The 72,089-nt window shown below is 34.6% G+C and overlaps 1 long non-coding RNA gene across 1 annotated transcript; it reads right to left on the reverse strand.

The window, feature by feature from the left end:
- Positions 1-30,302: 30,302 nt before the first annotated feature.
- On the reverse strand, positions 30,303-31,459 carry LOC131859792 (uncharacterized). The gene is made up of 3 exons (XR_009359364.1): positions 31,366-31,459; positions 30,779-30,807; positions 30,303-30,354 (listed from the first exon to the last, which is right to left on the reverse strand). It is a non-coding gene; the product is annotated as an uncharacterized LOC131859792 (long non-coding RNA).
- Positions 31,460-72,089: the final 40,630 nt, after the last annotated feature.

Genomic DNA, 72,089 nt, shown 5'->3' on the forward strand with positions numbered 1-72,089 from the left:
ATTGGACCAGTAAGACATGAGTGGTAAGCTACTTTAGAGTGTTTGGTAGCAAATGTTATATCAAGAGGAGTAAACATTAGAACAAGTTTCATGCTAAATGTGATGAGGGAATATTCCTAGGGTATTTCACAAAGAGCAAAGCTCTCAAATGTTTCAACAATAGGACTCAAAGAATTGTTGAAAGCATCAATGTTAGAGTTGATGAAATCTCTGAGAAACCTAAGGAAACCGGCAGTGAGCAAGTAGGAGATGAACCAATAGTAACCTTCTGGGAACCGGTTACAAAATAGCCTAGCACTAGTAATAGTGCTCCTACACTAGTAGACGCTGATGCTGATGAAGATGAGGATGAAGAAGAAAAGCAAGAGGAAACAACTAAGATCATTCCTAGGTATGTAAAGCTGAATCATGATCCAAAGTAGTTCATACGAGACAAGGATGCAGAAATTCTTACAAGAAGAAAGGTTAGAGAAAACTCTTGCATGATCTCTGAATTTGAGCCTAAAACATTCAAAGATGCACATAAAGATGAAGACTGGATCAAGGCAATGGAAGAGGAACTTGACTAGATAGAAAAGAATGGTACATGGTCTTTGGTACCCAGACCTGAGCATAAAAATGTCATAGGCACCAAATGGGTTCTAAAAAATAAGCTGAATGAAGATGGCACATTGGTAAGAAACAAAGCCAGACTAGTGTGCAAAGGATATGCTCAAGAAGAAGGAGAAGACTATGGAGAAACCTTTGCTCCAGTAGCCAGATTGGAAGGAGTTCGTATGCTTCTTGCATATGCAGCCTTTAAGGGATTCAAAGTATATCAAATGGATGTAAAATCTGCATTCCTGAATGGAATACTAGAAGAGGAGGTGTATATGGAGCAACCAGATGCGTTTTCCCTATCAGAAGATAGTGACATGGTGTGTAGGCTACACAAAGCCTTGTATGGACTAAAGTAGACACCTAGAGCATGGTATGAATGCTTGCACTCCCATCTTGTGAAGATTGGATTTGAGAGAACAAATGAAGATAGCAATATCTATCTAAAGTCAGAAGAAGATCAGATTCTAATCTGTGAGGTATTTGTTGATGACAATTTTTGGAGGAGATGACAAGATGAGTCATGAATTTGCATATGAGATGAAAAAGGAGTTTGAGATGTCACTTATAGGGGAGATTAAGTTCTTCATTGGACTACAGATTCAACAAATGAATGATGGAATCTTTATCACTCAGTCCAAGTATGTCAAAGAGGTGTTGAACACTTTTGGCATGGAAGATAGCAAACCGGTTGGTACATCGATGGTGACCGGTTGTAAATTATCAAAAGAGGATGACTCAGGGTTGGTAAATGAGAAGGAATACCGATCAATGATTGGTAAACTACACAATGTAGTACATAGCAGACTGGACATTGCACATGCAGCGGACATTACTGCACGGTTCCAGAAAAGCCCAAGAGAATCCCACTTGGTAGTAGTCAAGCGGATTCTGAGATATCTGAAGGGAACTTTTGACTACGGATTATGGTATCCATACAGTAATGATTTTAACCTGAAAGTATTTATAGATGCTGACTAGGCTGGTAATGTGGATGAATGGAAGATAACAACCGATGGTGCATTCTTTCTTGGTGGTAGACTAGTCTCATGGATGAGTAAGAAGAAGAGTTGTATCTCTCAGTCTACAACAGAAGTAGAATATGTTGCAATATTTATGAACTGCACCCAAAAAATTTGGATGAAGCATGTATTAAATGGCTTCAAAGTTCACGTATCTGAACTGGTAAGTATATTTTGTGACAACACAAGTGTGATTAACATCTCCAAGAATCCGGTTTTACATGATAGAACCAAGCACTTCAAGCTCAAGTATCATTTCTTGAGGGAGAAGGTTCAGAACAAAGAATTTGTACTGGAACATGTTTCCAGTAAGGAGTAGTTAGCTGACATATTCACCAAGCCTCTACAGAAGGCTACCTTTACCTATTTGAGAGGTGAATTAGGGGTGATACCCCTTCAAGAGGTGAACTAAAGGTGTGTGCTCCACATCAATCAGGACTTACATTGATATCTTTTTTCAGGATTGATGTGTTGAAGGATGCTACTCCTTAGGGGGAGCAGCATAGTGGAACATAGATGTGCATGCCTCCACTTTGGCATTGTTGTCAAAGGGGGAGAAGATGTGAAGCAGAGAAGATATTTGCAGTATTGGGGAGAAGATGTGAAGTAGAAGCAACAAGATATCTTTGTATATTGCCATCAATGCCAAAGGGGGAGATTGTTGGCATATGTGCAGAGCATGATGATATGATGATATTGTATGTTGTCATTGATGTCAATATGCTGAAGTATGAACTGGTATGGTGTAGTAAGCCCGGTATGGTGTAGTAAGCAAACTGGCAAGAGAACCGATATGATGATGTAAACTGGTATTTGTGAAAAAGTGAAGTGGTATGTTGGAAGGCGAACCGGTATGTTCGAATAAGAACCAGTAAATGGACGTTTTGTATTGGGGTTTCATTTGGCATGACTACCGGTTGGTAGTCTCAGCTTTAGGGTTTCCAGTTGATGCATTCCAAGCTTGTGCGATTCAACCGATGACATCTTGTGATGAGTTAGCATTGTATGAAGACTAGATAAGTGTTTCCACATCAGCCTTGCGCATGTGAAGGATTTCCTTGAGGATCTTGCATGGAGAGTGATCCTATCTACCTCAGGAATGTGTGAAGTCTCTCTAAATGGTGGGGAGCACATGATGAGCTATCTACTTCCTGAAGTGACAAAGAATGAACATTGGAGAATATCTTGAGATCTATTCAAGACTGTTGTATTTGATGCAGTATGGCTAATGGTCAAGATTGAACCGACTGGATTGTAAAACCTAAATGTTTAAGGTTTATGCTACCGACCTATATGTTTCCTATAAGGTCGATGATGTTATTCATTTTGAAGTTGTTGGAAAATGTTATGTTTGTATCCCAGTGAGCGATACTTGATTCTTGCCAGACTGGAGAAGTGTGTATACCTGCAGAGTGTGATTTTAGAAGAAAAGTAGCTTAAGTGGATCTTCCTTGGCATTGAGTGCTATTATCAGATCAGTGTATTACCTGTTGACTTCTAACCATTTCAATAGTTGGAAAATCCCTTAACCAGGTAGGTGTAACACGATTTTGTGTAAATCCTTTAACAGGGTGACTCAATTCAATGAGTTCTTCAAATCCTCTTGCGAGGTAACCTTTAATAGGGTTCTAACCTTTAACCAGGTATTTAGCCATCCCTTAATTAGGTGATCCCTAGCAGGATCGGTTCCTAGCAGAACCTATTGTGAAAGTCTCTAACCGGACTAGGCTCCTAATAGAGCAGACTTCAAAAGAGTTCAAGAACATCTTGTGGATATTCATCCCCACCATGGTTTTTCCTAGTTGGGTTTCCACATGAAAAATTAGTGTGTCATGTGTGATGCCTTTCATGTGATGGTTTAGTGCTTTATGTCAAACTGGTAAAATATGTTGAACTAGCAGTCGTTATATTTTGATGATAGATTACCTGTTTATGCATAAGGGTGAAGTGGAAATGAGGTATTAGATTGTATGGAAAGCAAAGGGTTACCAGTTTAAAGTCTTTGACATTCTTGTGGTGTTTTACTAGTTGTAATCTGGTTTAAACTGGTGTTATCACTTGCCAGTCAAAGTGCACTTTTTGCAGTCAAACCAGTTCAGGAAAAGTGTTTTTGACTGTACTGATTCAGCCCCCTATCTTAGTACCGGTTTGGTACTAACTGTTCATCATTTATTCATCAATAGTTACAAGACATGAAGAGCACATAAGGGATCCACTCTGTGGGTTTAGCATGTATATTAGGTAAATCATATGTATCAAATACATGATTTTTATGAATTTACCTCATCCTCATAGGTATTATAAATTCTAGCATTGCGAAAGATGAACACATAATATGAACAACAAAAGTCTTTTTGGGTCAACATGAAAGAGAAAAAATGTATCTCAATTATTTGTATCATCCCCAAGTAGACAACACAAAAACACATTTATGAAATAACATGAACACAACATATAGAATAAGTGAGATATAAATAGAGGAATGTTGCGATAGGGTTAGTAATTTTTTTTCCTTATGCCAAAGGAGTAATCAAGGGCCACTTTAAGATATCTTAACAAACACAAAGACACACCAAGAACTACATTACAAGGATTCACATTAAATGCAAGCAAACACATAAAAGGAGGAATCTACTACACGAATGAGGCAGTCTAGTAAATCATTTATCTCCCAATCTTGATGAACATCATTTAGAGATGGTGGAAAAAATATAAAAAGAGACATGACTAGTACCACACTCTAATAATGAATCACTGTGTGTGTCACTGAGAGATAGATCTAAATCTTTTGAAAATATTGAAGATAGATCATCATTAGCAATAAAAACATCCTCAAATATATCATTAGAATCATTATCTAAATTGATCACAATAGGAGGTTTGAAGTGAGGAGAAGAAAAAGAACTATTTTTCATCAAAAAATTAAAATTTTGGTGAGGTTGGTTAAGGTATGGCTATTCAAATCAAATCAACATTTGACTGCTTAGGAGAATAATCACTTTTAGAAGCAAGCTCATGAGCCTTGGCATGATGTCTTCGTAGGAATTCTCCCATGCTATGATTTTGTTTGTTACAACTCAAAGCTTGTGTAGAAGAAGGTTGGGGATCACTCACCATTGATTCCTTTTCTTCATTCTCTCTAGGAATGGAAGGAGGAACAAAGGGAACCATCCTAGGTTGAGAGATAGAAGATGTTGAGAATTTTTTTCTTTGACCTCTATAGGATTTTGGATTGTGGAATAGTAGCATATATATGAGGAATGGTAGGAGTAGGAAGGAATCTCGATCTAGAATGTGTCTAGATCATGGTGAGCTACTTCCATATCCATATATGAAAAAAGATCTTTAGGGAGAGAAATCAGTATGAAAATTGAAGGATTACCTAAGAAAGAAATCCTATTGGCTTTATATTTCTCATAGGAAAGGAATAAGATATCTTGATGAGGATTGAGAGGTTGAGGTTTTTAAGGCCAAAAGAAGTCAAGGGTAAATTTCCATTATTAGTTAAGGGTTGGAAAAGACAATAATGAATCATTGTAACTTGCCCATTAGTAGTAATGAATGGTAGAAGTGACTAACTTCATGGATGTGAACCAAGGATGACCCAAATTCATACAAAATTGGTCTGAGGTGGGATAATGGAAAAGGTAACATCTAAGCACTTAGTAGCAACTTCTACGGGAATAATGATGTAGCCTATGGTGGTACAAGTGAAATCATCATGCACCTTGATCAAGACATCAAATTTATTAAATTTGTCTTGATGAAATTGTTGTGTAGAGATGTTCTTATGTAATAACATTCATCATACATACTGGATCAATAAGCTCTCCTCTACAAATTTTCTTTGATTTTCACAGTAATGTATAATGGACCATCAGGTGCTTTTATGATATCACTTGTAGTAAAGGTGATGTTGGGTTCATGCCTATTCTTAGGTTTCTCTTGGTCAATCAAGCTCACAACATTTTTGGCTTCATTAGATATATGATCAATGGCTATAAAGACTCTATCTTTATTCTCAACAACATTGGTAGAATGTGAAGGCAAAGGATTGGTAAATATTCACAAATTTTTATTAGGAGGTACTATGGATTTATTCCCTTTATCATTCACACCATCCACCAATATAGAATTAAAATCAATTAGGTCTTGAATTTCATGCTTCAAATGCATACATTTTTGTGTCATGCCTAAGTTGAAAATGGCATTGGCAAAATACTTTTGAGTCAAATAAAGGTGGAAATGGATTGGAAGTGTCTATAGGACAAGAGGAAGATTTAGTAATTTATTGTTAATAAATTGAAGCATGATGTTATACAAGGACTTTGAAAGGGGAGTGAACTTGCGATTCTTGAATTTAGAAGAAGAGTGAGATACAACAGGGGTTGTTATGGCTACAACTTGGGTATCAATATAGTTATAATTAATGTTGCTATTGATCTTAATGAATTTTTTGTTTTGTTTTCTAAATTTTTGAATTTTTTTATGAGCATCTTCATTCTTATTAACTAGAGTCAAAGATGAAGAGGCTTCATATTGACTAACTTTAAGTTTATAATTATGAAGTGTTGTGTGCAATTGTGTAAAAGATGTGAATTCACATAAAAAGCTTATCTCTATATTTTTTTTAAATTATTAATTAAAATCTTTTGAATATTGGCCTTAGGAACATGATAAACAATTTGTACATACAAATATTTATATCTACCAATGAAATCAATCACTTTTTTCTTAACACCTTGTTTGCAATGCAATAAATTAGTCAAAGTAACATGTGGCTCAATATTATTTTGAATTTTTTTAATTAATGCATCTACCAATTGCTAAAATTAACAATTGAATAACTAGGAAAAGAGAAAAACCATTCCAAAGCTTTATCTTTGAAAGATGAAGGGGAGAGTTTTACAAGAAATTTTTGGTCATAGAAGAAGTCAATACATAAAGTGGATAATTTTTTCACATCAATGTGGGGGTCATCATGTCCATGATATTTATCCAAATGAGTAATATTCAATGTGTTGTGAAACTTGAGTATGAAGGATGTCAATGGAAAGTGGACTACATTCTGAATATGCAGGGATATTAGATTTGGATTGGGTTATGTTGGCCAATTGTTATTGTAAAGATGAAATTTTTTGCAACAAGTGGTTTATGGTGGCTTCAATGGATGAATTAGATTGGTAAAAAGTGAATTTGGAAGGAGGATTGTAAGGTGTAGTATGATAAGTAGGTGGATCATTGTGGTAGGTGGGTGGAGGAGACAGTTGAGAAACAAAGGGTAGATTTGTTAAAGATGGAACATAAGCATATTAATTGATAGGATTCTCCCCATTAATAACATGGATAGCATTACCATTTTATTCAATGGTAGCCATAATGGAAGATGTTTATCAAGGGAAATTGGCTATAGATGTATGAATAGGCATATATATCTTAACAAAGGTTGGAGGAGTGGAATGTCCAAGCACATTTGCAAAAGTAGATAGCTTCATAATGTTGCCATCCACTGTGTGAGCTATACCACATATAAAATCCACACCATGTCCATCATTTTGAATCAACCTCATTATAACTTCAATCAATGGGATTGAATTTCCAACCAAGTTCTCTATACTCAAAAATTGTTGAAGATCTTCCAAATGCTTGTCAGTCTTCCCTAGTTATTCATTAGATAATTTTCTTGAAGAGTCATTTTTATCATAAGAAGCATGATGGGAATAAATATCAACAATGTCAAGCAAGGTAAGTGCTAGATTAAGAGAAGATAATTCACCCAAGGTCCTAGGTGGGAAAAATTCAACAAACTTAGGTTCAACACCTTTGGTGTGTAAACCATGAGAAGAGATGAGACTATAAAATCATACACAAGCACAATATTCAACAACACATGATTGCTCCCATGAAAAAAAGAAGTAAAGCTAGAGGCCAAGGAAAATGGATTGGTTTGTGCTCTCAATGTCTTTTAGATAATTGTGAATTATAATGCAAGAAATTAACAAATGGGATGCAATTATAGAAATGAAACAAGTGCTTATACAAATCAATACATCAATTATATGATCAATTAATTACCCATTTAGGGAATATGATATAAATAATGATGATGAAAGAACATAAAAGATGAATTAATGTCTCTAAATGTGAAAATTGCATGCAAATAAACTCAGATTTGAACATCCAAATTAGAAATTAAAGAAACAATGTTAGGTTCACCAAAGTGGATAGGGAAAATAAGTGTTCACTAGTCTAAACATGAAAACTAGAAATAATTCCCAATCCCATCAATTTCATTGAAGAACAACCAGTTAGGTGCAACTCATTGTCACTTGTCAAATTTGAACTAAACTACAACTGACGAATTGCTGAATTTTACATTCCAAATTCGACATTCATTAGTAGGATAGACATGAATTTGATGATACATACAAAAAGAAGGATTTTAATTATTTTGTTTGTGATTATTCTTTGATTTTTCCAAGGGAGAGTAATCAAGTTTTCTTTAAGAAGATCAAATAAAATTGTAGCGTCATAAAATTGAGACCCCTACAATTTTAGACTGAATTTGAGTCTTTGCATTAGCAGACGAATCCCTAGGCCTGATCGGAGACCCAAAACATACTCAAGACATTAATAAGTTGCATTTTTCATCATTCGACACTGTCTTCTTGTTGTTTCCTATCCTAAGTTAGGGCATAACAGGGGTGTAGTGCCCCTGTCCTCTTAGGACAAGGGTGTGGCGTCCTTATCCTAGCCCTATTTTGGGCCCCCTTTGGTCCCCCCTTGCATAGGGCTTATCAATTTATGAGTGCGAAAAGGTTTTCCTATGTCTACCTAAGATGGGAAATTACCTAAAAGCCCCTAACTGGTAATTATATAAGTAACACTTCACCTCCTATTTTCATAAGATGAAAATAAGCAGAAATAAGTGAAAATAAGCGAAATCAAGTGCAAGTGAAGGCTAGGTGTTGCATTCAAGACAAGGATTAAACAATTGAAGAGTAGATTTCTATCAACATTCAAGACATCCTATTTCACATACCCATTCAATCAAATTCATCTACAATGGTATCAACATTTCAATTACATCCCCTTCTTGAGGTGGATTTTACTTCAGACATTTCCTTTCATTTACTTGTAGCATTTTACAACCACTTGGTTAATTCCAAAATGAGGTTTGAACTGAAGGCAAACCCCCAATCCCAACAACATTTCCCTCTCTTTTCTATATGTAGGTTGTAGGTGCATGACTGTAATTGCAGGTTTAGGTTTCATTTTTAGGGATGGAAAAACCCGTTTCGGCACGCGAATTTTTCAGAGGACCGTGCATAACTTACGCATGGTCCCTGCAATGTTTTCTCAGATTTGCAGGGAAGCTTCGTCTCAACATTTTATTGCTAATTCTAGGTGCATAGCTTCATCCTGCATCTCTATCTCAAGTTATAATCTTTTCTTTGTCATTTTTGCACTTAGTCTCAATTTGCTTAATTCAACTAGTCTACTACAAAAGAAGGTTAATTTACTTTCCTAATACTTTCCAAATTTACTGCAATTCACTTAGTATTCAATCTCTTACCGTTGGGGATTGGATCTAGTGAATTCAACCCCTCTTTTGAATGTAATGTGTGAAAAATTGAAGGGAATCCTTTGTGAAACTTTCATTCCTCTTTTGAGGGGAGTAAAGCTTTCCACTTAAACTCCCCTCATCATTTTTCACCATATTACATTTTGGTGAACCCGACGTTTTACCCGATTTACATTGAAAATTATTATATACTTTTCATTTACAAATTTAATTTTCTTGCAATTTACACAAACTTAGTGGTTAATTCATTCAAAATCCTAGTTGCTAAAATTGAAATTGAACTTGTATTTTGCAAAAAAATGCTATCTATTGTCTTAGATATGAAAATTACACTGCTTGTCAAATTCAATTCTTTCATTGTCTTGTTCAATTTGCAAATCAAATTTACAAAATTAAGTGGTTAATTGTCAAAACCCTAATTTTCAAACATCAACTTGAACTTGTGCAAAAAATTGGATTTACATTTAATTTTCAGATTTGTGACTGTTTTCAGACTTGTCTTCTTGCCTAAAATTCAAATTTTCAATTTTCCTCCTTTCCCCAAAATTCAAAATTTAAAAATTTAGTGGTTAGGTCCTAAAACCTTAATTTTAAAATTTAATTGGATTTTGTACAAATTTCAATCAATTTAAACCAATTTCAGTTTTCTAAATATTATTTAAGCTCACCCTATCCATTAGGTTTGACCTTTTTTAAAATTACAATTCAATTTCTTATGTTTTTAAAAACCCTAGTAGGGTCCTATTTCGACATTCAAACCTTAATTTCACCTATCTAAAGATCGTAAAATCAATCAATTTTTTGGGGTTAGCTCTCAAATCATCGTAGCTTTCATCCCTGAAAATTTCTGAAAAATCTAGGAGGATCGTGCATAACTTACGCATGGTCCTTGGCTTTATTCCCAAAATTTCGACAGACTGTTATGACTGTATTTAATTGCTTAAATCCTAAAAATTGGCTGATTTTGTTGAATTTTGATCCCTCTAAAATAAAAAACACTTCCCAATTTCAACATTGCAACTTTCAAGGAAACATTTAAAATTAAGTGGTTAATTATAATCTTCCCTAATTTTAAGATCTTAATTGTGTCAATTTTAAATTTGAAATTAAGTGGTATCCCATTGGCCCTAGTTTTAAATTTCAATCTCCTTTTATTAATTATAAATATTTCTTGGAGATTGTGTCATTTCTTCTTTCCACAAAGTTCAAATTGTATAATCAACATTTTCTTGAATTTTGCATTATTCAATTTTCCAAACTTTTTTCCCAAAATTCAAATTTCAAATTTTTTCCCTCTAGTGCATGAGTTTTACAACTATTAGTCCTACCTATACTATCCCTGTTAGACGAAGCATTAGAATTAAGTTTACCCAAGGTTTAATTCTCGAAGAGATGGAGCCTAATTTGAGTGACTTCTACAATGAAGCTATTGCTAAATCTTCCCATCCTAATAACATCTCTACCTAACCAATTGATGATTCCCATGAAGAAGAAGAAGCTTTAACTAGAGTTTCTATAGATCAACTTTCAAAATTGGACAATCAATTTGATAATTTTCAACAATGGATGTCCCAAGAATATCCTAATAGTGAATCTCTTCCATTAATTGAAGGTCTAAAATGCATGATTCAAAGTGATAAGAATGAAATTGATATATTGTGTGGTATTGCTCACATTGTTGATTCTAATATTATGCCTATGAAGAGTTGTGCTGAGAACTTAGGTTATTCACAACCTCCTACACAAATCAATCATTCTATTCCTTTGACCACTTCTATGGCTAGTATTCCTACTTTCACTTCAAACATCATGGCTACTGCAACTCAAAATGTCATACCTACAACCATTAGTCATGGGGGAAATCCCTCTTCTTCATTCAATCCTCCATCTTTATCCATGCCTTCAATGAGTATTTCTATTGTCTCTCAACCAATCAATGTGACACAAGGGGGTAATTCATTCAACATTTTACTCCTCCTTTTAGTGTCCCATTCCCTACTCAATCATCACCTATGCCTAATTACCACAGTGTCCCACCACCTTAATCTCAATCAATTCCTTCTTTCAATAACATCACACCACCTTCTCAATCAACTATGTCTAACATAAATTCTTCAACCGAAGCAACCATTAATAACCTTGCTCAAAACGTGTCTTCATTTCAACAACAAATTGCTTCAATGAGTCAATCCAAGTTTAGTGTACCCACATTTGATGTTGCGAGCCCACTTTCTATTGATATTGTTAGAGTTGTCCCTCCTAAACATGTTGATGTCCCTCAATTGGAACTCTATAATGGAAAAGGTGATCCTTTAACACATGTCAAAACATTCCAAACTTTGTGCACTAACTTTTCTCATGATCAAAGATTGCTTGCCAAATTGTTTACTAGAACATTAAGAGATAAGGCTTTACAATGGTATTGTTATTTTCCTTCTTATTCTATTACTTATTTTGAACAATTAGCAAATGCTTTTATTCAAAATTTTCAAAACAACATAGGTCCTAAAATCACTTTGACTAATTTAATGCATTGTAAACAAGGTGTTAAAGAAAAAGTGACTGATTTCAATGGTAGATACAAGAATTTGTGTTCTCAAATCTCTTTTCTAGTGCCTGATAATGATATTCAAAGAATTTTCATTTCTAATTTGCAAAAAGACATTAGGGAAAATCTTCTCTTTTCTGAGTTTACTTCCTTTCCACAGTTGTGTGCAACACTTCACAATTATCAACTGACTATGAGTCAAATGGAGCAATCTACTCCTATGGCTCCAAGTGATAAGGGCACAAATTACCAACAACCATTTGCAAAGTTAAAGCCAACCAAAGACTTCATCAAATTCAATAACACCATCAACAACAATAGTGTGAATGCTACAATAGGTATGCCTCCTATTTCTAAATTTTTCAAAAGAGAGAAAGAATTTACTCCTTTGAATGAATCTTTGTATAGTGTCATGTCTTAGTTGTTACAAAGAAATGTTATCAAACTTGCTCCAATAAATCCAGTTGATCCTTCTAAAGCAACTTCACCTAACTTTGATAATAATTCTTTTTATCAATTTCATTGTCAACCTGGTCATGATACTGAAAAATGCTTTGCATTAAAATGTAATATTCAAAACTTGATTGATAATAATACTATATTTGTTGCAGGTGTGAATGATAAGGGAAACAAATTAGTAGCTCCTCTCAATCAAAACCTTAAGATTTTCACTGATCCTTTATCCTCTCATACCTCTAACATGATTGAGACTGAACACACTTCTTTCTCTCCCACTGATTTCACTTTTACAGCTTAAAATATGGTTAATTTGGTAGAGAAACAAGAAACACCTAAGGATCCATGTATCACATTTGATCCTAGTGAGAACTTTAGGGAAAATGATGGCCCTTTATACATAGTTAAGAAGATCCAAGGCAAACCTTGTTGTGGTGTGCTTATTGATCCCTCTTGCAAGGTTAATGTCATCACTGAAGAATATCTTTATACTTTACATTTTCATCAACCAATCTATGATGATACTAATGTGGTCGCTAAGTTATTTGATGGATTTTCTTGTCCTGCTATTGGTTCTATCGCACTTCCTATTGAGGTTCATACTAAATCTATAGATGTCAACTTTGTTATCATTCCTTCATCTGAAAAATTCCGTGTGAAGTTAGGCTACCCTTGGCTATCTTCCATGAAGGCTATTGCTTCTCCAATCCATAAGTGTTTGAAATTTCCTCACAATGGAGAAATCATAACTGTTAACCATAGCTTATTTTGACCAACCGAAAGAAGCCCAGGTGTTCCTATTGATTACTTTTGGCCTCAACAATTTTAATCTCTTCCACCAAGAAGTGATGCTCTCTTTCAATCTTATCAAAAATGGAAGAAAGATATGATTTTATCCTTAAGCCAACCTAGGAGTCCAAAACTTCATATTCCCATCATTATTGAAGATGAAGTTCTTCCCCTAATGGATAGAACTAATATTCCTCCTATGAATGAGACTATGCCTTCTCCTAAGAAGAACAATAATATTCCTCCTAATGTTAGACCTATACCTCCTCCTCATGATGGACCTGGTCTCCTTCCTAAACCAAATATTCCTCCTTTATATGGTGCAGTTCCACCTCCTTCCTCTTATAGAGAGAAGAGACCTGCCTCTCCTCTTGTCCAACATAAAAAGACCTCAACTTAAACATTCAACTGCCAAAGATGAGAACATTCCTCCTTCAACAAATATACCTCAATCTTCTCAGCCTTCCGCTAAGACTAGACAAAATCATTGTGCGAGAGAACACCGATGAAAACGTTGTGCTAGAGCTCGTGAAGTTGTTTCTCAAACTATTAAATCCCCCAAAATACCAATAGTTGACATGATTCTATTTTCTCCTAAGAAAGATGTTGAACCTAAATCTCCAAATCATTAGGTGCAAAAAACATGTGATGATTTTACTTCTATTCATGTTAGAGCTCCTCTTTTTATAAATCTTGATGAAGAAATGGGTGAAAATGTTATTAATGATGGCAATACAACTGCTAATGCTTCTGATAGTGAATATGAATATGTTGATGTTGACAATCATTTATCTATAGAGTTTTCAAAAGCCTTAATCCTAGCTCCTAGAAATGAATGAAGTGACTTAGCACATGAGCATAGTCCTTATTTGGATCTTATGATAGCTCCATCTATTGTGCCTGATGTCGCTCCTTTGGCATGTTTCCCGCCTTCCCGAAATAATGATCAACAAGATTAGGAGGTGGATGTCATGCTAGAATAGCTGCATTAGTACCATAGATCCTCTACATCTCTCCTTTCTTTCTCTTTTATGACCATTATTCTATGTGTATCCCTATTCTTCCATTTGTTGTCCCTAGTGATGTCTACTTGAGGACGATGCAAAAAATTGAGATATCTTTTGGTCTCTTTCGTGTTGACTCAAAAGATACATGTGTTCCCTTTCTTCCAAGGTGGTTTCCTATCTTTGGGGAATGAGGACTATTCAATGCATATATATACATGATATACATGAGTTATCATACAACATACTGACCTCGAGGAAAGAGAATCCACCTCATGCTTTGTGTTCATTATCCTTGGGTTTATTCCTCGATTGGGGGCTAAATCCTTGTGATAACATGCTCCCTCTCTTTCTCTCTCTTAGGTGTATCCTACCTTAAACAAATCACTCCCGATAAGGCATGTGCGATCGCTTTAATGTGGGGGCATACACTCTACTCATATTTTCTTAAAGTTACTTAGTGAACTTAGGCTTTACTTTGTAATTTTTTGTATCCTTTATTTCCATGACTCATAGTGAGGAGAACTTTACTACTTGCAGTCATGGTTCTCCCTCCTGATCTTCCCTTTTACTTTGTCAATCAAAGTCGTAAAATCCTTAGTCCAGTGGGGGCTTGGTGTATCTTGCCTCCTTGACATGGTGGAAGTCTTTCAATCTTGTCTCCTTGTACTTAACCGGTAGTATTGGTGTATGCTTATACTCCCGCTAAAGTGGGGGCTAAATGTAGCATCATAAAATTATGACCCTTGCAATTTTCGACCGCATTTGGGTCTTTGCATTAGTAGACAAATCCCTAGGCCTGATTGGAGACCTAAATCATGCTCAAGACATCAATAACTTGCATTTTTCATCATTCTACACTGCTTTCTTATTTTTTCCTATCCTAAGTTAGGGCAGGACAGGGGCGTGTGGCGCCCCTGTCCCCCTAGGATAGGGGTATGGTGCCCCTGTCCTATCAGGACATGAGCATGGTTCCATTGTCCTAGCCCTATTTTGGGCCCCCTTTGGTCCCCCCTTGCATAGGTCTTACTAATTTGTGAGTGGGAAAAGGTTTTCCTATGTCGGCCTAAGACAGGAAATTACCTAAACACCCCTAATTGACAGGTATATAAGGAGCACTTCCCCTCCTATTTGCATAAGGCAAAAATAAGTGAAAATAAGCAAAAATAAGAGAAATAAAGTGCAAGCAAAGGCTAGGTGTTGCATTCAAGACAAGGATTCAACCATTGAAGAGGAGATTTCTATGAATATTATAGACATCCTATTTTACATACCCATTCAAGCAAATTCATCTACAAAGGTATCAAAATTTCAATTACATCCCCTTCTTGAGGTGGATTTTACTTCAAACATTTCCTTTCATTTACTTGCAGCATTTTACAATCACTTGGTTAATTCCAAAATGGGTTTTGATTTGAAGGAAAACCCACAATCCCAACAAGATTTCCCTTTCTTTTCTATGTGTAGGTTGCAAGTGCACAACTATAATTGCAGGTTTAAGTTTCATTTTCAGGGATGGAAAAACCCTTTTTGGGACATGGATTTTTCGGAGGACTGTGCATAACTTACGCACGGTCCCTACAAATTTTGCTCAGATTTGTAGGGAAGCTTCATCTAGGTATTCTACTGCTAATTCCAGGTGCACAACTTCATCCCGCATCTCTATCTCAAGCTATAATATTTTCTTTGCCATTTCTGCACTTAGGCTCAATTTACTTAATTCAACTAGTCTACTACAAAAGAGGGTTAATTTACTTTCCTAATACTTTCCAAATTTATTGCAATTCACTTAGTATTCAATCTCTTACCATTGGGGATTGGATCTAGTGAATTCAACGCCTCTTTTGAATGTAATGTGTGAAAAATTGAAGGGAATCCTTTGTGAAACTTTCATTCCTCTTTTGAGGGGAGTAAATCTTTCCACTTGATCTCCCCTCATCATTTTTCACCATATTACAAAAATATTCTCTTGTTTAGATAAAAGTGATGAGAAGAATACATAGATGGATTAAACAAGGGGGCATGAGATGTTGACAAAGAAGGAGGTTGGAAATCTAAACCTTCATTAGAAAAGTGTGATGTATATTTATCACAAGTCTCAATACTTTGTTACGCACATCATAAACCATGTCTATTGTATACATGTTCAGAAAGTATATTGAAACCAATTTTATAATGTTAGGAGATGGGTTTAAGTTTAAAGAGCCTGAATCATCATCAAGACATGTGTCAGAAGAAGAGGTTGGAATGGATATAGAAGAAGCTTGAATAAATGAAACACAAGGCTCCTTAAAGGCTTCAATTTTAAATTCATGGACTTTATAATCTCCACAAAAGGAGGGTGTAAATTCTAAAGGATCCCAATTTTTCTCTAATAAATCATCATCGATAGGAGCCTATGTTGTAGAAGGAACCATAGTATTAAAGGAATGTATACATCCTATTTTTTCAACTTTATTATTCAAGTTTTTTTTGGTTTCTAGTGTGTATATATTATTATTGTTAATGACATTGAGTGAGTGATGAAGAGTAGAAGGGACTTCTTGTATAGAATGGAGCCACAATCTACTTAGAAGAAGATTTTATGTAAGGGTATCAAGCATGAGATGGATAGGAATGGGTAGGATCACATCACCCACCTGAATAGGCAATGCAATTGTACCTAATGACTATATACTAATATTATTAAAGCCACAAATACAAAGTGAATTTGCTTGAATGCAGTTTTTGGAAATATGTATTGTCATTAATGTCAACCTGATGTTTGACAATGCATGTTTCTCTTGATTGATGTGGTCATTGATGATATGATGATTGGTGTGGCAGTGCTTGAGGAAGTGTTTGTTGGCAGTAGTGGTGTGAATCACATGTGTGAATGTATGTATGGTTGAGTTACTTATTGAAGATGTAATGATGAGATTACATTGGCTACTATTTAGGTTGATGGATATTGGTTGCAGATGGTCTGTAGATATCCACCTCTTGGTGTATAATGTCTACATCGCGTTGGTTGTATTGATACTGTTCACAATGCTAATGACAGCGATAATATGTTAATGTTTATATAGGTTGATATATTAAGATGAGGATTAGGTGCATGACAATATAATGAATATGGTGTACAAAATGAGAAGGTGATGTTTCCAAGATAGTTTGGTCCTTGGAAGCCTAATGAAGAAAGTTGTTATAAGAAGTATGCATTGATGTGTGACCAAAAGAGTTCTTTGTATTCATTAATTTTTGTAGATATGGTATTGTATATGGATATGATGTTTATTCTATGTGGAAATTACACTTCTAATGTTGCAAGTCCCTAGTGTTGCAACTAGTCTGGTTAGTAATTGTTGTTGGTTGACAATTTGGTTCTCTGTTGAAGTGGTCTAAGAAACACTCCACATTTCTTTCGAATGATGTTTCTAGTTCTATTCCTTCAACAAGTATAAATTTTTTTTGTTGTGTCTCATTTCAATTGTTAAATGGTGTTATGGTTTGTAGGTAATGATATTATGTTTTGTGTTTGGTTGGCTCTTTGAAATGAAGCATTTAGTATTAGTTATGTTGTGCTAGTGTGATCTTGATATGAAGAAGTGAATGAAGGATTTGAGAATGTTGTTGGATGTTCATGGAACATCCTATTGAATTTTTGTATTACTAGAAGGTCTATTTAATGATGCATGGTGATTGGAATCTATGTTTCAAGGTAACTAAGTTGGTTTGACTAACTAGTATTTTCCTTGGTGTGTCATAAATATTTGGATGTCCCTACATTTTTAGAAGCTTGCGTTGCATTGGTTTTGGGTCCTACCTTGGCGTGTAGGAATCCACATTGCATTTCCTCATCTGGAAGATATGTTTTGGGCCAATTTATAGCGCGTTGTTTGGTGTATCTACATGTTACCTTGTTGTCAACCTTTAGAGGATGATTGATAGCATGTGAATTATTCTTACCTACTTGGAAAGAAGTGTTAATATGTTTTAGGTTCTCTTAATGTCCTTGATTAGACCTCTTTTCACCAAAATTATATTTTGTGACCAATTTGATAGGTCCTATGCTTATCCTTTGGTCTGGCTGACCTAATTTATGTCTGCAATGAAGAAGGTATATATAGAATATCAAATTAATGTTGAAGGTATGAGCATGTGTGGAAAAAAATGTTGCACCTACATCATTACATCATTTGTTGAGGGTCAGTGCAAGAAGATGAGTCCACTTTTTGGCCAAAAAGTGGAAGTGTTTTCCCTGATTTTCAGATTTTGTCTCATTTGAGCTTAAATTTTGAAACACTTAGAGATTGAATCTTGGAAAAAGTCAGGAATATAAAAGATATCCCTCTGAGTGTACTTTCCAAATATATAATTTATTTTAATACCCACATAATAAAAAATAACTTTTTAAATGGAGTTCTGAAAACTATGTTTTAAAAATGCCTGTTTCAGGACCATACCAAGCATGTGTACGACCCACACTTTTTGACAAAATTAAAATTATTTTCTCAAACCATTTTGGGAAATGGTTTGTAACACACTGAAGATTGATGAGCATATTTTTCTGTATTTTTTTTTCTAATATTTTTTTTTTAATTAATTTTTTAATGGCTGTAAATATCGTTTTAAAAATTTGACGTGTACGACCCACATAATTTGATGTAAACTAAACATTTTTTGATTTTTTTTTTTTTCAAATACAAAAGAATTTTGTGTAGATTGATGACATATAATTTTTTTTCCAAAATTCTTTAAAATAAAAAAGTTATTAAATTAACAAAATTAGTTAATATTTCAAATTTATGGACCCAATTTAGTATAAATTAAATGAAAAATAGTTAAAATAATCAATTTTTAAATAAATTTACATATTTAGAATCTAGACAGTATAATCTGAAATGGGTTTTAATTTCGTATAAAAATTCTCTGATTAGAGGCGCGTAAACTATTTCTAAAGTTCATATTTGTGCTTTCATTCATGGAGATTTGAATTTGCAAGTCCATGTCTCAGGTGTGGCCATCCCAGGCTTATCCCAGGCCTAATCCCGAGCCAATTAGCGGGTTGTGGAATCAACTTCCACAAAACGGGCCCCCATTTTCAAACAAGGGTGGCTTGTCGAAAAAAAGAGAAAAATACCATTTAGAAACGGGGGCCCGCTTTTAAACAAAACGGGGGCCCGTTTCTAAAAACGGGCCCCCGTTTCTAAAAAACGGGCCCCCGTTTTGTTTAAAAGAGGGCCCCCGTTCCCATTTTTTTTTCTTTGGACCCCCGTTACCTTTCGGCTCGGGAGCCCGAAGCACAAACGGGCCCCCGTTTTTTGAAAACGGGCCCGCGTTTATGAGAGCGCATTTTCCAATGCGTGGACTTCCGTGAATTTGTGACTCATTACCTTGCACTTGCCCTTGAAGATAGATGTGACAAAGTTAGTGTGTGGTGACTACCAGGAGTTGGTTGCTTGAGATAAAGATTCCAGGATAACTTCCTATTTGGATATTGTTGGAGGTAGTATTATTGAAGGCCTAATTGTTCTTGATTCATATTTTTGTTGTACCTTACTCTGGAGAAGTGTTTATCAAATGAAAAGCTTCGTGTCGTGCCATAAGGTTGTGCAATCTAGCCTGCAAGTCCTTTAGGGAGTAGTGTGCTTCCTTGGCAATGACCCTAAAACTATATTGTAATAATTTCATATATTGTGAGTTCACTCTCACCATGGGTTTCCCCTATTTAAATTTTTCATGTAAATATTGTCTTCTCATGTGCGTGTTGCTTCATTGTTATATATTTCATTACTGATGATAAGAATAAGGCTAAAGAGTTAATGGAATAAGTAATAAAGTTTAATTATTAAGTTTGAATTGATTCAAACTCCCCCCTCTTAGTCCTATGGTGTGTTAAACATGAGTGGGGTATCCACTTTGATCTAAAGTAATAAGTAAATGCAACAAACATTAAGACCTAAGATATTATCAACTAAGGTACATCTTATTGGATTATCATTGATGACCTTAATACTCATGAGGGGATCATATTGATTTTAAAGTTCCAAATGGGGTAACTCATGTTGTTTATGTTAGCAACAACCAAGAAGGAAAACTGAGAGGGGGGATGAATCAATTTTCACTGGATTAAAATAATTTAAGCACAATCCCAGATCTTAACAACAACAAAAAAAAAAGAAAAAAGATAAGAACAATGAAACCACAACACATAACACCAAGATTTTGACATGGAAAAACTGGTTAAGGGAAAAACCACGGTGGGAACCTACCCACAATAAGATGATACTTTGTAGTAGTATGCGAAAATTATACAATGGGGAATGAACATGCATTCAAGCACACTGCCTAGAGCTCATTGATCAAAATGAGATGACCCAGAAGGTTCCAACCCTCAAGGAAGGGTCACTACCTTACAATAAGATTCAAACTACAATCTAGATTATATGAACTGCAAATATAGCATCTTCTCATCCCTGATGATAGTTCTGGTTAAGCACATTCATCTATCCTGCAACAATCTCTGCTCAATACACCACGTAAAAATATAAATTTGCTTATGCATCTCATACATCACTCTCTGATAATGTAGACATAACATTGATACCCAAATTACATGACCATACCACCTATTTATACAATTCATGAACCTTGACTACAAGGTCGGTGGTGCAGAGGCACCTAAAGTACAAGAGATAAATGAGTTTAAGAGTCCTTATATCATGTATTAAAATATATTTGATTCATTTGTGATGTATTTGAGTCTAAATGTAAGGCTATGTGAAGCCATTTATATGACATTGTTAATATTGTTATGTTAAGGTCCTAGTTTGATCAAGAAGACAAAAATATGAAAGAATGTCTAATAAAGGCTAAAAATCATGTAAAAGGTCTTAAATAGGTTATTTGGACATGTCTAGGGTGATTTTACAAAGTGTGGAGTCAATTTTATTAAGTGTCATAAAAGTTGTCAAAATGCATAAAAATTGTAAAGCATGAAACAATGCAAAAAGGCATTAAAAGTTGTCAAAAGGAAGATGAAAGGTCATAAGGGTGGTTAAGTGGCTTCTAAATACCTAAATATGTATAAATATGATGTATTGGTCGAACCAAATCATATGGGAGAGAATAGAGAAAGAGGAGAACATTTTGGAGCAATTGAGTGAATTTGAATCTCTTATTTTGATTGGTTTTTTTTTTGTTAAGTTGTTGTTTCCAGGCCTTGTACGGCCATGTACGGCCTGGAAACCCTGTAATATAGTAATGGTTAGATATTATATTGAATCCTCTTTCCTATACTTTTGGTTTGATCAATTTTTATTAACTATGGAGGAAGTTATGAGATTTTTCGTGAAAGTTAGTATTTGGAGATTCAGGATTTCTGAGAACAGTCATAGTGAAATGCGTGGTAAGAACGCATATGGAAGATTCAAGAACTCTAATTATATTCATTGGAAATATATTTGAGTAATATTTCATTTCCTTTTGGTTTGGTTCAATTTCATGATGATTTGTGGAATCTATGACATTTTTAATGAAGACTGGTTTTAAACCCTCTTCAATGGAGTTGCAGGAAAAGAGTTGTGATGGTATAATTATTTATGATTGGTAAAAATAAATAGTTTACATATTAAAAAACTATATTCATATATTCTTCAGATGGAATTGGTTTGGTATCATTTGAAATTGTTTTGAGAAAGACGTATGATGCCCTAGGCAGGGGTTGGAGTTTTAAATCTGGATTATGACAGAGACATGGATCAGAATTTATAGTCTGAAAAATAATTGTTTGGGGAATCAAATGAGATTATCAGACCTTAAGATTTTATAAGATGATAGATAATGTAGTTATCTACAAACGTTGTATTTTCCAGAAATTTTGGTTTGGAGTTTTGGTTGGTCAAATAATTCAATCTTTAAAGATTGTCTTGAAGATAGCAATGTTGTGGTTTTCTTTATAAGTTGCCTTTGTTCAAAGATATTATTGAATGAATGTTGAAAGGATCATAAAGGATCCTATTGATCATTTGGTTTGTAAGATGCTCTGCATCAAATTGGTATCAGAGCTTGAAGATCTTGAGTGTGTGGGTAGAGCGCCGAGGGAGGCAATCCACACCAGGACCTTGGAGATTTGGTATTTGTTTTGTTGATGAGTTTTGGTTGCAGGTGCTCATCCATCTTGCTGCATATGAAGGTTGGGTTGTGTAAAGGGCCAAGAGAAGGTCCAGGGCCAAGGAGTGGTCCAGTTGATTGCCAAGAGACTAGGGAGAGAGGCATAGAGAAGGACTCCTAGGTGAGGCATTTGGGAGAGTTGTTTGTGGTGAGTTTGAAGCGGCAATTGAAAAGGTGGATCTTTGACTGATAAGGCACCATGGAGTTGCAGCCATTAATACTCCACTGATAGGAGTATTTGAGAAGATAATTTTGAGGACAGTCCTATGTCCTAAAGGGAGAAGATGATGGTGATAAAGGCATGAAGAGGAAAAGGCAAATGAAGGTAAAGATGAAGATTTTTGTCACAATTTTTTTTGCAGGTTATGGCACACCTTTCCAAGAGACTTGGAAAATTTTCAAGGTTGGCAGTATGGTGCAGAGGCACCTAAAGTACAAGAGATAAATGAGTTTAAGAGTCCTTATATCATGTATTAAAATATATTTGATTCATTTGTGATGTATTTGAGTCTAAATGTAAGGCTATGTGAAGCCATTTATATGACATTGTTAATATTGTTATGTTAAGGTCCTAGTTTGATCAAGAAGACAAAAATATGAAAGAATGTCTAATAAAGGCTAAAAATCATGTAAAAGGTCTTAAATAGGTTATTTGGACATGTCTAGGGTGATTTTACAAAGTGTGGAGTCAATTTTATTAAGTGTCATAAAAGTTGTCAAAATGCATAAAAATTGTAAAGCATGAAACAATGCAAAAAGGCATTAAAAGTTGTCAAAAGGAAGATGAAAGGTCATAAGGGTGGTTAAGTGGCTTCTAAATACCTAAATATGTATAAATATGATTTATTGGTCGAACCAAATCATATGGGAGAGAATAGAGAAAGAGGAGAACATTTTGGAGCAATTGAGTGAATTTGAATCTCTTATTTTGATTGGTTTTTTTTTGTTAAGTTGTTGTTTCCAGGCCTTGTACGGCCATGTACGGCCTGGAAACCCTGTAATATAGTAATGGTTAGATATTATATTGAATCCTCTTTCCTATACTTTTGGTTTGATCAATTTTTATTAACTATGGAGGAAGTTATGAGATTTTTCGTGAAAGTTAGTATTTGGAGATTCAGGATTTCTGAGAACAGTCATAGTGAAATGCGTGGTAAGAACGCATATGGAAGATTCAAGAACTCTAATTATATTCATTGGAAATATATTTGAGTAATATTTCATTTCCTTTTGGTTTGGTTCAATTTCATGATGATTTGTGGAATCTATGACATTTTTAATGAAGACTGGTTTTAAACCCTCTTCAATGGAGTTGCAGGAAAAGAGTTGTGATGGTATAATTATTTATGATTGGTAAAAATAAATAGTTTACATATTAAAAAACTATATTCATATATTCTTCAGATGGAATTGGTTTGGTATCATTTGAAATTGTTTTGAGAAAGACGTATGATGCCCTAGGCAGGGGTTGGAGTTTTAAATCTGGATTATGACAGAGACATGGATCAGAATTTATAGTCTGAAAAATAATTGTTTGGGGAATCAAATGAGATTATCAGACCTTAAGATTTTATAAGATGATAGATAATGTAGTTATCTACAAACGTTGTATTTTCCAGAAATTTTGGTTTGGAGTTTTGGTTGGTCAAATAATTCAATCTTTAAAGATTGTCTTGAAGATAGCAATGTTGTGGTTTTCTTTATAAGTTGCCTTTGTTCAAAGATATTATTGAATGAATGTTGAAAGGATCATAAAGGATCCTATTGATCATTTGGTTTGTAAGATGCTCTGCATCAGTCGGCCAAACCCTCAACTCTCAATTATAAAATTACATCAAAAAATACATATATTAACCACAAGACCAATACAATGATATACATAACATAAAATGGACCTAAATCAAATCTCCAAACTCGTATCACCTCCAAAAATATTGCCAAGACCAACCGCAACACGTTACAACACCAATAATACCTCATAACATGAAGAATATCATTGGATTAGAAAAATCATCAAGAACATCCACAAGAATCAATGTGGACCACCAAGACAAATAGGAATTGATAAGGATACACCAACAAGAATGTTAGAGCCATCCGCAATAGCTGCAGTGACACCACTTATTCAAATCTTCATCGATCAACATGCCAACTCATAGGAACACTTAACGACAACAATTCAGACTAGAAAGATAGCTTGCGGAGCACCAAATCATGAACCATCTAAACTGAAGATATACATGATCATCCAAAGCATTCTACCAAAATTGCAACCAAAAATATAATCATATCGGAGCTCACCGGAGCAAATACCAAACTCTACCAACCACTGAACAAAAAGACTGGACTACAAACTGGATCAAATAATGTGATCAAGTGAACTTTCAAATCACTGAAATTGATAAGGAATAAAGTATTCCAACATTTTAAATAGATAAACCATCCATATGAAATCAATGCAATCACTGGAACACCAAACAACTCATCTGCAACACCGGAGTATGTTGACATCAATGACAACAACATATCCTAGTAGCAACAATATCCAACAGTTTAAACATGATATATATCTTTATTTCATGGATAAAATCAAGAAAGGTTGATACATTTGGTCTAGCAGAAGGTGAGAAAACTACCTACCCTTTGCAAGGCTTCTTGGAGAATCCCATGGTATGTAGGTGAAGTTTGAATCAAATCCCAAAGGGAGATTTTAGTTGAAGTAGCATGAATTTGCTTAACTATAAGATCATACTCCTTACCAACATATTGTGAAAGATGAGGGGGAGAAAGAAGAAAAGGTTGAGAAGTAGGAAGAGCATTGGAATATTTCTTGTTGTTACATGTGTTATATGTGTGGGCTACTACATGATAATCAAGTTGTTGTGACATTATATCTCTTTGAGTGAGTTATTTTACATAGTTCAAGATGTAGTTGGGAGGTACATATTTATATTCTTAGCACTTTTAACAACAATCATTGGTTTGTTTTGAAGTTGAGGAGCATCTTGACGAAATGAACAATAATTTTAGGCTTCACATAACAAGAAATATGAATAGAATTGGCTTGGATTCAATTGGTCTTTTTATTCACTAAAGTTTCAACTTTACTGGAGAGATAATTAGAAACATTGCTAGTGATATCCTCCTTGTACCAAATTATCCTTACGAATAGGATCTATTTTGGGAGAGGAACAAACATGATTCATCAATACTTCATCTCTAGAAGGGAGGTCATTAAAATGGATGGTAGGTAAGGTGTCATGAAGGGAAGTATAAATGGTATTATCCTTTTTCGTTGCAATATCTTCATGGAGGAGGTACATTTTAGGAGAAGAATCAACATCATTTCTCAAAGGTTTATCCCTAAGAGTGATATTTTTGAAACAAGTGTTAATAATCTCTTCTTTCACCAAAATTTCCTCATGGGTGGGACCAATTGTGGGAGAGTGACAATCATGATCTATTAATACTTCTATAGCATAGCTATGGATAAAAGGAAGAGCTAAGTTATCATCATATGTATGCATAAAATGGAATGACATGAATGTCTTGGATAAAACTCAAAATTGAACTAGAAAAAAAAGATAACAACTCCATTAATCAAATGCACTACAATTAAACATGATATCCAATAACCAATGCCACATTAATAAAAAATGATGTCACCAAAAGCAATTTTCAACCGATGTATGTAGTGAATTTAAGAAATGAATGCTTCTAAATTAAAAAAATTCATGCAAAAATAAATTTGAAACTAAAAATCAAAAGTTGCAAATGTAACAATAGTTAGGTTTGTTGGAAACCAAAAACACTAAGAGGGGTTGGTGAATCAGTGTTCTACTGGAATGGAGAATTTTAACCTTATTAATGCAACAACTCATCAACCGATAAACATAAAAGAATATAACAATAAGCAATAATGTAATCACAAAGATGATCACCATAAAACCATAGATTTATATGTGGAGCCTCAAAGAGGAAAAACCATGGTGGGATTAGAGACCCACAATATCGATCCACTGATCAGATGAATAAATATTACAATAAGGGGCCTGCACATGCAGAAAGGCCAACTGCCTAGAGAACACTTCTCATCACAAAAGGAGTCTCACTGAGTACATAAAACATCAGACAACAATCCTAAATGAAGATTGAACTGCAAGGATGTCCCATGCCTAAGTACAATTTCGGTTGAGCTCAATACCAAAGGCCTAAAACCTCTTCCACAATCCTAGCTTGATCACCTATGATTGACTAAATCCTCTACCTGAATGATTATTACATTATTCGCTCCTCTAGACATCATACCATATTCCTTACATGATCTACAATGAGATCTTACATCATATATATACAAACCCTTGACCAAAAATAATAAGGTTGGCCACCTAAAAGATAATACAATAAATTCATAACAAACTTGTAATCAAATGATCACCCAAGTCATCTTAGGCCAAAAACAATATAAACCAATCCTTAAATCCCGTCGGTAACGCATCAGGAACATCCTCTAGCATGTTACATAAACTAGTCCATAACCTAGATAATACTGGGATCCAATTTAGGTCCACACACACTAAAGAAATGATCCCAATCAACCAAGTCTTGAAAATGATAACCATCACCATCCCGAATCTCTACTAGAAGCCACACCAACACCACTTATGCATATCATCAAATATCTTCAACAAATCTATGTCGGTGAAACCCTCGCCGAAACAACAAACCAAACTTGCCAGCATATAGGATAGCATATGTTCACTAGATCAAAAGCAACTGACTGAATATCAATTTGAGTAGCATGAATAAGCCAATTCAATAACCCAAATATACCAAAGCATACCTGATCATCATGATCTAATCCAACCAGAAACCAAACATTTTATCGGGACCAACCAAATACTGGTAACCAGCCAAAGCAACTAGTGTAGCTAGTGTTGTCATCAATGAAAAAAATCAATACAACACATAATAAATTCCTCCAAATTGCAACAATCTCCCCCTTTAGCATTGATGGCAACACTAGATGTGAAAAACATCCAAGTGCCAAGAAATGCCAAACAAGTCTCCCCCAATGGAAGACAACCAACAATCTCCCACAACATGATATGACAATAAGATTCAGAAATATCTCTATACCAAATAACCATCCATAGATCTGAACCAAACTCCCCTAATGGGATACAACCAATCTAAAATTATGTTCCTCCAATAATCTCCCCCTTAGGCTGATATCTTTGTTTAAGCTTTGTATTACACATAAGTATCTCTCCCCTTAATGTATATAACTCCTTATGTTTTTCACATGAATATCTCTCCCCCTTTGACATCAATACCATAAATCTAACATAGGTATCAAAGAAAAATCATAGAACATTGAATAACAAAACTAACTACTCCCCCAAAGTAGCAGCATCCCCACATCAATCTAGAGTAAATAATAGTTCTGATAATGCATACTGGACAAATGCCAAACTGCATCACCAGGTCTCTACTGGAGGGGCAGAAAACCTCAACCTGCCTCACAAATGCTCAAATGATTCCTCAAACCAATCTGACTTTATTTGTTTCCACCAATTCCTTCAGAAAATTATACTTGATAAAAATATTGGATGACAATAGCAACAAAGTTATTATAGTGAATAACTACTGATATATCACAATCTAGCCTTATATCCTTCATCATATGCATCAACCATAGAACTTGTGTACAACTAGTAGTAACAACAACATACTCAACTTCAACAGTAGATAGGGAAGTACATGACTATTTTTGCTGATCCATAAACAAGTTTCTTTCCAAGAACTAGTACATTTGGGGCTCAATCCCGATGGTCGTTAGTCATAATTTTGACTATTTTTCATCAGAATGCCAACAAATGCAGTCGTTGAAAACTTGTAGTTGAAGATTCTGATCTCGCCAACGTTGGAATTCCGATGGAACTCAGGACTCTTCCGACGACAGCCATGACTGCTCATCCAACGAGAGAATGTTGTCGAGCATACATCATCCTCGTCGGATGTTTCCTGGGTGGATGTCAGAATTTCAACACCCGTCCAACGAGAGAATTCTGTCAGACATACAACATCCTTGTTGGATGTTTCATTGACTAGCGACAAAATTCTGACGACACCCAGGATCTTCCGACGGTCGCCATGACTGCTCATCTGGTGAGAGAATGTCATCGGGCATACAACATCCTCATTAGATGTTTCCTGGGTGGACGTCGAAATTCAAATGCAATGTCCATATTAAGTCTTCCCAAAGTTTCTTCAGTATTGGTAATGGCTAATACATATTAAAAACCAACATTTCAAATACTTTCTTTTTCAAACTATCAAGTCCTACAACTTTGATCAAATTTCTTGACATCCTCGTATATTTGCAGTAAAAAAAAATTGTTTCTCACCAATGCAATTGCCTTGTCTACTCCAAAGTGCCTTGCTAAACTTCCATTCTTTTCCTTAATTAGACTTTATCTCATTGAACTTCTTGGTATGCACATTTGACTTAAGCATCTCATTTTGAATCAAGTAATCTAACTACTTACTTCTATCAATGCTTATCGATTCCTTACATGCCTTTCGTGCCTCTACAAAATTAGGATCGGCTTCATACAAATATTACTATTACCTTGAAGTCCACCCATCAGACCTAGTGACAACATCCCTCCCTGTGGGTTTAAAGTAGTCAAAAGCCAAATTGAAGCCACAAGCTACCACCAAATCTAACAGGAAGAATACTTATATAACAAGCAACATGGTTTCAATAGAGCATATAGAACATAACCATCAGTGATAATTCATTTGTTAAGCTACTTAAGAAAGGTAGAAAATATGGCTAAGCATCGCTGGCCCAAAATGGTTGTGGAGGAGGAATTAAACTGTAGGAAGAAGACTTGGAAGAAGTAAAACAACAAATGGATGGACAAATGCAACATTAATTTGCAAGAACATCCTAATACTAATGAGGAGATAAAAAAGTTGGTGTTAGAAAAATTTAGTGATGTCATGCAGACAAAGTAGATTGGACAAAAAGGTACATTATGTCAAGAATTCAACCCTAGGTGGAAGCATAAGGAAAAAGCCTATTTGATGACTGCAACTAAAGAAAAGGTTAAAATTTTAATCATGTAGTTGAGTATCATTTCTCATCATCTTAGATGTGAAATAGGTAGATGGACAGTCGCCATGGAAGATTGGTAAAAAGAACTTGCACCTTTTGTAAGAAAGTGTTGGTTGAAATCAAATGGCACTTCATCATTGAGTGTGCTTCTTAAGAGGATATTCTTATTTGGTTCAAAAACAATTTGAAGGTGGATAGTTTGAACTAGCTATTTGATAGGACAAGAATTCACAAAACAATGTGTTTCTTGATCAAAATTCATAATGAAAAAGATGACATCCAAAAAGAATTTAAAAAATGTATTAATTTTGTGTCTCTTGCTCCCTTAAATCTCTGGTAGACATCATTAAAAATATTTCATTCATTCGTGCTTACCCCACATGGACTTAAAAGCCTCCCAAACAATTAAATTAAAATTGGGAATAAACATGAAAATAAAATAATTATTATGTTTCATTAAAAAAAGACCAAATATAAAATCAAGTTCAAGAATTACTCTTTATCAACAATGTGAATAGCAGCTACCAAATCAACCTGCAGATAAATGAAAACCATATTAGGGCTGCTAGAAAATTTTAATTATAAAAATTTCAAATATATAAAAATCATAAAGAAATTATATTTTCACTATGAGCTGAAAAGATTAATTATATTTTCAAATATGAAAATCAAACTAATTTTCTTTTAAATGCAAGAATGATAATTTTTTAACCTGGAATCCGGGCTGAAGAATCGACCACAGTAATTTCTTGCGATAACTAACAATCGCAGTCTGCAAATCCTCTCCACCAATTTCATTTTTACGGAGCTTGGTAAAACCTGCCAAAGAATTAAATTCTAGAATTTTTTCGATGTAAATATCTTTCCCATTTTTATCTTCAATCGATTCAAACCAATTCGAAAATGCTCTTACCACAAGCAATTTGATCAACTAGAAGAGCAATAATGTAAAGAAAGGAGAAACTAGAAGAACCTAAATTTTCAACTCACAAAGGAAACAAGCTTACCTTGATTAGACCAATCTTTTTGTCTAGTTCATACTTCACTTTACTTCCCTTACTAATTTCCACAACCTAGAGTATCAAAGAAAACATTTTAGTCTCCTAAATATCAAAGAACAAAAAATATTTAGCCAATGACCAAACATCAACCTTTGAATATCAATATCAATATCATTTTCTTAATGAATATTTGCAATGAAAGTATGGTGCTAAAGTTCAATTGTTTAATTCAATCCTAAGAATCATTTCATAGGTCAAGAAGTATGCAAATAAATGTGGCTACCGCTAGGATCAAGTAAAAACTTAAAAATTGAATGATGGGAGGGTTCTCTAGCCAAAAACATCATGCTTGTGGAGCATATTTTCAAGTAGATTTATTTAGATGATCATTTATTTAAGAATAAAATCTGCCAAAGAATTTTAACAGGAGCAAGGAATACAACCCCAAAGAGTAAAGAAAGAAAGAATGAAGTTACACAATGCAATATGTACTTACACAATTAAAAACTGCAGGAGCTCCAGGTCCTGCATCTAGATGTTCAACATAAAGGGGTTAAAATGATGTATCCAAATATAAAAACAAAGCAAAATTGTGAATTACCAATAATTCCTATCTTACAGGTACATAAGAAAGAACATTAAAATGCACTTCCTTCTTGGTCTAAAAAGAATACGTAAGATACCACAAGACAAAGACCACCCATATTTTATTTAAACGAAACAATTATTGGAAATCAGGGAATAATAGAAGGGAGCTAGACTCTAGGAATCCCATATAGATTTGTAATAAAAGTTATTTATTGGCAACCAAAGTGTTTACCATTAGAAGATAATGGTACACATATGGTGTAAATACTCCCAACCTTCAACTTATTTATACATATGAATTATAGCAAGCAAATGTTGAGTTATCATTAGCATACACAACTGTGACACTGTCTACACCATCCAACATCACCCTATAATTCAATGATACTAAAATAAGACTGTATATGCAAACACCTTAATGTGCAAATATCTTAGTTAGAGTATTAATTAGATGTTTGTATAAACATAAATGAGAAAAAAGAAGATGGACCTTACCAATCTCAAGATCATGACAAGGATGTGCAGCAACAGACCTTCGAGACATGGATGAAAGAATTCTTTCATTCAAAGGTGGATGAGGAGGGTGTGACTCCTTAGTTTCGTTTCTTGCAACATTGGTACTCGGGGTAGTCATGGTTGAATCATGTGACATGAGCTTCTTTGTTTCACCTATTTTGGCTTTGAAGAAAGAGGCTTAAGCAGATTCCCTGTTCAACCAGTGGAAAGGGAAACAAGTAAACCCAAACCTTTGATTACACTTTTGATTAATAACAATCAAACAATGATTAGCTTAAATTTAAATAGATTCTGCATGGAATAATAATATTTCATATATGTCATTACCTATTGATTGATACAAGAAGAATATTCTAAGTATTTACTTTCAATAAATAGTGAGTAATAAGGAAAATGATGTAACTAATTGAGCTGAAAATTTGTAACTGCCAAGCAAGAGGGAAAACGAGCAGGTCCAGGTCATAATTATGCACAAAACAATTAAACTTTCATGATACAATTAAATATATGGCACATGTCATTACCTATTGAGATGCAAAATTGTTCATACACGAAACAAGTTCTAAATATATATTTTAAGTTTAAACAAACAGGGCAAAAAATAAGTAAAAAGAAATAAACTGTAACTAATTTAGCTGAAAATGAATATATTTCATAATTGACAAGCAACAAAAGAAACAAGCACGTCCAGGTCATAATTACATGCAGAACAATTAAAGTTTCATTTCATATTTCTGACTACCAATGCCAAGAAGATCGATGATTATACATTATAATGACTTTACTATTTGGAAAACTCTTCAATATAAATATAATATATGATCCTCTTTCAACAAGATTTGATTTTACAAAATGATTTGTTGAATAATAAAGAAGCTACATGTATATGATCTGGATGGTAAAAGTGCAACAAGAGAGATAACGGATCTAGATTGAAGGATTGGTTAGAGGATAAGAACAAAACCACTATCAAACAACAATAAAGACAGAGCAACACTATGCATGCACCATGAAAAGAGCATCTTGAAGTATGATTTTGGACCTCAAGAAAACCTATTGAAAATCACACACAGAGAAATGGAAAGGTTGCATTCATAAGAACCCAAGGAATAGTAAGGAACAACCTTGCATCTTTTGAGAATTCTATTACAGTGAGTTGATAGACTTAAGTACAACACCTTCAACAAACATCTTCAAGGTTTCAGTTTCAGGGAACAAACACAACCTAGAATCAGTCACAAAATATTGTACAAGCTATCAAACAAGAAAAAAGAATAGTCTCTTCCGAAGACAAAACACTAAAAATGAAAGACTATGTCAGAATAGTAACAATAGTATTACCAAAAGAGATCAATTGCTACAACCTCATAATCCATATCGCAAAGACAATCATTGTATAATCAGAATTCTCAGAGAAACAAATGAACATGGGGGTTGTTAATAGGGTAGTTTAATGATAGGAAGTGCAAGGTGGGCAAAAGACACCATAAATCTAGAAAATATAGTCATTTGAAATCTCTGGAAAAGTGCAATGAAAGATTTAAAAAAAAGCAGTGAGCTGGAAATAAGGTTGCATCAGGACAAAACAAATGATATTTATGCCTAATGAAGATAGATCATTTATATTCATACACATTGACCAAGGAGTAGTTGCAGGCTTTCCTTGGAATATTATAGTAATCATAGTAGAATGATAGCAATAGTTCAAGATTTGTCCAAAATCTTCTTAGGACAAAGGCCATGACAATGATTAACAAGAGAAGAAAAATAAATAGAGAAAGCTTTAAAGATGAGGAAGAACAATGAGAAAATAATTCATAGTATGATGAAGGATAAGCAAAATGACCTGTAGTAGCCAATATTCCCACCCAAAGCAAGTCTAAAATAGAGTAATAGTGGGATCCAAGAGTTTTGATCAGCCAATAGCCTAGTTGAAGGTATACTAGAAAGTTCAGTGATCAATCAAAATATCATGCAAATACTTTAATGCTCAGTTGCATCATCATGAATCAATTCAAAGGAATAAGAGGGGCTTGAAATTTATTTATGTTGTAGTCATATCACTGTCATGAGCCATCAAAGATTATTCTTAGAATCTTTAATGATATCTTAATATGAGTTGAAAGTGCCAAATAGGTAAACAAGTTTTGTTTACTTAAAATGAGTTCCAACCACTTTTACTTCTTGAAGTTCATATGAACAATTAGACTCTATCATGCAACCATTAAAGGGGTTTAATTCATCACTTGATTTAATAATGTAAATATCACTTCAAGGCCTAACAAAGTGGAGGGATTTTGAAGTAGTTCTAGCAGTCTTAGTGTAGTTATGAACCCTTCAAGAGTTAGTTATGACTTGAGATAACTATCTGAGAAATTCCATTAAATAGATAAGGTTCATATACTATATGAGACTCTTCAAGCCAAACTTAGAGAAACACAAGTACCATGAAAGACAATGCTTCTTCAAGACAACCAATAAGGAAGGTTACCATTAAATATTATGGCAAAAAAAATCAAAGAATGACATTGAAAATGATAGTGAGATGCTAAAATGCAATAAAAAATACAGACAAGGAGTATTTAGAACATACAAAAGGCACTATGAGTTTACTAGAAGGATAAACCATGTCAGTGAGGATCTTATCTAGATAGACGGTCCCAAAAATCTTAAGAGTTTGCAAATACAAGGATAGAGTTTGAAGGAGGTTAGGAGACTGCTAGACTAAAATATGAAAAGAAAACATGAATGAGCTTATACTGGTCATGATCAACAACACAATGAGTAGATCAAGAGGAGTCATGATGAGCAAATGTTGTGTTGAAGAAGGTGGATAATCCTATACATTGTTAAGACATCCATTGAGAAGAAACAAGTTGTTTTGGTTGCTGTCATGAAGGCAAAACATAGGTATGAAAACAAAGGAGTTCACTATCAAATGATAGGTAAATAGGGTTTTGACACTAAGATCAAAGACCATTACATAAAAATACAAATGCATTCAATCATTCATAGCAAAAGTAAATAGTGCAACACCATAGATATTTGAGATCAATGACAAAGTTCTAGTAATACCAAGCATGGGTGGCAGAGGTTGTGAACAACAAAGTATAGGTCTAAAAGGAAGGCATATATTCCTAACAATAAAAGGGAAAAATGGAAGTGTTAAAACTTGAGAATATAGTTGATACAGTGTTTTGATAGTAAAATAATGCAACATACATAGTCCATATGACATACACAGTCATAACAAAAGTTTGGGAAAGATGGAGCAATGACAACATCAGAATCTAAGATCAAGGACAATCACCAATCAAAATTGCCAACAAAAGAGTAGTTATAGCACAAAGTTACTCTAAATACCATATGAATCCATGATAGCAGTAAATTAAAGATGACCTCTCAGTCACCCAAGCACAAGGCATATACTCTACAATATTTCATTAAAATCAATCCTATTTGATAGCCCTTGTAATAATGATAGTCTTTGAAAAATGTCAATGCTTAGGGATGGAGAAAGATACATGAATGATAAAATAGTAAAGGATTTTTAACCACTTTAGTATAGAGAAAATATATGGATGAAGGTTATCATGAATGATAAATAAGGTCGACAAGTCATCCATGCAAAGTGTATTGATAGGATGCAATACAATCCTTGAGAACCCCATTTGTAATAAGGTTTGAGATAGGGTTATGAATCCATATGTCAAAATGACATCCAAAATGCAATGATATATGAGAAACAATCTCATATAGGTTGCTAAACAATCATAGAAAAATACTTTATGGTAGTGTTAAATATGGTAGGCCACATTATAAAGATGAAATACCAACCATGAGTCTCAATGACAATGTTTACTTATTTTTTGTGGGAAACATAAAGGCTAGTAGGTGAAAGAAGCAAAAAGATACAGTCTTCATGAGAGTTGAAAAAGTCAAATGACCATGAGCAGTAATGCAAAAGATTCTCAAACCTACAAAAAATAAAAAGCCTATAGTAATCATGATAGGGGCCATGCTTTAATTAAAATGTTTGTTCCAAGACACTTCCTCGAGACAATATAAGGTAGTGGAGAAAGCATTTTAGAACAAAAGATTGCAGTCGTCAATGGTATAAAAATAGTCCAATGAAAAAATGTTAGCCATAGAGGGTAATTATAACATTAAGACAACCCAAATTAGGAATGATTCTCAGGAAAAGCAAGAGCCCTAGTAACATTTATGATGTTGACAAGGACAATACAAAGATGTAGATCCAATCAATTATCGTATGAAATGGAGATGCAAGTTAAACCTAATCTCAGTTAGCAACCAATCCATGGAATGAATCAAGTCAAGGGACATGATGGAGAGTTTCATTAAAAATAAAAGAAAGTAGCCTTCATGAAAGAACACTTCAGTTTTAATGAATGTGAAGTTTCAAAAGAAGACAATATACAGTGGATAGAGTATGTTGAAAAGACATTATCTCATAACAAGCTAGATAATGGATAAAGAGTCATCAACAAGTTTGTAGTCCTAGAATTAGATCAAAGATGATACAATATAGAAATTTAAAGCTCAAAAGGGAAAAAGGGAAAAGGGCTTACAAAAATCTCCATAGTCTTGTGAAGGCACATGGGCACTAAAGAATAGCTCAAGAAAAGTTATTTTGACTGTTAGAAGAAATACAAAGTCATAAGTCTACAACAAAAGATAGGGTATACCATAAATGGCTATCTTGTGACTGTTACAAAGTAAAATTTGGATGAAATCAAAGAGACATTTACAAATACAACCTACCCTTTATAATACCTAATTGAAAAAATGGATGCAATGCAAGTCCTTCTATCAATAATTTCTGGCAGATAGTAAAAAACTAGAACAATAAATTCTATATAAAAGTGGTTAGACTTAAAATGATAAGGAAAATTAAAAAATGCTAAAGAAAATGTCAACTAATAAAAAAAATTACAAGGATGAGGCATATTCACAACTTTTGCGGCCGTTCCATGGATATTAGCACTAGAAGCAACTCATAGTGTTAGTATACATACAAGACAATATTCACACCTCCATGTTCCTCCACTTAGAAAACCATATTCTCTGGGTTGTGTTGCCCCATATCATGTTCCCTGGGGTGCTCGACCTATATAAAAATGATTAACATAAATAAACCATGATCATGATCTCATCATCAAGTGATTTCTTATGTATATAAATTGTTAAAATGATATAATGAACAACAAAGTATAGGTCTAAAAGGAAGGCATATATAGTCCTAACAATAAAAGGGAAAAATTGAAGTGTGAAAACTTGAGAATATAGTTGATACAATGTTTTGATAGTCAAATAATGCAACATACATAGTCCATGTTCCTTTACTATAGCTTTCTGTTGTTTTCCATGATAGTAGTCATGCAATATTAATATGTATCTTATGTGATTCCTAAGTGACTGCAACCTTACTGTATTTGCACCTTTGACTCTTTTCATTTTCCATCTTGTGATTGATATGACATTTTGAATGTCCAAAGACCTCTCTAACATTTGAAGATAAACACAATAACAATTACTAATGAGTAGTGACATGATTGTGCTCACTAGTTTGTTGTCTTCTTGGGTTAAGTATACATTGTAATAGCATCTATGACCTACAAATAGTTGTATTAAATCCCATAGCTATTAAAGTGATCCTCACACTTGTAATTTTGATCTTGATATGTTGTTTCGATCTTTTACTATGGAAATGACCTTTGCACTTTTGATCTTTAAGAATTTTCTCACCTTTGTTATCTCGGCTTCGTAGTATTAAGAGACATTGGAAGAGTTTGTTATGGTTAGTTTGGGTAGCAACTTGCTCATTTTCTTCTCAAGAAAAAAATTGAGCCAAACAATTGTTTTGGAGATTTAAAGTGGCCATGCAAATTCCTATGTTGTCCTAATGATATCAAATTCTAATGCAATGAATGCATGGGATAGATATCAATTGGATGTTATATTTAGTGAATTAAAATTTATTTTTTTGTACAACACCCTAGCTTGCAAAATGAACATTTTACATTTAATTCAATAAGGAACAAGTAGTTAGAATAGTGATGTAGAAAAAAGCCTTCCTAGTGCCCTAGTATTGTGGGTGTAATTATGCACATCATTCAAACTACCCTTATATTAATGGCTATAAAGAAAGCATACAGTTACTGTGCATGATGATTTACAAGAGCTTATCAGTGGCTGGAATTTTAAGAGGATTGGTGGCATAGATCTCTTCTACTGGTGCATTGTATGTACAATACCTATACTAGTTCCTACCCTCGATTGGTAATCATAAGGTCAATTTTTTGTGTGTAGGGATGCATTAAGTTTTAGTCTGCAAATTATCCTTCTGTGTTATCAATCTTTTCATAATCAAAGTAATGAAAACAAGTAGAAATTAGGTAATGGAGGAAAAATACTAATGAATTAGAGGGTGAATCTCTCACACAAAATTTTCACATCCACAAACATTTAACGAGAAATATTTTTCAAAAGGTTTTAGTTCCAATCATTCATACTTTAGTTACTAATTTAATATTTGCAAACTACGAAAAACGTATCTTGAAGGGGCAATAAAATCAATTCACATGCAATTTCCTTTTATAATATAATTTATTCTAAACAAAGGAATTGCATGGATGAATATAAATAAGACAATTTTATTACCTTAGAAAGATTTTCTTTAAGGCAAATGACATTAGATTTTATTTGTGCGAAGGAAAAATGAAGTTCTAAAAAAGTTTTAGAATAACCAAGAAGTAGATCAAATCTATGGTGATTGTGTATATCTTTTCTCTATTTGTTGTTTCTCTACTCTTTTGTGATACTTTGACTTCTACCAATTACTATGCAAATTGCAACAAAAATATGGACAGGCCCATGAATTGTTTCTCCACAATCTATGCAAGAAATGGTTCCATTAAAATGGCTGTAGAAACTTTGAAACAAATGTCCTCTGACACATAATAGTTGATTCAAGTCCTATAGCACACATAAGTGGTAGAATGTCAAATAACTCTGCACCCTCAAAATAATGTCAAATAACTCTGCACCCTCTAATATCTAAAGGAGCTTAAATGTTTTTTTAATATATACATTCCTATTCATGGTGAATTGTGCCTCCAATTGTGCTTGCATCATGGTATGTTCTTCTGCATTTTTCCTTCATTACATACAACGTACTCCTTGAAATGAATTTTTTTATCAAATGCTTTAACATTATTGAGGTGTTTGAGAAATTGAGTGGATTTTGGATTTTTAGAGGCTATATAGTCTCTAAGTTTAAAGAAAACAAGAAGCCTATATAGTAAAAGGGCAAAAAATAAACAATAAAATAGTTTGCTACATTTTGGTGTTGTAGGAGTCAATGGATGTATGGCATATACATGTCCCCTTTAATTTGTGCTCAAAGGTCTTGCCTTAGAAATTTTAGGTTTTAGATTCTATCCTTGTGTAAACTATATGTTTTTGGTCAACTATGTTGTACAACCACTTGGACAATGTATGGTGGGATGGAAATTCTTAGATCTAACTATTTGATGCCCTTTTTGCTTGTTGATATGAATTTTACCATCACAAAAAATAGTTAGCAATCACAACCTTGAAGGGATATAACAAGATATTCAAGAATGACCATTGATGAAAGAGGATAGTCATCATTTGTGTTTTCAAGATAATAATAGTTTTCTCTCAAGCAAGGATAATCATTGTATGAGAACATGGTGAACAAATATTGAATACACGTGCAAAAATGACAGTTAGAGTAGAGAGTAAGAACTTAAGAAATCCAGAATGATGTTCAATCATGAAGGACAAGAGGGTATTGAGAGAGATCACACATACTGATATCTTACCAATATCTATAAGAATAAGAGTTACAAAGAATAGAGAGTTAGAGGCAATACAAAATGAAAAAAAGATAAGAAGCTAGATAGTTGACATACATGACAAACATTGTGATCATGTAATCAACAAAGTTCAGTTTGATAAACCTATGATCTTGAGAGATGACATGATGTTCATAGAAGATCAACAACAACTATTATATAATCATAGGAGAAGCCATGGACACTCAAATACGAGACATTCAACATTGGTGCAAGGTTCACAATGACAGTATTTTTCAAAGGGATGATAATAGAAGATAATCAAAGATGACATATTTAAAGCCATTCACCTTTCATTCAATGAGAAGACTATAGTGATAAAAGGTCATTGTACAAGAAAGAAGACAATTTATAGTGAATAATAGTTGGAAATAAATAGATAAGACCTTACTATCATAAAGGTCAAAGAAGCTTTATCATCATTAGTGAAAGAAATAGTATGAGTTGATAATCACTATGATAGAGAGAAAGTTTCACATGATCATGTTGAATGCAATAAATAACAAAAATAAAGAGCAAAACACCAAACTCAGTCATTTGAGAGTAGTGGACAACAACCTTGAAATGTTTTGACAAGAGAACACACATAAAACAAATGGGAGATTATTAATGTGATAATTTCAAGACCCGATTGTTATTAAAAACACAAAAATTTCAGCTTGTGACTATGACCAAAATCTATGACAAAGTGAATTGCAACTAACATTGAATTAGATTTTAGGGTTTTCAAGCAATAAATTACATAGTTTTGCAATATTTTTGCAAGTTCCAACATTGTCTTCAGTTGGGGATGAATGGCTATTGGACATTGTAATAATCCAAAGACAATCTCTGGGATGTGGACCAAAATTATGAAAAACAACTAAGACACATTGACACAAATAAAAACAAAATTGGAAAACGTAATCTACTATGCATGGAATCAATATTCTTTAACAAAAGAAGTACATTCCCTTGATTGAAAAAACAACCTTACCTGAGGAGCACGTGGTTAAGGAGAGATTGCTCCGGGGGGGGAGGGAGGCAAGATCAACTTCAAATTTGGCAGATGATGCTCCCGACTTGTGCTTGGTTTCTTTTAAAATGAACCCACGTTATGTCTTTTTTTTCTTAATAATAATGCCCGAGTTCGTCAGACAAGAAAATCATGGGCAACACAAACTCGGCTCGGGATATCTAGAAAGTTGTTTTGGCAATGTGAATGACCTTCCCCAACAACTTTCTCATCGGTGTAACTCCCTCTGATACATCAAGTTTGCATTGGTGTATGTCTTATCGATAGCCTCATCGGCTATCGACAAGACCAAATGTTCCCTTTGCCGCTAGTGTAAGTCATTCCGATGGATTTCATCAGCACATGCTACCCCGATCACAGGTTTCTATGCATACAAATAGCTTCAAAAGGTTCTAACGAAGGTTTTCGATGGACCAAGAATATTGTCATCAAATTTGATTTTTTTTACAAAAATGCTCAAGTTCATCGGAATTTTGATGAATTTTGATACATCAGGTCTACATTGGTGTATGTCTTACCGATAGCCTCATCGACTATCGACAAGACCAAATGTTCCCTTCACCGCTAGTGTAAGTCCTGCCGATGGATTTCATCAATATGTGCTACCTCGATCACAGGTTTCTATGTATACAAATAGCTTCAAAAGGTTCCGATGAAGGTTTCCGATGGACAAGGCATATTATGATCAAATTTGATTTTTTTACAAAAATGCCCGAGTTCGTCAGAATTCCAACAGATGATTTCCATCAAAATTCTGACGAACTCGGGCATTTTTGTAAAAAAAATAAAATTTGATCACAATATGCCTTGTCCATCAGAAACCTTTGTCGGAATTTGAGGCCGAATGTATTAGTGAAGAAATAAAGCTTCATTAGATGAGCCTATCTAGTTACCTGTATCTCTAACCCAATCCGCATCTTAACATTCTCAAGGTGTAAAGTCATCATAAAACAAAAACTATACTAGATAATCCTTGAAAATATTTGACAATCCTAGTACTAGAGAAAGGATTCAACATAATCAATTCCTTCCTTCTGGTAATATCCATTGCAAACCAATCAAGCCAAGTTCCAATAACATACAAGACCATGTGATATCTATTTCTAACTGATCCAATTCTTCTTCCATATCTTTCATCCAATCATTCATCTTCACAAGCTTCAATTACTGATGCCAGTACAATTAAATAAATTAAGCATACCTCATCAGTTGCCAACCTTCTTGTCATCACTCCATTGTTCTTATCCCTGATGATCTAATCTTTTGAAGTATTCATCCTTACATACCTAGGAGTCTTCTGACTCTTTGTTCCTCTTTCCTGATCTTCAGTTACTGTTGAATTTTTTGATACTACTAGAGTAACTGGCTCAACATTCTATTTTGGTAAAGGTGTTACCGATTCAGTTAAGACCATTTCCACTGTTGGTTCTTGCTCATAAACTCTAATTTGACTTCTATTCAGCTCATCCACCTTGACATTACAATTCTCTCCACAATTCTCTATAATCTCTTTTTTATAACCTATATATGCCTTGCTTTCATTTGAATAACCAAGAAATATTCCTCCATCACATCTAGGATCAAACTTTCCAATGAAATCATCTCTCCTGATATAATATTTATTACCAAATATTCTAAAATATTTAACTATAGATGTATGACAAAACCATAACTCATAAAACTACTTGTCGGTAAACCAAACTAGATCTAAGATCCAACAAATATTTTCTGGTTAACCTCGAAACTGACTTCCAAAGATCTAAAATAGGCTTTCAGACCACTACTAGGGGAAATGCAAGATCTGTCATCAATTTTTCTCCCCCTAAGGAGAATGCCTTAGTTGCTAGATGAGTTTCCTGCTAGTGCAAGAACAATCTACTCTACCAGTTGAGTAACTAGGTTATATCCTTCAACCAAATGAACATCTGGGGCAATTTATTTCATTGGTTGAGCCTTAGACTTCATAACCCACTTCTTCTCATGCTCCTTCCAAGCATCATCAACCTTTTTTTTTCCCTTCTCATTAGTTTTATCACTTCCTATAGGTGGGTCCTTGCTTCTGCAAAATTTAGCAATATTTCCCACTTCATTGCATGCATGACATGTAACATTGTTCTTCTGAATTGCCTTACTGTAATCTTGACCATTCCTTGACCTACATTGATTAGCCATATGTCTAAACTTTCCACATGCATGACATTTCACATTCATTCTATAATCTTTTGTCTTATGACCATACTTCTTACAATTTGAACATCCACTGGGAACTACATTATTATTCTGATTTTCTCTATTTCTACAATGCCTAACCATATGACCAAATATATTTTAAACAAAGCATCTACCATTAAATTTATATGCATTGGGCTGCCTTACCGGTGACCTCTGATTCCTTTTGACCTTCTCATCTTCATTTGCAGTACCAGAGCTCTCTCCAAGCTCAAATCCAAGACCTCTAGTGTCCCTTTGATCCTTCAATAATTTATGAAGCTTAGCTGAACTAATCTTGAACTTATCTTTGTACTCATTTGCAATAGCCAGATCATCTCTTAGGATTGTTACTATTCTTTCCAATTCTTGCTCATTGTTTTGTGTCTGCACTAATTCAGTTCTCAATATATCATTCTCATGAACCAACCTAATACATTCCTTGGATTTGTCTTTAAGAGATATAGCAATATTTTCTTCTTTCTTATTCTAGTCTTCTATCTCCTTTGGAATCCTCATAGTTAGGGCTTGCATTTAATTCCTCATAACCATATTCTCCTGATTCAACTTTTGATATTGTTCCTTAAGGTCATCCTTCTCTTCATCAACCTGATTTTGTAAAATTTCCTTCCTCCTAGCTTGTGTAGTTGAGAACCTCTCTTGTAGGATGAAAATGAATTCCTTCGTAGATCTCAACCCATCTTGCATCTTCATGTTCCTCAATCTTTCAGCATCATAGTCTTCAAGAGCTACTTGAAGTTCCTTCCTTAAACTTATCTCCATAGATTCTGGATACAAGATCTTCCTCAAGCTGTTAAACTTCCTCTGAGGCACCAGGCTCTGATACCAATTGTTGGAAACCAAGAACACTGAGAGGGGGGGTGGATCAATGTTCTACCAGAATGGAGAATTTTAACCTTATTAATACAACAACTCATGAACTGGTAAACATAAAATCATATAACAATAAGAAATAATGTAATCACAAAGATGAACACCATAACGCCATAGATTTATATGTGGAAAACCTCAAAGATGAAAAACCACGGTGGGATTGGATCCCCACAATATCTATCCACTGATAAGATGAATAAATATTACAATAAGGGGCCTGCACATGCAGGAAGGCTTATAGCCTAGAGCACATTGCTCATCACAAAAGGAGTCTCACTGACTACATAAAGCATCGTACAATAATCTGGAATGAAGATTGAACTGCAAGTATAGTATCTCCCATGCCCGAGTATAATTTTGGTTAAGCTCAATACCAGAGGCTTAAAACCTCTTCCACAATCGCAGCTCGATCACCTCTGATCAACCAAATCCTCTACTTGAATGATTATTACATTATTCACTCCTCTACACATCATACCATATTCCTTACATGATCTATGATGAGATCTTACATCATATATATACAAACCCTCGACCACAAACAATAAGGTCAGACACCTAGAAGATAATACAATAAATTCATAACTTAAACCCGTAATCAAATGATCAACCAAGTCATCTTAGGCTGAAAATAATATAAACCAATCCTTAAATCTCATCGGTAACACATCAGGAACATCCTCCAACACGTTACATCAACTAGTCCATAACCTAGATAATACCAGGATCCAATTTAGGTCCACACACTAAAGAAATGATCCCAATCAACCAAGTCTCAAACATGATCACTATCAACATCCTGAATCTCTACTAGAAGCCGCACCAACACCACTTACGCATATCATCAAAGATCTTCAACAAAGCTCTATTGGTGAAACCCTCGCTGGAACAACAAACCAAACTTTCCAGCATACAGGATAGCATCTGATCACCAGATCAAAACCAACTGATTGAATACGAATCTGAGTAGCATGAATAAGCCAATTCCATAACCCAAACATACCGGAGCATACCGAATCATCATGATCTAATCCAACCAGAAACCAAACATCTTATCAGGACCAACTAGATACCGGTAAACCACCAAAGCAGCTAGTGTAGTTGGTGTTGCTAGTGATGCCATCAATGACAAACATCAATGCAACACATAATAAATTCCTCCAAATTGCCAACAAGGTTCACCAAAATGAAAGAGTCTAGCCTAAAATTTAAAACTAGGAACTACTTCCAAAAATTTCATTGGGGAACAACCAATTAGGCTCAACTTTAGTCTCATGGGGGATTTGAGCATTGTGACTAAATATTCTCTTTTAAATGTTGATTAGATATGATTATGATAAGAAATGATGCAAGAAATAGATCTAGGAAATTAACATTATTTAGAATAAAAAAATAGAAACAGAACAAAAAGAAAATACAAAAGTATAGATCTGGAAATAAGATACAAAAAGGAACCTCACTAAAATTTGAGCCTAAAAATGTCAAAAAAATGTGTGACATGCCCTAGTCCTGGAGGTTCTTTTGTCAGCTGAAAATTTATATTCTAGATCTAAATGATCATCAGATCATTCTCTCTAACATTTGGCAAAGAAGTGTTGGATGGGTTTGTTAATTGACACAGCCGATGACTTTTTGCCTTTTTAAAATATGATAGGTCTTAGTCGAGTCACTTTGCAAATTTGTAACTTTATGTTTCCTAACCTGTAACCTTCACATAGAAAAGAGGGAAAACATTGTGTTGTATAGTATTTTTCCTAAATCAAACATTGGGTACTCGAACCTCCACTAGAACTATGATTGATTAGAAATGAGAGCTACCCTTGGTAGGGTAGAGACTATTTATAAAGTGAAATGTTGAGTTGTAAATATTATACCTATGGATTGATAATTGTGGTGATGATTCTCTTTAGATAAGTCCTCCTAGTGTTGATACAATAAAATGATAAATCATAACAAAATACATCATGAAAACATACTTTAAGACAAAGTGTTGGATGGGTGTGTTAATTGACATAGTCTCTGACTTTTTGCCTTTTTAAAATATGATAGGTCTTAGTCGAGCCACTTTCCAAATTTGTAACTTTATGTTTCCTAACATGTAACCTATACATAGAAAAGGGGGAAAATGTTGTGTTGTATAGTATTTTTCCTAAATCAAACCTTGGGTACTTGAACCTCCACTACAACTATGATTGATTAGAAATGAGAGCTACCCTTGGTAGGGTAGAGGCTAAATATGAAGTGAAATGCCGAGTTGAAAATTTTATACCTATGGATTGATAATTGTGGTGATGGAATGCTCTTTAGATAAGTCCTCCAAGTGATGATACAATAAAATGATAAATCATAACACAATCCATCATAAAAACATACTTGAAGATAACTTGTTGTAGCTTGATGCTCCTAGTAATCAAATATTCTCTTGAAGGAATTAGGAATACTTGTGAATGAAAGTGTTGTTACTACTTATCAGATTGCCATTAGTTTTATGACAAAGTTATACTATATACTCTAGTCGGTTATCTATTACCAAAATATTCAGTCGGTATGTACAGTCTAGGCGGTTAATAGAAGAAAGCAGTCACAGAAGGCAGTATACACTGAGCTATCTACCGAGTATCTTTACATGTCTACTGAGAAGCAAAGATGACACACCAATTTGATTTACACCGAGTGAAACGTGTTGCTAGATTCATTGAACTTGGACATGCATATGAAAACATGTTACAAGATCGAGGCACATCTAACCATTATCACATTGGAAATTGCACTTAAAGATTGTGTATGATTTTGAGGTTATCTAGCCAATGAAATATTTTGCATGGTTATTCATTCAATAAATCATGTTTGTAAGATCAAAGCAATGAATTGGATCACCATCATAAGAGATCTATTTATACAGCATGAGTTAAGAGTTAAAGGTGTGTGGATGAGTGTAAGAAGACTGTTACAGAGACACAGAGGTCACCGAGAAGGTTTTTAGAGAGTAGTCGAAGAACATAGTAAACAAAAGGGTTTACCAAGTTACTATATGGGTTACGGAGGTATGCTATAAGCAAGGTAATCTATTTTGAGCACATAGAATCTGCTATAACATTCCAGATGTAAAGTTGCAGATATTTGTAATGATTTTATTGTAATATTGTGAAGTTGTAAGAGAAACCTTTAACAAGGTAAAACACTCTAATCAAGTCTATAAATTGTAAAGCCTCTAACCAGGTGCAATATTTAGATGAAGTGTTGTAAAATCCTTTAGCAAGGTAGATCTAATAGATCTTGTTACTCCTAATAGGGTAAGCTATCAGAAATAGCTAAACATGTAGCTCTAACTGAGCACTCTTTATTATTGCAGTAGTGAAGTTATGGGTGCCATCCCCACCACAGTTTTTCTCTCTAACCAAGAGTTTATGCGTAATCAAAATATATGTGTTATGGGGTGAATCATGTATGATTGTTATCTATTTGTTTTAGTTTTATATTATGTTACTGCACTATTTGGTTTATGCATAACAATAAAGATATTGTTGAGGAAATGTTTTGAAGTACTAATTCACCCCTCCCCTCTCAGTACATTAGCTTTCCATATTGGGCCTAACAATTGGTATCAGAGCCCAAATCTTGGAAAAGGTTTTAACTGCCTAAAGAGAAAGATCTTATCAATGGAAGGATATAAATAATCTCAGAGAATTGTGTATCTGCAAGAAGAGCTGGATCATGCTAATCAAGTGATTGCAGACATCCAAAGGCAAATGCAAAAATATCTGAAAGTGAGAAGAAGATTATCTGATGATTTGCAGGACTCTCAAGAGTTAGTGGAACAAATTGAGACATCATCTGAGAATAGTATATCTGAAGAGACTGAAGAAATGATTGGAGTATTGAAAGAAAAGAACAAAGCACTGGCTAATCAACTGAAAGCAATGAAAAGAGAACATGAACATTTCAGCACACAGATGACTGGAAATCTAGATGCATTGAGAACAACTGAGGATAAAGTAAGAGATCTAGAAAGAGAGAAACAACTTGAAGTCTTAGTATCTGATAAGAATGATGAAATCATAAGGTTGACTAGAATTCAACAAAACCTATCAGATCAACTAGGTTATGCACATCATGAAGCAATTTTGAAGAATGATGAGAATCAAGCATTGAAACTTGAAGTATCAAGGTTGACCGATGAACTTGAAACAAAGAAGAAATCCAAAGAAACACTGAAGAAGAGATATGAAGCATCCAAGATGTTGGATGAGCAACTGGATACAAGAAGACCCAACAAAGATGCAGGACTCGGTTACAAAGGAAAATAATCTACCGAGAAAGGAATTCATACTACCGAGAGAGGAGAATCATCAAAGCAAGCTAGAAACAAGAATAACATCAAAAGAAAGAAGCCTATTTGCAACTACTGTGGAAATCAAGGTCACACTGCTAACATATGCCAAATCAAAAAAGGTAAGCAACTGAATGCCACTAAGTCCAATGGTTATTCTTACAATTGCAATAAATATGGTCACACATCTAATCAATGTAGGACAAAGTCTGTTAACAATTATCAGAAGGCAAAATTCAAAGGGTTTTGTAAAAACTGCAATAGATATGGACATAGTATCGAGAAGTGATGGTTTAAGCAAAAGAACTACATGTGGTATGCACACCGAGCAAAAGCTCAAGGTTACCAAACTCACACAGATCCTTACCGACAGTATTTTGCAGTACCATGGGATTACAATACAAGGATATGGTGTGAATGTTGTGGAAGATATTGACATATAAGTGCCAACTATTTTATAAGGTTTGGGATGTACAACCGAAGATCATGGAGAAATCCTGGTATGGCATGTTTTCATTGTCACAAAGCTGGACACTTAGCTGGAGATTGCAGAGATCAACCTAGAAAAGACACTGAAGAAATAAAAGAAAAATTAAAGATGATTTAGAAAAAGAAGGAAATTGTGTCAAATGAAGAAAGCACCTTACCTATTGAGTTAGGTGCACCTATTCCAAATTAATCGGTAAAGGTATGAAGGGACTGCATTCTCTGAAGGTTAAAATCTTAACAGTTCCTATTCTAGTATGTACTTAATTCAAAAGCTGCATAGTTAAGATGTAATCGTAAGCTTGAAATTCTATCAAAGTTTTTTGAAGCACTTTACAGGAAACTTGTCAAGTCGGTAAATACAGGAAGCCTGTCAAGTCGGTAAATGAAGGAAGTTCGGTTACTCGGTTAAAATGAAAAAGGAGAGTAAATCGGTTAAAGAGGAACTGAGTGCATTTAATATTTGACCTAACCCACACGGAGCCCGATAAGGTATTTTCTGTACTTAAAAGCATTTTCATGGTCATTTACACTTACCAAGTTTTTGAGAAAGCAGAGCAAGCGATTCAAAGGCGATCAAACCTCCTACAAAGCAAATACAAGGTATTTACATCAAATCTCAAAGCTGGTTTACCGATCTTATCTAATTGCCATTATCTACTAAGTATAAAGCGTCTGTCGTTTGAAATCCTGAAACCCTAAGGACTCTTTGCTAGTTTTTATCTGAAATATACAATGGCGCCCAAGATCCAAGATCCCATAGTTGTCAAGAATGTAGAGAAGCCCTCACTGAAATACTCTTTGACTCCCAAAGTCACTTCTAAACTGGATGACAAAACCACCTTTTCACTCATCCCGGACAGAGTGTTGTTAATCGAAGATGTGAGATTCTTCACCAAATGTCGTGTTGAAGAACTCGGTCATGTTGAAATCAAAGACACCTATGATGAGCTATGTACCGATGGTATATTGAACATCAAGTATGAGAACATCAAGATCAAGGGATTAACTGAAGCCCTAACCTATCCTCGTGTGTTCAAACCCCAGTGGGTCAAGTTTGTTCTGAGCAGATTTCATGATGATTTCATGTGGTTAGAAGAGCAACCATTTAAGATTACCAAGGAAATCATTCATCTGATTACTAGTTACCCTATCTATGATCATGCCTGAGCCTAGAAGATGATATCACAGAAGGAATTGATTAGTTTAACCAGAGTGGAATCTGATTGCAGAGGATTGAAACTAAATAATATCACTAATGAAGAACTAAAATTTTCCATTAGAGTAATGGGCTACTGTTTCTTCCAATCGGCAAGGGAAAACAGTGTTCCCTGTGCAGCAGTAGACTTGGCATACAAAATTGTGAAAAAGGGAATGAAAATTGACCTATGTGAGGTGTTGCTGAAGAACCTATTTGAAAATCTAAACACCATCAAGAAGCTGAAGAAGAACAACTCAGCTAATACTCTAAAGTTTGGATCACTACTGTTATGCATGTTTTTCTACTTTGAAAAATTCTTTCCATCAGTCGGTAAAGTTGTTTGGGAGCTACACCGACCTATCACCCATCAGATTAATGAATTCATTCAGAAGTTAGGTGATAATTTCAATGATATCATGGATGATTACTTTAGAAAATTTCAAGAGAAAATGCATAACAGATATAGGATTCCACCCTAGCTAGTAGAGAAATACAAAAATGATATATGTTTTGAAGTTGACACTGATTACTGTTATGTGAATGCTGTGGAGCTGAGGTATGGTACCTATGAGGAAGTAAAGGAAAAGGTAAAGATGAATATTGTAGTACCGAAAGCTACAAGAAAGGCAAAAAAGATGATTAAGGCATTGTCAGAGAAATTTAGAGAAGACTCTTCCTCTACACCTGTCAAAGGCACCATTGCCATTACCAAAGAGGAATCTAAAGCCCAAGAGGTAGCTATAACACTGAGCACTGAATTGCCTAAGGGTAAAGTGTTAAAGAGAAAGAAACAGGACACATCAAAAGTTTCACCGACTCCACCTCCAGTAAAATGACCTAACACTAGAGCATCTGCAGCTTCACCGAGTAAGAAGACAAAGAGTGTTACTGTTCCCAAGGTAAAAAAGACATACAAGAAATGTACTTGGAGACTCATTTTGGCAAAAGAGTTTAGTGATACTGAATCAGAAGATGCAAGCAAATTCCAGATTGTCAAGAGCAAGAAGGTAAATATACATAGTGTTGAAAACTTCTATGCTAATCTGAAAGAATATGGTGGATTTGGAGGATTTAGATATGTCAAGTATGAAACCAGGAACAATGATGAAAAGAGAAAAATTGAAGAAGCTATCATCTGCACACTTCTAAAGTTCCAGCTAGCTCCATTGGAACTAGCTAAGTCACTTCCAAATGAATTGTATCTGCATATTGATAATAGGTGGAAGTATGCAATGGATTCAGAGAAACAAATCAGAGAAAGAAGTCTAGTCCATCTCTTTCTTGATATGTCAGTAGCTGAAATAAAGGAACATCTAACAACCTACAATTCAAAGTTTCTTGTCAAACAGAGAGCCTTAAAACCTATGAATGGGCTATATATTGAAGTGGAAAATGAGACAAAAGTAAAGTGGCAGGAAATCTTTAAAATCAAGGATGCCGATGAGCAAGCTACAGTTGAAATCATTGATGTCACCGAGAAAGGTCCCGATGCTACCGAACAAGACCCTACTAACACCATTCAAATAGATGAAGATGTCATGGATTTAGAGGCATCGGAACAAGAAATGATAGAAGGCACTGCATATGCAAAACTTGTATCTAGTGAATCCATTTTGGAACAAGTTCAGCCTTATCCACCGGTCAGGCAACCTATCTCAATTGAAACCCCTTAGGATACAAATCAAGGCACTGAAGGTCACAAGTCTGCAATAGGAGCAGGTACTACTCGAGAATAGACATCTCAAGCACCTTCTAGCACTGAGAATGTTGCAACCAAGACACCAAGTACCGAGACACCGAAGGACTCTATAGAGGCTAAAGGAACCGATCAAAGTGTTTCCTCTACCGAGCAACCTACCGAGGGTAATCAAGCCTCACAAGCAATTGTCTTAGTTCCATCGGTTAAAGGTAAAGAAAAGAAAGTGAAGAAGCATAGTTTTAAAGTTGATTTGTCAAAACCCATAGTGTTGCCCAATGTAGACATAGCAAAATTAAAGGGGCAAGCACTCATTTATTTCAGTGAACTGTGCAAAGCAAAGGATGAACAAGAGAAGCAAATGGCCATTCAAAAGAAAAAGAAAGTACTTCAGAAGGTAAAAGCACTTTTAATAGATATGCTACCTGAAGCTATAGTATCAATTGATGCAGCCATCCACATTCAACTGGATGAACTCCTAACAAAGATAGAGACATCTGGAGTAGATGCATTGGAGTATTTGAGCAAGCTGAAAGACAAAGAGCTCACTACCAAAATGATAGAAGAGGTACAAAAAGCTATAGCTATTGGCAAAGTTAAACTTGTCAAATTTATTGTTGAGTTGACTCCTCAACTCAAGCACATTCATTATTTATTTCAGAAACTTTGCACATTTTCTTTATTCATTAAAGACATTAAGAATAAAATAGAGGCAATTGAGAAAGAGATCACCGATCTCTCAAATAAGTTGACCACTGAGCCCAATTCAGTTCATAATTTTTATACAAAGTTACAATAGCTCATGGCTCAACAATTGGACTTAAGAAATGACAAAGACAAGATCCAGATGGACATAATGACCCTTCAGACATTATTCCTTCCTCATCTTTCATCAGTCCAAGAATAGATCAACTGAGCCACATACTTATCTACTACTCAAGAGGGAAGCACTCTAGATGGCTTAATATCACTATTGGCTGATATTCAAGCACAAAATTCTTTAATGGATAGTGTAAAGGATGCACTCTCTGTCACTCTCACTAACGCCCAGACCAAATACAAATCCATTTTTGACCAGTTACTGCCCCCGAATGGAAATTAAGTTTTTGATGTTTGTCAGAAAGGGGGAGTGATACTATATTCGGGGAGTAATATGTTACATTACTAGGGGAGTGATACAGTATTAATATAGTTTTGAGAGAATGGTATAGTTTTCAGAGTATACAGAGGGAGTATACTAAGCAGAATAAGCAGAGTATCCAAGAGCAGTAAACCACACAGTGTACAAGACAATAAGAACAGAACAAGAACAGATCACCATGCATGCAAAATCAGAGTTATGTACAGTATATTGACAAGGGGAGTATATCTGATATATTATTTTATTGACTATTGTATATACTGTCAGTATAGTCAAATTTTGCAAGTATATAGATTATTGAGTTATAACTTTGAAAGTAGTTTTTGTCAAACATCTCAACTAATGTCAAAAGGGGAGATTGTTACTACTTATCAGATTGCCATTAGTTTAATGACAAAGTTATACTATATACTCTAGTCGGTTATCTATTACCAAAATATTCAGTCGGTATGTACAGTCTAGTCGGTTAACAGAAGAAAGCAGTCATAGAACACAGTATACACCGAGCTGTCTACCGAGTATCTTTACATGTCTATCAAGAAGCAAAGATGACACACCAAGTTGATTTACACTGAGTGAAACATGTTACCAGATTCATTGAACCTGGACATGCATATGAAAACGTGTTACAAGATCGAGGCACATCTAACCGTTATCACATTGGAAATTGCACTTAAAGATTGTGTATGATTTTGAGGTTATCTAACCAATGAAATATTTTGCATGGTTATTCATTTAATAAATCATGTTTGTAAGATCGAAGCAATGAATTGGATCACTGTCATAAGAGATCTATTTATACAGCATGAGTTAAGAGTTAAAGGTGTGTGCATGAGTGTAAGAAGACTATTACAGAGACACAGAGGTCACCGAGAAGGTTTTTAGAGAACAGTCAAAGAACATAGTAAACATAAGGGTTTACTGAGTTACTATATGGGTTACCGAGGTATGCTATAAGCAAGGTAATCTATTCTGAGCACATAGAATCTGCTATAACATTCTAGATGTAAAGTGGCAGATATTTGTAATGATTTTATTGTAATATTGTGAAGTTGTAAGAGAAACCTTTAACAGGGTAAAAGACTCTAATCAAGTCTATAAATTGTAAAGCCTCTAACCAGGTGCAACATTTAGATGAAGTGTTGTAAAATCCTTTAGCAAGGTAGATCTAACAGATCTTGTTACTCCTAACAGGGTAAGCTATTAGAAATAGCTAAACATGTAGCTCTAACTGAGCACTCTTTATTATTGCAGTAGTGAAGTTGTGGGTGCCATCCCCACCACAATTTTTCTCTCTAACCAAGACTTTCTACGTAATCAAAATATATGTGTTATGGAGTGAATCATGTATGATTGTTATCTATTTGTTTTAGTTTTATATTATGTTACTGGACTATTCGGTTTATGCATAACAGTAAAGATATTGGTGAAGAAATGTTTTGAAGTTCTGATTCACCCCTCCCCTCTCAGTACATTAGCTTTCCATATTAGGCCTAACAAGTGCTAGATGTTTAAGTATACTAAAATAAATTAGAGATGATTCCTTATATAGGGTTCTTAAGTTATTTTCATATTTAGGTTGACTTAGAATGGATACATATAAAAATCAAGACTAGACTTGAAAAGGGGAAGGATGACACTAACAATGGCTCAAATTTTTGGGAATTTTGGTCAAACACCCATATGGACTATGGTGCCAAAAAGGGACCATGACACCCAAAGGTACCATGACACTCAAAAGGGACTATGATGCCTGGGATTGACATAGTCCTACCAAAATTTGGCCCATGAATGGAAATTCATGAATGTTGAGGGAAGTAATGCCAAATTGGGTCCTAATTTGAATATTTGACAATAGTAGGATATGATGGACCCAAATAATCTTGAAGATGACATAGAAGAAGACATGCTAAAGCAAGGGCCCAAAAATGAGTGTGAAATTGTAAAAGGGTCACAATTTACAACACTACAATTAGTTCCATTTGAATTTTCATTCTCTAAGTATGGAAATTTAAACTAGAATATTTTTTCAATGGAATCTCCATTTTAGAAAATACTTGAACAATACAATACATGTGACACAAAAAGAAAAGACACCCTCATTTTTATATTATCACTTCAATGTAAATGTTATATATATTCAGAAGTAAAAAAAATGTAGCTTATTATCAATGCCCTCAGGAATGATTGTGATAAATGTATTTCCACGGGCCCTTTGAACTATAATCAAGATTTACATTCAAGCTTCTATGCATATCATAAACAAACACAATTTCAACAAGTTTCAAAAAGTCTCACACTACCTTCCTACTTAGATATATTTATGCCTCCATCCAGTACAAGTACAACTTCATGTTTCACACTCTTATATGCCCATCTTTCATGTCATTACATGCATGATGGGAACCTACCCACAATAAGATGATACTTTGTAGTAGTATGTGCAAATATTACAATCAGGAATGCACATGCATTCAGGCACACTGCCTAGAGCTCACTACTCAAGATACAATAACACAAAAGGCTACATCCCTCAAGGAAGTCTCATTGATTTACAACAAGATTCAGACTACAATTCGGAAGGAATGAATTGTAATAATAGCATCTGCTAATGCCTGATGAAAATTCTGATTAAGCACATTTGTTTGCCCTGCAACAATCTCTTCTCAATACACCACACCAAAATATGAATTCCTTTATTTGCTCATACACTACTCTCTAATAATTTAGACACAATATCGACACACAAATTACATGACTATACCATCTATTTATACAATTCACCAACCTTGACAACAAGGTCGACTAAACCCTCATCTCATAATTACAAAGTTACATCACACGATACAAAGATTGACCACCAGACCAATATAATGATATTCATGATATAACATGGACCTAACTCAAATTTATAAATGCTCATCACCATCGGAAATCATGCCAAGATCAACCACAACACGCTACACCACCAAGAAAACTGCATAACATGAAGAACATCACTAGTTCAACAAAAACACCAAAAACTCGCACAACTATCAATGTAGACCATGAAATCAAATAGGACACAATTAGGAAACACCAAAAAGAATGTTAGAATCATTAGTATCTGCTGCACCAACACCACTTATCATAATCTTCATTGGTCAACATCTGAAACTCAAGAACATTCAAACAACAACAATTGTCACAAAGAAAGATAACTTGCAGAGTACCAATGCATGAACCATCTGAAATGAAGATACACAAGAACATCCAAAACAAACTCCCAAAACCACAGCTTGAGATCTAATCACACTGGAATATACCTCCAGGAAATATTGAACTCTGTAAAGCACTGATTAGAGAAACCAAACTCCAAATTGAATCATATGATATGATCAATTAAGCTTCTAAATCACTGAAACCAATACAAAAAGATATAATGATATTAGAAATACTCCATACACCAAACCATGATCCTAATAAACCAATCTATAATCAACAAAGCAATAAATCACAGGAATATGTTGACATCAATGATAAAAACATATCCTAGCAATCCCAATGTCTAACAATCTCCCCCTTTGGCATTGATAGCAACATATGGATGTGAAAAATGGTCAATGCAAAAAAGAAAACATCTCCAACAAGCTCCCCCTAAGATCATGCTTACCAACAATAGATAAATTTTTTTTCATGTACATTCTCTCCCCCTTTAACAACAATGCCAAAGATTCTCAAAACAGAAAACCAAACTTATTCTCCCTTAGATTAAAAAATCATGATTCTCTCCCCCTTAAACATATAACCAACCATAAACATACTACTCCTCTAGAGGAGAAGCATCAACTCATCAATCCAGACAAAAAGATAAGACTGTGAAGTCCACCAGATTGATGCAACTCAATGCATCTAGTTCTCCTCAAGAGGGGTGGATACCCCTAACTTGTCTCTCAAATGTACAAATGTATCTGGAGGCAAAGGCTTAGTGAAAATATCAACAATTTGTTGCTTTGTAGACATATATTCCAACTTTACTTCCTCTTCACTTACTTTTTCCCTCAAGAAATGATACTTGATTGATACATGTTTAGTATTTGAATGTTGCACTGGGTTCTTTGACATATTAATAGAAATGGAATTATCACAATATATGATAGTAGGCTCATCATAGATAACATCGATATCCTTCAACATTTTCTTCATCCACACTACCTGAGTGCAGTTACTAGTAGCAACAATGTACTCAACTTTAGCAACAGATAGGGAAACTGAATCTTATTTCTTACTAGCCCATGAAACTAATTTCTTACCCAAAAAGAATGCACCACCGAAGGTACTCTTCTGGTCATCAAAATCACCAGCCCAATCAGCATCAGTGTAAGCACATAACATGAAATCATCATTCATCAGATACCACAAACCATTATCCATAGTTCCTTTCAGATATCTGAATATCCTCTTTACAACAGTGACATGGCTCTCTTTCGGATTAGCTTGATATCTAGCAACCATGCACACAACATGCATAATGTTAGGTCTAGTATGAGTCAAGTATAGCAGTCCACCTATTAGCAGCAATCAAGAAGGAAGACTGAGAGGGGGGGTGAATCAGTCTTCCCCGAATGTAGAAAAATTAAACTCCAAAACATAAACTGATAAACTGCAGCAATAGACAAATAAGCAAATTAACAACACAACACACAACACCAAGATTTTTGACGTGGAAAACCCAGTTAAGGGAAAAACCATGGTGGGAACCTACCCATAGTAAGATGATACTCTATAGTACTATGCAAAAAATATTACAATAGGGAATGCACATGCATTCAAGCACACTGCCTAGAGCTCACTACTCAAAATATATTTTCCCAGAAGGCTACAACCCTCAGGGAAGTCTCACTAACTTACAATACTATTCAGAGTACAATCCAAAAGAAATGAACTGCAATGATAGCATCTACAAATGCTTGATGAAAGTTCTAGTTAAGCACATTTGTCTGCTCTACAACACCAATCTCACCTCAACACTTCACTAAATGATAAATTTATTGTTCACATATTCACCTCTCTCTGATAATGCAAACACAATATCGACACCAAAACTAAGTGAATAACTCACCTATATATACAATTCATCAACCTTGATAACAAGGTTGGCTAAACCCTCAACCCTCAACTCATCATTACAAAAATTACATTACATGATACAAAGATCAACCACTAGACCAATATGATGATTTACATTATATAACATGGACCTAATTCAAATTCCCAAATAATTACTTCCACTGAAAATCAGACCAAGATCAATCACAACATGCTACACCATTAGAAATACTGCATAACACAAAAATCAATACCGGTTGATGAAAACCACCAAAAACTAGCACAACAATAAATGAGGATCACCAAAACAAATAGGACATGACTAGGAAATATGAGAAACTATGTTAGAATCACCACCGACAGCTGCACGAATGCCACTTTACAAATCTTCATCTGTCAACATCTAGAAAGCTCAAGAACACAACTAATCAGCAATTGCCATGAAGAAAGATAACTTGTGGGGCACCAAATCATGAACCATCTGAAACAAAGATTCACAATATCATCTCAAAAAATATCCCAAAACCTCAGCAAAAGATTTGATCACACCAAAATATACCGAAGTAAATACCAGATTCTACAAAGCAGTGATCAGCATAACCAAACTACAAAACCGGATCAGAAGATCTTCCCAAACTCATTGGATAAAATCACAAGAATATGTTGACATCAATGAAAACAACATATCTTAGTAGTATAAATGAACAACCATATCCAAAAACTCCAATAATATCCCCCTTTGGCATTGATGGCAACATATGAAATGTGAAAAACAATCAATGCAAAGAAAGAAGATATCACCAACAAACTCCCCCTAAGATCAAGATAGATAATGCAGTTTTTCACATGATCTCTCTCCCCCTTTGACAACAATGCCAAATATATCCAAAATAGAAACATGAATCTCTCTCCCTCTGGGACACACAACTAAATCAATAGACTACTCCAGCAGAGGAGCAACACCAACTCATCAATTTGGATAAAAGAATAAGGATCTAAAATTCACCGAATTGATGCAACTCAATGCATCTAGTTCTCATCGGGAGGGGTGGATACCCCTAACTTGTCTTTCAAATAGACAAATGTATCTATAGGCAAAGGCTTAGTGAAAATATCAGCAATTTGTTCCTTTTTAGATACATACTCCAACTTCACCTTCTCTTCACTGGCTTTCTCTCTCAAAGAAGCAATGAACAACCATATCCAACAACTCCAACACCACCAACCATAGATCTATAAAAGGTCTCATTAGCTTTCAGAGATGCATCATTTTTAGATAATTTGCAAAAAGTCACCATAGGAGTTCCAAGTAGTTTAGAGTCTTCTAATCCAAACTTCTTTATCAATTCCTTCACATATTTATAAAAATACCTTTTCCAGTCTGTGAAATCTACAAACCTAAGAAAATTTCATCTCTCTTATCATAGACATCTCAAATTCTTTATGCATATCATCGACAAACTTCATTATCAAGTTAACATCTCCTCCAAAGATAATGTCATCAACAAAAACTTCAACAATCAAGATGTTATCATTCTCAATCTTGAAATATAGATTACAATCAGTAACACCTTTATTAAATTCTAATTTCAACAAGTACTTATCCAATCTAGCATACCAGGCTCTAGGGGCTTGTTTCAATCCATAAAGAGATTTCTTCAATTTTCATGCCATCTCTCCATCATCTGATAATGAAAATCCATCAGGTTTCTCAATGTAGACTTCTTCCTCAAGATCACCATTTAAAAAAGATGACTTGACATCCACTTGATATACCTTGAAATCCTTATATGCAACATATACAGGCAATAGTCTAACAACTTCAAGTCTAGTTAGGGTACCAGAGCAAAAGTCTCCTCATAATCAATCCCTTTCTTTTGTGAATATCCTTTGCATAGCAATATTTCTTTATTTCTGACAACTTCACCAGCTTCATTCAATTTGTTCCTGAATACCCATTTAGTACCAATCACATTCTTATCTTTAGGTCTAGGCACAAGCTCCCATGTGTTATTCTTTTCAATCCGATTCAATTCTTCTTCCATAGCCCTCATCCAATTTTCATCTTTGCAGCCTCAACAACATCTTTAGGTTCAATTTTAGAAATCAAACACACCTCTTTGACAACTAGCCTTCTTCTATTCATCACACCTTTATTTTTATCACCAATAATTTGATTTTCAGAATGATTCAATTTTACATACCTTGGAGTCTTCTGATTATTCTGATTTTTAGGTTCCTACACCTCTCCACCGACAACAACAACATTCGGGTTAACTGTCTCTACCAGATCATTCTACTTCAATTCTTCAGTCCGAATAGGTGTTAGAACAACATGTTGACCATCATCATATCTGCATGCTCTGATTTCTTTGCCACAATTCTCATCAACTTTCACACTTTCACTTTCCACTATCTTTCTTAGTCTCTTATTGTAGCATCGATAGGATTTTCTCTTTGTTGAATATCTTGATAAAATTTCGTCATCACTTCTTGCATCAAACTTTCCTATATCCTCATCTCTCTTGATATAGCACTTCCAATTTTTTTGAAATATCTCATAGTAGGAACATGACCAAACCATAGCTCATAAGGATTCTTATCGGTATCACATTTTATATGCACTCAGTTGAATGTATAAATAGCAGTGTTAACATCTTCTCTCTAGTAGATCTTCAGAACATTCCCTTCAATCAACATAGTCCTTTCAGCATCCAAGATAGTTTTGTTCTTTCTTTCAACAACTCCATTTTGTTGTGGGGTTCTAGGAGCAGATAATTGTCTTCTAATCCCATGCTTCTCACAGAATGAATCAAACTCACTAGAAAAAAATTCTCCTCCTCTGTCAGATGTTAGACATTTCACCTTCAGTCTTGTCTCAGTCTCAACTTTTTCTTTGAATATATTGAATTTGTCTAATGCTTCTGATTTTTCCTTCAAAAAGACAACCCACATCATTTTGAAATAATCATCAATCGGTAACATGAAATATATGTCACTCTGCACACTTCTAATGTTTGTAGGTCTGCATAGGTCCGTATACACAAGATCTAGCAATCCATTAGTTGTATACTACTTACTCTTGAAAGAAATTCTTGTTTTCTTACCCATTTGACATTCCTTACATACCAGATTAGTAGGCTTAACAATCTTAGGCAAATCTCTAACAAATTGAGTGGAACTAATCTTAATCATTGAGTCAAAATTAACATGACACATTCTCCTATGCCACAACTAGCTTTCATCAATCTGAGCAATCAAGCAACTTTTCTCACCAGCATTCAAATGAAATATATTACCTGCAATCTCTATACCAGAGGCATTTAGGATCTTGAATTGCAAATCATAACCTTTGTCAACCATCTTTCCAACACTTAAAATATTATGCTTCAAACCTTAAACATACTAGACATCATTAGTGTTATGCTTACCATTAAATTAAATAGAACCTCTACCATGGATCACACAGGCTTTGTAATCTCCAAATATTATTACTCCACCATCATACCTCTCCATACTCACAAATTTTCTTTTATCACTGGTCATATGATGTGAACAACCACTGTCAATCACCCATTCATCTTTCTCTTCAACTTTAGCAGCTAAAGCTTTCTCCTCAATAGTGCATCTTGTGGAATCAATAGGTACCGGTCCATCTTCCTTAATAGCAATAAACACAACTTCATCTCCTTCTTATTCTTCATTTTTAACACCTTCATCAGTAGCATAATAATAGTTCTTTTGATGCTTGTACTTCCGGTTAGACTTGTAAGACTTATCATACTTTTCATGATGCTCATATCTATCATTCTTGTCATTCTTATCATACTTATCATGCCAGACATATTTAGACATTCTCTCTGGGAATCTAGTAGCAAAATGTCCTATCTTATTGCAAGAGAAACATTTAAGACATAATTTTACATCATACTTACCATCTCCCTTAAGTAATCTCCAAGCAATCAATGCTTCTATCTCATCCAATTCTCTTTCTTTCTCTTCCATCTCTCTTCTCTCTCTTTCATATCTAGACATTCTGCATTCATCGAGATCATACTTCTTCTTTTCAGACACAAATGCTCTAAATGTTATCTCAGACTTTACATGTGATTCACCAAACTCACTTAGTTCAAATGCAACAATCTTTCCAATAAAAAATTCTCTTGTTACAGTAGTCACACTTTGGATCTCATCAATAGAAGCTACCTTATGTTTGTAAGCAGGAGGCAATGATCTCAACACCTTAGCAACAATTTCATCTTCTTCAAGAGTTCCACCAAGACATCTGATACCTAGGACAAGTTCATTCACCTTATCCATAAATGAGTTTATGTTCTCATCTTCTCCCATCTTTAGCATCTCATACTTCCCTTTCAAACTCTGCAACTTAGCAACTTTTACTTGTTTATTTCCTTCATACAGGGTCTCAAGCTTCTCCCAGATCTCATGTGCAGTCTGAAGTCCCATCACATTAGTCATTTCTGAATCAGTCAGGGCGCTTAGCAATGCTTCCTTAACTCTAATGTTGTTTTATCCATCCTTGATCTCAACAACAATAATCGGTCCATTCTGAGGAACAAAATAGGCATCCTTTGTAATCTTCCAGTAATCTTTTGGCATTGGCATAACTGATGTAGATGAGGTGATGCAATTGAAGACTGGTGACTGCACTGATAAAGGATAAAAGTCTATTTATGATGAAGAGATTAAGATTCTATTATTAGATGACATGATCAGTTATTTGTGTTATCATTGATGGTGACTGATGTTCCCAATGTTCCTAATATTTTATTTTGTCATCTAAGTGATTTGGTTTACCAGAAGACTAGGTTTACCAGTAGATAATTGAAGTCTATGAAATAGGACTTTAACTGGTAAAGCAGAGTTCTTTTGAATGAATCAGATGATTGGCGATGTATGGTGATTTGCAAATTGGATGGTGAACTTGTATCATGAAAAGGACTATATGACCAGAACCAGAACTTGTGAAGATTACCGTGTTATCAGTATTTTGGATGGTGCTGAAATATTCCTGATATCCCTATAGTTTTTCCACTCAATTTTTTCAGATTGTTCCTTGTCTGCAAGTCATTGGTTTTTAAGGGTTTTGGGTTTAATAATTTTGAGAACATTTGATAAAAACCTTCATGTCTTATTGTCTCTTGGGAAAATTTGTTTGTCTGTTACCTTTTTCTCCACTTAATCGGAAGGGTCATTGCATCGTTAAAAAGGGGCCATTTGAGTTTTAAGTCTAGGCGGGTTTCATCTTTTAAGTTGGATTGTTTTAATTTTCCCTAAGTCCTAAGTATGATTTTTTAACGTATGCATCGGGTAGAGAAAGAGGTGAGAAAAGAAAAATGGTTGGTATTTAAGAAAACTCTTGACTTTGTCCATTATTTTGATAAAAACTAAGATCCATTGAAGAGTTTTAACCCATTTGGGGAGAAGATAAAATTTTTGATAGAGTATTTTGAGGATGCCATGCAAACTTTGAATGAGAAAAGGGATGCAGTAATAAAGGCAGATCCTAAAAAGGCCAAGCTCATCTTGACCAAACCCATTTTTGCTAAGATTATTCCCCCTAGAGAGTATGTAATGTACAAGAAGTCAGGCTATAATGTGGTGATGCCTAGGAGGGATGAACCTTCCATATCAAAGGGAAAAAGGACAATGGAGGACGCTCCTGAGTCCCAAACCTCCCCAAAGAGGCAAATATTGGAAGAAGAGGCATGACCAAGTGAATCTTTGTATTCAACTTCTCAATCCCCATTACATATAGGTGATGAATAGGCCGTTGCTGAGAAACTAATGCAATTAGGAAACCTGGGGGAAATTTCTTTTACTTATGGAGAGTTACAAGAAGGAATTCCAAAGGAGCTAGCAGGTGCTAAGATGGATCTAACTACTGAGGAATTTGTTGTAAGGGAATTGGTTCCTGTTATAAAAAAGGTGAGTGATGAATATTTGGCCGATGACAATTTTGTGAAGTCAGGAGCCTTTTTACAATTTGTTTGGAGAAAGCACATGGATCAGTTCAAGGAAAGATGTGAAAAAAGAAAAAAATGAACAATCAAATAAAGATCCATCTACTATTGAGGCAGAAATAAAGCAAGAAATGCTAAATGAATTTGAGGTAATTACCCGTGAGGAAGGGAGAAAATTGATTGAAAGTGGTGGAGTGCTAATTCTCCTAGAATGGGATATAACAGATGCTGTAATTTTTTATGTAGTAAGAAAATAAACAAAACCCTTAGAGGGGATAGCTTATAGTAATGACCATGCAGCTTTGGTGATGTGGTCACTAAAAAGAGAAGAGAATAGAAGAAGGGGAGAATCCTCAGGATCTGATTACTTAGGGGATATGATAGTAAAGAGAGTCAAAGATACAAGAGTAATCAAAGCTGATAGCATGACTTTAGAGTCTGCTAAATTTGGAATGACAGTGGATGAGGAGGAGGCTAAAGAGAAAGCTGATCTTCAAGTAAAATTAGAAGTAATCCTCAAGGCCTCTAATGATGTAAAGCTTGTAATCACTTCCAAGGACAACACCATTGCAGAGTTAAATGGTAAACTGGTGTGAGCCCTACCCCGACTCAGTTTGACATTTTCAGTTATTTGCATATTGAGACTATTATAGATGCTTTATCTTATGCTTTATGGATTTAGGACTTATATGATTTCATGATTTGGATCACATTGACATATGTTGATGCTTTATTTTATGCATGATGATTATGAAACTATAGATATGTTGCTGGAATAGAATTACATTGATATGGTAAATGTCATTATTGGAATTGCAGGACTTCATTTTTGATGATAGAAAGATGATGCTCATTTAATGAATGGTTCAATTTTGAGAATTATGTTAATTGCTTATGTGAAATCGAATTTAATTGAAGGAGATATTGAATTATTGTTGACAATGTATGAGTGTTTGATGTGCAATGAAATCTATGTATTTAATTATGTATAATTGTGATTATCTGGAATTACTAATGTGTTAATTGAGATGCGCAGGAAAATTATCCATGTGACCATGGAATTTATATGGAGAACCAAACCTAGACCAATGTACGTTTGTTAAGCCAGGAATTGTTTATTTGGAGAGACAACACCCCATTTGTAATGTATTTTATTTGTGAAATGTATGATGCTTGAGTGTTAAAATTAATTTTTATGTATATGTGTAATCCTACAAGAGACAAATTCCATGTGTGATTTTTATATTGCATTTTTATTGTGTCACTTGACACGTGCTGATTAGTGTCACTGATTTTGACTTGTCTCTTGGAGGGAGTTTTGCTTCTACCAAAGCCATTCAAAAACATGAGTGTGGTCCCAAATTTGCCTTGGGTAGGGAGTCTTGGGAGTGGTCAACTCAGGTTGACCCGTAGGTAAACTTCAGTTGGGTTTCTAAGGGGTTAAATGGACTCTTAGGGTCAGTTTTAAGGCTTTTCCAAAGGTCCAAAGGGTATACCTATGGGTTAGGGGTATTTTGAAACATGTGACTTCTCCCATGTGACTGTTTAGTCACCTCAAAAAGTGGTGTTTCCAAGGTGAACGAAAATTCAACTTAGAAAGTTCCTCCTAGGATAGACAACCTTCCCTTTTGATGTCAAACTCTCTTCCCCATCTTCTCTCACCTTTTCCCTTTCCAGTTTTAGTAATGTGTAAGAGTTGGGGAAGAGCAACCAATGGGAACTCTCACCTCACCCAAGGGGTTGGGAAGTGTGTGAGAGGCCTTCTTAGGCAAGGATTCGAGACTTAGTGAGTAATCACCCACTCTCCATTTTTGGAGATTATGCTTTTGCTTTGAAAATTGAGTAGTAGAATAGAATCTTTGGAAGAGTTTGGAGAAAAAGTTTGTGTGGAATTGGGCAGCTCATCCCCAACTAAATCTAGCATACCTATTGGCAGAATAAGGTTGGTTTTTATCTCCTCTTATTTATGTTGTTTATGTTTGTTATGTTGTTCTGTTGAAGGAAAGAAATGCTTGTGGAAAAGATGTGTTTATGTAAATTGTTGTTGGAGAAGAAAATGTGTAGTTTTCATTTCTATGTTTTGTTTGTGTTCTTGTTTTTTTTTTTTGGGAGTGTCCAAGATCTCCTACTCTTGGGGAAGTAGGATGGTCTTGGGGTGGAAGGAGTATGACAGCCTTGGGTGAGAGGCTCTCCTTATGGAGAGTGATCTCAAGGGTGCCCTTTGTGACCCTTGTTGCATAGCCTTGTGTATGCATTTGGGGGTCATAAGGGGAGAAAATATGGCCTTGAGCCTTTGGGGGGCATAAGGTATGTGGATGTATTTTGTTGCATTTGTATTGCCATGAGGTGGCTTGAGTTGTGTTTTGGCTTGCAATCTCCCCAATGGTACTTGGTCCACTTCCACCTATGGAATGAACATCACAAAGTGTGGTGAAAGTGTAGCTTGGGATGGGAAGTTGTATATTGAGTGTATGCCCTATTTATTGTGTTGTTTGCTTGCTTGTAACCCGTCTAGTGCTTGGTTCTCCAAGCTCGGGGGTGGCTTCTAGTAAGCCTAGGCTGGGAGGTGAGCTCTCCATGGTCAAAATTGTGTTTTATTGCAGGTTGCTTGGGATGGGAAAGGAAAGAGTAAAGCATGTGGTTGCTGTTTTATGTTGCAGAAAAATTTAAAAGTCAAATGCACTTATCATTGAAGTTTGTAAAGAAAAAATGGGAGCTATGTTGTATTCATTTTCAAGAAAAGAAGTGTATATATTGTATTCATATTACTATGGAAGGGAAAATAATGATTGGGTTTTCATACCTATTTGTAATCTTATTTACCTTGTATTTAAAATTGTAAAAGAAGTATATTTTTCCTATTTGTGTTGGTATTGCAAAAAAAAAAGGGAAGAGGAAATGAACTAGTTTGTATTTAAAACTTCAAAAAAAAGTTGTTGCATTCATGTTTATTTGGCAAATGAAAATTTATTTCTGTTTTCTACATGATCATTTAGCTATGTTAATGGTGCTACAAATAAATAAATTAAAAAAAAAAAGTCATTTATTTTCCCATTTAATGCAGAAAATGAAACTTATTATTTAGTAGTCTATTTCTTTGCAAAAAGAAAAGTTGCATTTAGATTGAGATATATTTTGTTACCAAAAGATCATATTCTTAGTTGCTATTAGAATGCATTGTAGTTATTGTTATAGAATGTTAGTTTTAAGTAAAAAGGAATATACAACATATGTGACTTCAACCCTATTTAGAAAATAAAAGAATATGTTCTCCTCATTTTTCAATCTGCAATAAGTATTAGAAAATTCTTAGCATGCATTTAAAAAAAAAAAAAAAAAAAAAGATGCCCAAAAGAGTTATAAATGGTAATACACAGATATATATATATATATATATATATATATATATATATATATATATATATATATATATATATATATATATATATATATATATAATCCTTTATCTTGGAAATCTGTTCATAACAAAAAGAAAGCAGTGAGGTATTTACAGTTTAAATAATACAAAAAAAGATAGAAAACTAACCATCTTGTTAAATAAGCCATCCTAAATATATATATAAATATATATATATATATATAAATATATATATATATATATATAAATATATATTTATATATATATATATAAATAAATATATATTTATATATATATATATATATATATATATATATATATATAAATCTGTATATGTGAAAAATCTGCCCATCCCAATTTAAAACTATATGTATTTTTTTATTTTTTACCAACATATATATATATATATATATAAATAAATGAAAATATAAAAAAAATATATAATATATAAATATTCGCATGGAATTCTTTTTTTTTTTTTAAAAAACGTTTTAAAAAAAAAGGCATTGTTTGGAGGTATTGGGGGCGTCGCAGCCTTGGGCGGCGACGCCCACAGGCCGCGGGAAGCCGCAACTGTGGGCGGCGCCGTCCACAGGCTGCGGAACCCGTAGCTGTGGGCGGTGACGCCCACAGGCTGTGGGAGCCGCAGCCGTGGGCGGCGACGCCCACAGGCTGCGGGAGCCGCAGCCGTGGGCGGCACTGTCCGCAGCCCACGGCCCCTCCCGCGTCGTCTCCTCCCTCGCCACCGTCAAAATCAGAACCTCGCCGCCGGTTTCCTCCGCCTCCTTCCTCTGCTGCCCAAATACAAACAAAAAAAAAAGTTGGCTTCGGGTTCGGCCCTGCGCGCCGCCTCCCATGGCCGCCGACCCTCCTCCACCTGCACACACACACACACACAAAATAAAATCGAACCACACACACACACAACACAAAAGGAGGGGAAAATAGACGTTAAATTTATTCATCCTAACCCTAGTTTCGGGTTAGGGCAAACACACTTAGAATTTGAAATAGGGTATGTGTGTGTGTGTGAGGTATAAAAAGGGGTTAGTTAATGAAATAAAATAACAACCCCTTCCTCCATTTAAAGATATTCATAAGCATATAGGTAATTTTATATATATATATATATATGTATATACACAAGGGTTTTAATTCTTTTATTTATTTGGAAAGCAAGTAGTTAATTGTAAAATAAGGAATATTCTTATAAAAGAGATATATATATATATATATATATATATATATATAAGTAATTTTAAATTTGTTATAGTTGTTTGAAAACTCAATTAGTTAGTTGAAACATTATCTAATGCTCTTTAAAATTTGAAAATAAATGTAGGAGCATGGTAAGGGGAAGATTTTAAATTCTTGGGTAGAGCATGCCCTTTTAAGAGAAAAAAAAAAAAAATAATAATAATAATATTAACACAACAATAATTGTAGGGTTAGGTGGCCCATTTAAATTGCAAATTTATAAAGTATCTTAATTTATGGGGATTTTATTTAATAAGGTTGTTAAACTTAATAACTAGGTCAGTTAATTTTAGACCCCATGTAGTTAAGGAACTATAGGAGATTATTATTTCCCTCTATCAATTAATTTTAGAAAATATATATTTAGTGTGAGATTACTTGCTAGAGAGTTAATTATTTAATAGAAGATTAAGGACCTCTATTTGGGGAAATATTAGCTCACTCATAACGTAGTTAATTTTATCACCAAATTAACTTAATGGTTTGATTTACTCAAAATATAGTTAAGACCAAACTAGTTTTGCATTATTTTAATTAAGTTAGTCGCATTAAGTTAAGTATTAAAAAAAAAAAAAATTATTCCGTTCGTGCCCAAAAGTTTGGGCATGACAATTGGAAGGACAACAAAATAAGGGTGAGTCCTCTCAATTAATGATTGCCTCTTCTCCTGCTAGGCCCCCTCCTTCCAGTCCTATTATTGAATTTCCTTCTTCCCCTATGACTACTGGCTTCCAGTCAATAGAAAGTGTTCAAGATGAAATTGAAAAATTGAAGCAGGCTCAGTCAATATTTGCAAATAAATATGAAGAAAAGGTCAGAGGCACCATTTTGAAATTTGCTGATACTGTTGGGGTAGTAATTGTTTATTTAAACACGAAAAGAATAATGTCTCTTTTGGATTCTTTGAAGGAGGAAAATGCTATTTTGGAGCCAGTTTTAGAAAAATGGATTGCCAGAGAGGTGGAATTAGAGTCTATATATTCATTATCTCAGGAAGAAGTAGATGTTGATAATACAATCAAATCTACTTATGAATTAGCAAAAGACTTGTCCAGGTTTGCAGCAAAAAGAGTAAATATTGAAAGAAGGGCAAATCTATTCCAAAAAGAATATGCCAATGAAAAGTTTGAATTATTTCTTGGAGGCTTCTTTAGTGCAAATAAAATTAAAGACAAGGAAGTGTAGATTGACGAGCTAGGTCATAGGCTGTCTCAAAGAATAAATAATATTATAAACATGGATGATACTTCTTTGGTTATTCAAACTATTGAAGAAATTGAAAAGGTAAAATCACATTTTGTCTTTTTGGAGGAGGTTAAACACCTAAGGGTGACATGGAAAAGTTTGAATAAAAAATAGCAAAAAATTATCAGCTTTCCTTGGCCCGATGATGAGATGTTCAAATTATGGGAGAGTAAGTATGTTTTGAAAGAGATAGGAGAATAGGAAGATCCCATCGATGCTCCAACATGCGGTAGTTCACAGGCATCCTGAAGTAGTTGGTTTTTTGCAACAATTTTTTTGGGTAATTGGAACCTTGAAGGATTGAAAACACCTAGCGCCTGATCTATAAATATAGAGAGGTTAGTTGGCCATTTTCTAGCTGGACAACTAATCAATTATGGAAGAGTACATTCCAAAATCAGTTATGCTCCTACCCCAGTCAGAGTTTTGTAATCGGTGTAACTTTTGGAGGGAATTATGGTTAAGATAGGAATATTATTCTAGGGAAGTCCGAAGCTTGTTGCATCCAAAATTTTATAAAAGGATAACAGGACTACCTAGATGGAGATCACAAAAAAAATTGTAGCGAATCTCTGGCAAAAATATATGCAGACTTTGTTTTTTGACATTTTGAGTCATTCTTATATCTCTGTAATCTTTGATGATGAAATAATATACAATCAAAAATATTTCAAGGTCAGATTTGTGTTGTCTTTATATTTGCATGTTGGTTTTCATTTCTAATTAGATAATCAAGGATTGTTTAGTTAAATGATTTGTAAGGTAATTAATGGGAATGTTTTAAGTCTTTTTCTCAAGGAGGAAAATTAAAAATAATTAATTCATCTTCATTGATACCATTATATTCACATGAATTTGATGACTAGGTCTAGTACAAATTGGAAGTCTGTGTATGTCAGACGTATACAAATTTAGTAGATCAAAATAGTGGTATGTGTATTAATTCTTGTCAGATTTTAGTCTAGATCTTGATGACTCTGATGCCCAGATAAGGCACTGGTTTAAATTGCTAGTATTTGTGACATCTTTGTGGTCCCATATAATCAAAATAAATGTTTCATTCATGTTTGGTTGCACTAAATTGAAGGAGTTTGCAGAAATTTGCACTAGTTTTCTGTAAACCATCTACTAGGTTGAGAGAAAGTAGTCACAATTAGGTTCACCCGCCTAAGCTTTGTAAAGCTTGAGGTGTAGGAGGTTTTTTCCTTATAAACCTCGTCAATTGTTGTCTTGTTTCCTATTCATGTTGTTTTCTTCTTTTGTAAATAGAGGCAAAATATTTGAAGAGAAAATCAAGTAGTCAGAAATTGAGACCAATAATAATTGGTGACTCTGCTGGGGAAAGTCATATAAGATAAGTTGTATAATGCAGATCAATGTCTACATTGCCTAAGTTGTTAGAATCAAGTATTTCATGGTCTCCGTGAGAATTTATCTACCCTGCATTTACCCAAGTCCCTATAATTGCCTTAACCCATCGTAGCATTGTTCAAATATTTCTTCGAGAGTATCATTTTCATTCTGCAATTTCATGTGAGTGAGTTATTGTGTTCAAAATACTTTTAAATTCCCAAGCAATTGGGTGGTGACTTTGAAAGAAAAAAAAAATAGTTCTCTTTTAATATAATCACATATCACTTCAAGGAAGTTCACATAATGCAGAGAGAAAGGAACATCATGTCCTTACTGAAGAAGAATCCTCAAGAGAAGCTGCAAGGAGGATTGCCCAAACCGGTCCAGAAAGGCCAAAGAGAAACAACTATACATGAAGCATTTAATGCTTCCTGGAGACAAAAGGTAGCCATATGGGTAAGTCCTCTAGATGACCAGTGTATGCAAATTCTAATACATCATCTCATTAATCTGAACAAGACATTATGGGTTTTCATATGGGTCTGTTTGGTAATAATGAGGATATTCAAAATTTTCATCAAAGATTGTCTCATACTGGCATTTATGGGGGAGATAGGAATAGCTCGAATGCTAGGGTAGATTCTTTGCCCCAAACTGTAGATGAAAATGTGAGTTTGATTGATATCAACCATGCCAATATATGAGATTCAGAGGGAATATTTCGAGACCCTGATGAGGTTTCCTAGGAAATTGAGGGTCTCAATTAAAGAGTCCATCAATTAATTTCCTTAAGAAAACAAAAGCAAATGGAGAAGGAAAATGAATCTAAGGCAAAACTTATTGAGAGAGATAGGTTGTTGAGACAAATTGCAGATCTTGAGTTATTCACTCAAGAAGAGCCTAGAAGTAAGGAAGAGGGCCCTGTTATTAGAGAAAATTCTGCCAAGATTAGTCCTGCACCCAAAATTGTTGTGCAAACTAATAGGGAGGTTCAAAGTGATCCACAACCTACCAAAATCACTACTGACAAAGGAAAACAAAAGGTTGTAGAGACTGGATCTAGTTCCAAAATTGGAGATGTAGTATTAGGAAGTGGAACAATACCTCATGGAATGTCTTTGCATGAAGTTGAAGTAGAGAGAATGAGAAAAGAGAAGGAAAATATACAGAGGGAGTTGGAGAAAGCTGAAATAGAAGCAACCAATGTTGAGTTCAGAAGAAAAATCGACTACCTAAAAGCCCCTCCTATAAATTTCCCTTCAATAGAGCAGAGCAACCCCATGACTCAACATACTTCATACTCTGTAATGAAAATTCAACCAACCATGCCCATGAGTACTATTCTACCTGTAAACCAATATACCCCTATTAACCAAAATAACCCTGCCTTTTTTTTTTAATACTCCTCCAGTAAGTCAAATACCTCTTGGACTACCCCACAACGAGAGTAACCAATTTCCTCGAGTTGGTGGTCCAAGTTCAAGAATGAACCCTGGGAATAATTATGCTGGTAACCAGTTCC

Source organism: Cryptomeria japonica, chromosome 11 (assembly GCF_030272615.1).
Source record: "Cryptomeria japonica chromosome 11, Sugi_1.0, whole genome shotgun sequence".
In the NCBI taxonomy this organism is placed as follows: domain Eukaryota; kingdom Viridiplantae; phylum Streptophyta; class Pinopsida; order Cupressales; family Cupressaceae; genus Cryptomeria; species Cryptomeria japonica.